Raw genomic sequence first — 72,089 nt, forward strand, 5'->3', positions numbered from 1 at the left:
CGCCAGACCCAGGTCCCACGGCTAGAATTAACGACCTCGCCAAGTATAGCGAATTCGCCATGGAAGCGGGTGCGATAAAGAACGTACTCATTTTTGCAATGGAACCCAATTTGCAGAAACGCTTCATAGCCCAAGGTGCAAACAAGATTTTCACCACGCTCACTAAGGAATTCTCGAAAGCACCGAGAATCGTGACCTATGAGCATACCACTCGCTTCTTTGATGCGAGACTCCAGAAGGGCCAACCAGTTAGCCCACACATTCTCAGCATGATTGAGAATGTCGAGAAGCTGGAGACGCTTGATTGTAAAATCAGCGAGAACATTGTGATTGACCGCATGCTTCATTCACTCCACGATGGTTTTGCGCTCTTTAGAGCGAATTACTATATGAATGATTTGAAGAAAAGTCCCCATGAACTGCACTCCCTTCTCGTACAGACCGAGAAGGACATGAAGTTCAATGGGAGCATGAAACAGGATGTTCTCGTTGTGTCAAACAAGGGCAAGGGTAAGGGCAAAGCTAAGGCAGACCTAGCAGTAGGTAAGGCGAAGTTTAAGAAGTCGGGTTCAGGTAAGAGTGGGCCTGGTGAGTCGAGCAACTCATCAGGCGCGACAAAGAGCAAGGATGGTAACATGGAGTGTCACCATTGCCACAAGTCTGGGCATTGGAGGCGTACATGTCCCGTATACCATGAGGACATAAAGGCAGGTCGCGTTAAACCTGTTGGTATGTCTTCTTCTTCTACTTTTATTCATATGATTGAGATTAACCACGCAAGTTACGGAACTTGGGTACTAGATACTGGTTGTGGTTCTCATCTGTGTAATCATGTGCAGGGGCTCCGGAACATCGAACCCCTCGTAAAGGGTGAGGTGGACCTGCGTATCGGGAATGGAGCACGATTGGCTGCCGTCTCGAGGGGAACATACGTGATCCAGCTTCCTAGCGGATTTGAGTTATTTTTATATAACTGCTATTATGTACCCAGTCTTTCAAAAACATTATTTTAGTTTCTGCACTTGACAAACTTGGTTTTTCATTTGTAATAGAGAATAATTCTTGCATTTTCTCATTACACGATATGATTTATGGCAAGGCAGTCTCCATGAACGGAATTTATGTTTTAGATCAGACCACCGAAATATTACACGTAATGAATAAAAAGTTAAAGGTTGATGATAAAGATCAAACGTACCTATGGCACTGCCGTATGGGACACATTAATGAGAAACGCGTTAAACAGCTCATCCAAAATGGAGCTATCTCGGCCTTTGATTTTCAATCATTTGGCACGTGTGAATCATGTATCATCGGTAAGATGACTCGTATTTCCTTCAAAGGTGTTGGAATGCGCGCTGCTGACCTATTAGGACTCATACGTACGGATGTGTGTGGACCTATGTCAATCACCGCACGAGAAGGCTATAGGTATTTCATCACTTTCACGGACGATTTAAGTAGATATGGCTATGTCTACTTAATGAAGCACAAAAGTGAATCCTTTGAGAAGTTCAAGGAATACCAGAATAGGGTACAGAACCTACTGGATAGAAAGATTAAAACATTACGTTCAGATCGTGGTGGCGAGTATCTTTCTCACGAGTTTGATCAACACCTTAAGGACTGTGGGATTGCCCTACAGTTAACTCCACCTGGAACACCTCAATTGAATGGTGTGTCCGAACGGAGAAATCGAACACTTCTTAATATGGTTCGATCCATGATGAGTCACACGGTATCACCTGATTCATTATGGGGTTATGCTCTTCTCATCACCGCTCTAATACTTAACCGAAGTCCGTCTAAAGTCATTGACAAGACTCCATATGAACTATGGAAGGGAACGATCCCTAACTTGTCCTTTATACGGGTTTGGGGCTGCGAGGCTTATGTCAAGTGGAGACACGAGGATAAGCTCGGCCCGCGATCGGTCAAGACATACTTTATAGGTTATCCTAAAGGAACACTTGGTCATTACTTCTATTCGCCAACCGAACAACGTGTTTTTGTTGCGGCTAGTGCGACATTCTTAGAGAAGGAATTTCTCGAGAATGCAAAGAGTGATAGAACCTTCGACCTGTCGGAGATTCCAGAACCAAATACCGAGCAACCATTGGAGGAACCAGTTCCTTCAATCCCGGCTGCGGTTAATGTTCCTGAGGAACCTAGGAGGTCGGGAAGAGTCTCTATTCCTCCGGACAGATACATTGGTATGGTCGAGGAACATGACATAGACGACATTCTACTCTTAACGAGTAGTGAACCCGCAACCTATAAAGATGCCATGACTAGTTCTGACTCAAAGCTATGGCTTGAGGCCATGCAATCCGAGATGGACTCTATGTATGAGAACAACGTATGGGATCTTGTTGACTTACCTGCTAAGGTTCGTCCCCTTCAATGCAAATGGCTTTACAAGATAAAGCATTCTGTGGAAGGTCAACAAGATATCTATAAAGCACGACTAGTTGCTAAAGGTTTCACCCAAGTGCCAGGTTTGCACTACGATGAGATTTTTGCACCCGTAGTCATGCTGCGTTCCATTCGGATTATCTTAGCAATTGCCGCTTTTCATGACTATGAAATTTGGCAAATGGACGTGAAAACCGCCTTCTTAAACGGCTTTTTGGAGGAAGAGTTGTACATGGTACAACCCGAAGGTTTCATCGATCCAGAACATCCTAAGAAAGTGTGCAAGCTTAAGTGTTCCATTTATGGACTTAAGAAAGCATCTCGGAGTTGGAATCATCGCTTCGACCAAATGATAAAATAAAATGGATTTACTCGATCGGTCGAGGAACCATGTCTCTATATCAAGTCGAGTGGGAGCAAGATTGTCTTTCTAATATTGTATGTTGACGACATACTCCTGATTGGGAATGACATACCTCTCTTAACTTCGGTGAAAGTATGGTTGAAGAACCACTTCCAGATGAAAGATCTGGGTGAGGCACAAAGAATTTTGGGCATCCGTATCTATCGAGATAGATCACGTCGGATGTTATCTCTCAGTCAGGAGTCTCACATAGACAAAGTCCTAGAGAGATTCAGCATGACTAACTCCAAAAAGGGGTTTCTTCCCATGGCTCCAGGGGTGCATTTGAGCAAGCCTCAGGCACCAGAGACACCGGAAGAGAAAGCGCGCATGACACGGATTCCTTATGCTTCGGCTATAGGATCAATCATGTATGCCATGATATGCACACGTCCGGGCGTGGCATATGCATTGAGTATGACAAGTCGATTCCAACAAAGATCCGGGTGATTCACATTGGATGGTCACAAGAACATTCTTAAGTACCTACGGAGGACTAAAGATTGGGCATTGACTTATGGAGGCGAACAAAAGCTATGCGCAACTGGTTTCGCAGATGCTAGTTTCCAAACGGATCGAGATGACTCAAAATCTCAGTCTGGATTCGTTTTTACTCTTAATGGCGCTGCATCAGCTGGAAGAGTTCCAAACAAAGTGTTACAAAGAGATTCTTCTACGATCGAGTCCGAGTACTATGTCGCGTCTGGACATGTACAACGGAAAGCTCATCTAATCCGAGATTACGTGGAGCAAAAGGAAGTAGTGATAGAAAAGATTGCTACACATGATAATATAGCAGATCCTCTCACTAAACCATTACGACAAGATAAGCATGAAGGGCATGTTAATTCCATGGGAATTAAACGTGTTCCTGAGTTGTGGTACTCTTTTATGGATTAGATTCATCTTCTTGTGTACTCTATACGACATCATCGTTTTGATATTTATATATTTTGTTTTTCATGTGGAATTGTACGGCAATTTTGAACACCACAAAGTGAACTGAGCAAACATTATATTTTTTTAGTCCTTAATTGCCCACATGAGCTGATAACTCTGGCAATTATTTTGTGACGTTGGTTGATGGTGGGTTCAACAAGCCATAAGTCAACCGGTTGACTGACCAATCACAGAGGCGAGTTATACGGATATCTCGTAGGACACAATTGTGACATCGACGTGGAGTCCTAAATGTTTTATAACATTCGGTGCCATGTCGTGGATAGGACCTCCATGGTGATCCTAAGAGTCGATTCTTTTGACTATCGACTGTCTCTTGAGACTACGGCAGATTTTGGGTGACTTTGGTTTCTTTCTCACGGTCATCCGTAACAGGGGGCCAAGTAGATTTTTTTTGGGTCATTTCATGCTGTGCTTAGATCGGAAGGAGTCGAGTTGAAGGAAATATTCAGCCTTTATCGTACTCGATATTTCTCGGGGCCACTCGAGGAGTCAGAATCGAAATGCATGGCCATGCTCGGATACGGATTCGTTTTATCAGTTAAGTTACTCTCTAGTCGGGGAAACCACTCTTGATACAGATCGATTGTAAAATACGACCTTTGCGGATCCGGATCTGCAAATTGTTTTACATTGAGTGGGAGAAATTTTAAATGAATATGAGAATCGGTTATCGCACATACACTTGTACGGACAAGTGGGAGTTTGTTGGAGCTGTGTCCTCCAGTTAGTGCGGATAACGTCATTGCACGTACACTTGTACGGACAAGTGGGAGCTTGTTGGGGCTGGTGTCCTTTACAGTTAGTGCAAGGACTTACAAATCTCTAAAAGGATCAAAGGGCATACTTTTGGTATTATTATCAGTTGATCCACGTTTATCAATAACGGTTGGCTTGCTAGATAAGTTTGACGTTATTGTCATACCGATGGCGGTGATCAACTGGTCCCTAAAAGTCACACCTATAGGATACGTTTGAGAGATGTGACAATATGAAAATACAGTCATATTGATGCCTAATATGACTAACCGGTTAGTCGGAGTTATTGACTAGTAATTAGTCAAACGCGATGTTGAGATAATTATTTAATACGGATTAAATAATCAAGGCGAAAACGAATTAAGCGGTTAATTTGAAAATTGAATATAAGCAATTATATTTAATTAATGTATATTGAATCAATCAATTATACAATATTGTCTTTGTCGGACACGTATTAATATATCGACTGAGTCGTGTTACTAGTTGATATTTTAAACCGATAACCGATGACGATTTATAATTGAAAACCCGTCGTATACATTTTAGCGAGACGAGTCGGACCATGAGTTAAAATGAGGAGAAAGTGGAAAGCCCACTCACTCCCCATGAAACCCACGGACCGAGTGAACAAAAGGGAGGGCATCTCTCTTTTGCAGGTGATTATCTCATTTTTACAGAAACTAGGGTTTTGGAGATTATTCCTCTGAAACCTAGATCTCACATCAGAAAACCTCACATAAACTCTCTCAATATTGCAAGGCAATTAGAGAGTACTTTCTAGCACAAGGGGCATAGTCTCAGACGGTCTTGGGTGCAACGATTAGGAGGAAATCTACTTTGATTTCTGTTCATTACGCCGCATTTCAAAGGACCCGAGGTTGATTCTTGTTCCTTATCGTTTCTCTATTGTATTTATGTTTTATGACGATAATCGCATGTTAAATTTACGTTATAGTCCTAAATTTAAAGGGTCTTATACGGATATTACCCTTCAATGGGAGCCCCAGCTGATGCTAGGTTTTGGGTGAGTAAGCGCCCTCATTTCAAAATCTTGGCCCCGTGATGCTTAAACCAGTCACAGGGTATGGGAATGTGGAGTCCGTGTGTATATGTGTGACGTGTATGCTAATTGTGTCGGAGCTACCTGTAGTTGAGCCTTAGTTAGCGTTAATAAGGATGTAATAGCTGTATTTGGGCCGTGTTTAGTGAAGTGTGGGCATGATTAGTGAGCTTGTATGATGATTTTGAGATACGTGACAAAAGTCTATTCGATAGAAATGCTTGGGAATGTGAATGGGTGTGCTATAATAGAAGGATGAACATGTTGATGTTGCTGTAAGTTGATGGTGACGGTAGTCATGTACGAGTCTATTAACCCTGCCGTGAGTACGATGATGATGGTTATAGAATTGTTGTGTTATAATTTGAATCATAGCATGTGGTAATGTATATATGCTTTGTTAGTTAGTTGAAACTTTTCCGTTGCGTGACAATCGATTTGTGTAAAATGAATTGCTTATAATTGCATTGGAGAACATGGATAGATTGATTTGTTATGAAGAGTATACAATTATATGTTATATGAAAGAATGAATTAATGTTAATTACATGTTTCATGTTATTGTGAACGCGAGTTTGGTAGCGATATGTTAAGACAAGTTTAAGTGTTATATAATGACGTACTTATGTTTATGAGGGACTCGGTAGCAGGTAAACCGAGTTGGGTAATTGTGTAGCGTAATGTGACATACACCTTATTTGTCAAGACGATGCTTAATGCTTGAGTAATGATTGTAAAACGTGATCGAATGTGATAATTAGTGCCGAATTCCGAACTTAGTTTGGAATCGACACGCGGTGTTGTTTTGCAGGTATCTTCAATTTACTTCGTATTTCTGACCGAGTACTTAACTACACTTGACCGAGTGCGAGTGCTTACTAGACCGAGTAGACCTCACTCGATCTAGTTAGGAAGCTATGACGTCGGGATGTGGAAAGATTCCATGCAGATACTCGACGAAATGGCTCCTACTCGATCGAGTAGGGTGGTACTCGATCGAGTACCCTAGGTACTCGATCGAGTAGGTTACTGTACAGTGAGACTTACGGGTTTCTTAAATCCCCTATTCTTTCTATTCTTCCCATTCATCTCCTATATTTCGAAAACCTAAGTCTACAATCCTCTCAAAATCTCTCATACTCTTGGGTTAGTGGTGATTCTTGGGGTTGATTTCTTTGTTTAATTTCGTTTCTTTACTTCGCTACTCAATCAAGGTATGCTTTTCTTCCTAATTTACATGATTTATTGATTTGGATGTGTTAGAATAAGGATAAAATCTGAAATTTTCGATTCATATGGATAGATTGTTGCTTTTAATAGTTGCAATATGATTCACATGCCTTCATTCCATGTTTGTTGATGACTAATTGCTGTAAATTAGACTAGAAATTGCAAAAATTGAACCCGAAATTTCTAGGGTTTCCAAAATTGAAATTGATTTTTGGTTGTTTTACAATGGTTAGATGGTAGAATTGAGTCCTATGTATTGTTGATATCATGTTGAAGGATGGATTTTGCTGATTTTTACCTTAGAAAGTTGCCTTAAAACTCCGTCTTAAAAGTGCCTCAAGTGGAAATTCGTGATCTATAATTGGAATTTGGTGTGGTATATGACCGTTTAAGTGAAGATTGAACTTCAATATGATAATAGAGACGATAATTGATGAAAAATATGCCAAAATTGTTACAGCTGGAAAGACCGTCTGAAAAATTTAATTAAGTTGTTGTTCATAATATTGAAGGGTGATGATGATATGTTCTAAGTTATTCTTTTCCATGAACTAGTAAGAATGCCTCACATGTGATTAGAAGTGTGTTTGGAACAACCTTTAGAATCATGCTAGGATATTCGAATTTGTTGAGCATGTGTATTCACCATGATAAATCGTTCACAACTGTGGCTTATGAATAGCTGTAAACTGAGTATATATATATATCAAATTTGGGAGACTGCTGGTGAATGTGTGTACCTAGATGAATATTCAAAGTTAATGGCATGAATTATGTGCTTCACATGTCGAATTTGTTGGTGAATTTGAGTGCCTAACTGAGTATGTAAAGTCCAAATTACATGAATTATATGCTTTACGTGTTTATGCAAGTTGCTTAAGTCATATGGTGAAACAGATGCCGAGACTGAACATAGGAACTCGTCAAAGTAAACGGGGGAGGGGTAATCCACCTGAGATGGGGGAAGGGAGTGGACCTGTGGTACCCGCAGTTCTGGAGTACCCTTATGTTGTTTTTGTTGATTTCAAACAGCGAGAGCGTTTTGTAGTTTTACAAAAACGCAAGATGAGACCAACGAGGTGTATAGATACTACACTGTTGGAGGAATTGGAGATAGAGACAGATGTTCGTCACATATTTGAGACCTTGCGCCTTATGGGTTTGTATAGGCTGAGGAAACACTCTTATCCTTTTCTTACCTTGGAGTTTATGAGCTCCTTTATCTATGACCCCGCTGGCCAGACTGTTGAGTTTCGGTTGATGAACACTAGTTTCTTGCTTTCTATGGACCAATTTGCTTCTCACCTTGGGTTGGCCAAGCCTCCCAAGGACTCCATCACCGATATCTCTGTTGAGTGCGGTGTATGCCGCCTAATGCCTTGTCTGACCGGGAAACCAGCTCCCACCTCGAGTAACATGCTGATTAATGATGTTCAGCATGTCACATTGAGGATCTTTCTTCGTTCTCTCTCGAACCTCCTTTATAATCGACCGGATATCAGTAAGCTGAACAACCATGAGGTGTTACTTCTGATGTCTTACTTGAACCCGGAGCGGACCAGGAAAGTGGTCTTTAATGCTCCTTCGATGGTTTGTGCTGCCCTTACCTTGATGGCCACTGCCTCTTCCCGGTACTTGAGTTGTGGCGCCATCGCCACTCGGTTAGCTGAAAAGCTAACCTCTTTCGAGGCTTCTTCGGAGTACGTGCCTCTAGCTACCCCAGTGCCCACTATGGATCGTGACTACTATCTCGACCTGAAATGGTTGAGGACTTTGGCTGACGGTAGCCTAGCTTGGAGGGTGTGGGGCGTGAGTTGGATGAAGATTCTAGCTCCTGAGCACCTCCCACCGACGGAGCCCTTAGAGCCGGCGGTAGTGACTGTGGACTCGGATGATGAGGAGGAGGAGGAGGAGTATGTTGATAGACCCCGCCATCTGCAGACCTACCTCATCGACGACACGATTCTCGAGGTGATGCCAGAGCCGAAGAAGGGCGAGAATGCGTCGGTTGTGGTAGTGGAGAGACCTAGGTTGGAGAGAAGGCCCCGTCGAGTGAGGGAAAGGACCTCAGAGACTAGGCCACGGCCGGTGGCACCACAGCAGCAGCATCCTTTTCCGTGCTACCCTTACCTCGACACCCCGGAGACGCGATCCAGCTACTTGGCAGAGAGAGTGTCATCTACCTTGACACTCCGGAACATGCACGAGATGGCGTACGCTCAGGAGATAGGGACCGAGGGACCGCATCCGGTTTGGTGGAGTGGAGTTGGGGACTACACAGGGGTTTTCCATTCCTACGGGGTGGATCAGTCGACGTGGGAGACACCTCAGTCCTTTGCCTACGGTGGCTTGACTCTATGGTACGTGGGCCCAGGAGCAGGAGTGGATGCGGGGATTGGGTCATCGGGAGCAGGTACTTCTGGCGGTGGTGGTGATGATGAGGTGATGGTTGAGCAGCAGCAGCAGCAGCAGGAGGAGGAGTGATACTCCTTGTACTTATCTTTGTTGATGGTAGTTGGTTTTAGATGTTGGTAGTATTGTTAGACTTTAGTAGTTGCTTTCGTTGAGACTTAGTTGGACTTGTATTGTTGGCCATAAGGCCGGATTTGATACTTTGACCTTATTGCAGGATGTTGGGAGTCGGGGCGTCATCCCGACTCGAGTTATATGACGATTACGTACATGTATGTTGGTTTACGACGAGCTTCATAGGCATTTTGGCCTGTAGGTACTCGATAGAGTACCCCGTACTCTATCGAGTAGTTGCAGGCATGTATGAAGTAAAACTTTCTGATCTGTGGGCTACTTGATCGAGTAGCCAAGACACTCGATCGAGTAGCATGGCACTCGATCGAGTACCGCTACATACTCGATCGAGTAGCACTGTTACAGGAGGTTTTCGAAAATTAAAAATGTTAAATGGTTTTATAATTGCAAGTTTGATGTTTAAGGTAGTTATTAGTGCGTAGTAACACCTATGAACCGTTAATTTCATATGTTGGAAGTCAAGTTTCGGTTTTATATGCATATTGATAACAATTAGTGGAGTGGTGACGGTTTCTTGTTGTTTTAATATTACATATGCCATTTTACCATTCATTCATTGAAGTTACATTTCCTCGTACATTTGTGCATACGATACTAACGTGCTTTATCGACGGCGGCAAGTTATCCCGGTGGTTTGTATACGATTTGTAATTTAACGAGTTTATGCTTAGCGAGTAATGTCCATAATAAATAATATGTTTCTAATACATGTTATGAAGCAAGCAATAAGTAAAATGTGTTGTAATTTTGGTGGTGAACTTCGGGGACGAAGTTCCTTTTAGAGGGGAGAAGAGTAATGTCGCAAAATAAAAAGGCTGAATTTGAAGTTATATGGTTATACGTTTACAATGTTTTGTTGTGTTATGTTGTTACTCGTTACAATGTTTTGTTGTCGTTGTAGTACTTTGGTCACATTGCTTATATGAAGTGTAAGTGGTTACTTTAGTTCATTGAAATGAATATGATAGTATGTTGTAAAGGACCGTTATAAAGAGCCAGTTGTGGCGCGATGTGTCGTAATAGAATGAATTAGTGAGTAACACAGTGGTGTTAGTTGTGCAGTATGAGGTTGACATGAGATACGTTTCGGGTTGATAGTCGTTATCATATGATGAGTGATGGTCGTTTGTGTTGGCTCGCATGGCAAGGTCGATGTTTGATATATAATAATTTGTAATAATTGATGCATACATATAGAGTGATAATTAACGGTGATAATGTTTGCGTGATAGTTGTAAGAGTCGATAGGTATAGAGCGTAGACGGTGATGATGATGACTAATGGACGGGGTTGTCGCTCGATATGATGAGCGGAGCTTAGGTGGGAACGGCTGCGGCCCCCCACTGGCAGGGTTGGTCCACTGGACAGTCAGTGACAGAGTTGGTTGGGTTATTGTGTTTGTGTTTGAGATTGATAGCATTGTATTGTGTTGGTAATTGTAGTTGCGGTTGTCGTATCTAATCTCAGTACTGACCTTGTGTGGTTGTTTGTTTGTTATGTGTCTGCCGTGATCCCCTATGGTGAGCAGTCGGTCTTGGCAGGTGTTGATGTTGTTAATAGCTGAAGTCCGGGCAGGGATGAGTCTTCACGAGATATGATGGTCATAGTGAATAGTCTTTGAGTTGTATCTTTTATATCATTTGTTGGTTTAAATCACTTGTAATATAACTTAATTGTTCTCTCATCGACATTTGATAATTACTATCCTCGGGCAACCGAGATGGTAACGCCCTTATATGCTAAGGAAGGCCTAGTTAAGGCTCCTCTGAATATGGGGGTGTTACACCAATACTCCAGAATACAATCAACAACAATACTTATCATATCAATTAAATCACAGCATCACCTCTTAAATCAATTATGCAATCAACTGAGTAGGAAAACCCTACCTTAGCACAGATCTGATTACGAGTCAACAAATGGAAGCTAGAATTGCTCTTCTACAAATTCTCCACCTAACAACAATCACAATAATCTAATCACAACATGCAAAACATCCCTTTTCCCCAATTTCCAATACTAGAGTAAAACCCTAAAAGACAAGACTGACAAAAGCTATAAGACTAGTGATTTACCGACACAATCGACGAAAGAGAGGAATGAACAAGGACTCACGAACAATCAACGATCTTGGGGGAGATTAGAGATGATTAGAGTACGTAGAAATGTTTTAGGTTTTGGTAAAAGTGAAAAGTGAAACTATTAATCGTAATTTATAACTCTAATCATCTTTAATCAAACCGCTGAAATAATTCCCGTCAGACCGGATACTTGGTCGAGTATTGGGAATACTCGGCCGAGTATTCCTGGACAGTAGCTTGACCAGAAACACACGACGCATTAGTCGGCCGAGTTAGCCCTATTCAGCCGAGTAACAAGACCCAGAATATCGTGGTATTACATATGTAAACATTTTATTAAGACAGATAGAGTATTTTGTTATTGGAGTATTTAGTTATTATCTAAGATATAAAGATACATCTATATACTAGACATGCAACTTTAATGACTCATATCTTCATACATGTACACGGGGATAGTGATGGGTTCTCGGATACAAAAATCTATTTCGTGTTTAAGCGGAGATAATATCCATTGAGGTCATGCTACGCTATGATGATAAATAGAGGCAAGGGGGAGTCACTTAATCATGTTGAAATTTATATGTTGAACACAGGTTTTAGTCATGGTTAGCTTTAAGTAACAACGTAAAAAACAACATCACCAAGTGATGAATGCTCTACATTGATGATAAAGAACAAGTATACAAGTGCCACATGAAAGATATTGTTTACAAAGAAATTTTCACACATCTACCAATTAGGTGTCATATTATATATTTTGCATGAAGCTCATAGAGAATTATCAGTCTTAATTGTAAATTATGAAAACAAATTCTATTGGTTAAAGATATAACAAATTCTCCAAATATGCTACATATATGATTGAGATACATGTTGTTTTGCGTACCATCATTCAGCTTTTACACCATCTTATACTTACAGAGTCGAATATATAGGTAGATGTTTTAGGTTATTCTAATTTGCGAATCACATAAAGGTTAGCTTCAGTTATCACATGTTTATTTTGGGGGAATTAAACCACATTTTTGGCAATACCGTTTTAAGTTAACTAAAAACCGATGGTGCCTAAAACAATAAAAATAGGTAACTACATAATTGAATAATACAACTATCTCTTTGGATGTTATACCGCTGATATAATTAATACCAAAGAGAGTAACTTTTACGTTCCACTTTTTAAAATAGTTGGACTTTTTTTTAATAAGTTTAGTTGACTTCTGCTACCAAACCATGTCAATGTAAACCAACGTTTACAATATGTTGTTCAACAAATTCTTGGAACATTCAACATGCATATTATTAAAGATAATCCTAATGGGATCCCCGTACATCGCACGGGCTTTCCAACTAGTATCTTAATAAACGGATTGTAATTTTATTTGGATTGTTACAGTCTTATTTGGAGCTCTAAGATAATTACACGTGATTTTGGTAATTTCACTTGAGTAGTTTGGGGCATGGGGTAGAGTAAATAATACTCCTAGTACTAGTACATAAGGAGGAGAGTTTCTCTCCATTTCCTGAAAAGAAATGGCGAGGCCATTTCTTTTCGGTGGTCCAGATCGTAATCTGGCATAATTAAACGGCTCAAAATTTATGGGTAAAAATAAAGGGATAATGAGGTTTGGTGGGAAAAATATTATTAAATGAGTTTAAGAGAGAAAATGGAGAGAAAATGGAGAGAAAGAAATGGAGAGGATCCATTTTCGTTAGTATTGCAGGAAATTACAGAAGACAAAGCCAAAGCTGTCAACTCTTTGTTGCCATCCTTTATAATTATTAAAAAATCCCGTGACCTGGTTAAGAGATTTGTAAGACACGTTGGCCTTGATTTCAGCATCTCGTGATCAAGAAGATGATCTTCATTTACACATTCTTAAATAAACAAGTGAAAGCATCATATGTTTCATTAATTTTAATTTTAAGTTTTGACAGCTCACATTAATTAATACTACTGTACATTTCTACATTTTATTTGCTTGTAAGTTTTCAATGATTTGCAGGCTAAACTATGTGTCGTGTATTCTTGGCTTATAAACTTTCTACTTACTACTACTATATAATGGTTCAAACAAACATCCTCAAAGTACTTTTTGCAACCATGGTAGTAGCAGGTCGGAAAGTCGAGTCGAATCTCTTATCAATGAACATCACCTTCTTCTTATGCCTTGCATTCATTCTACTCTTTACATCAGGTTTTCTTTTATATAATATATATTCCTGCTGCCCTTCCCTTTCCTCCTTGCTCATTCTTTTTATTTAAGTTCAATGCGCTGTTTTAAATGTTACTGAGGGTCAAATGAGTTAAATTTTCGTTTTCGCTCTCAAATATATGGAGCAATGCAATATGACTAACTAAACTGTGTGCACTTTTACCTTGTGAATATGTCAAGTAATAGTGGGTTTATTGCTATCCTCGAATAAACATTTCACTATTGGTCATTAGGAAAACACAAATTCTTATTTCAGACCGCCATATCCGTCTGAAATGGTCAGACGGATACCATTTCCTCTCACAAAAAACCCATTTAGGGTGTGAGTGGGAAAGCACATGGGGTGTCCCACCACCCATGTGCTTCTCACTTGTGAGAGGTCTTATTGCGGTTTGAAATAAGGCGGTCTGAAGCAAGACGGACTGTTAGGAAAAACGTCTCTATAGCTTCAACGTGCTGGTAAGGTTGCATACATGTGATAGCCATGCCCCTTAGTCCCTTACCCTATCATATGTACATTTACTTTTGTAACGGGAATCGGAAAACTAAGCTTGGACAAGTAATCTAACAGAGGTAGAGTAATGTGAATAGCTCTTATTACATGTGCAGGATATATATATGCCATTCAAGATCTTCCCTATGACTATTCAGCCACCACAGAGGTATGTACAGCCCTGATACTCTAGTTTATATTTTGAACATAGTTACAAGTTACAACGATATTCCCCGAGTGTTCCAAGGGCTCCCACTAATGCGGGTGGCTTCTACTGAACATAGTTAGTTACCTTCACCTAGTATGCATCGCTAGACATATGTTAAATGGAAAAATGAAACTGAGACTTGCCAAATTCTACAATTCGGGCATTTTTGTACTCTTGTTTCTTTTGATTTCTATCCTTCAAGTGCTTGGAAGAATCTTGGAAAGCTCAATATTGCGGAGGAGGGGTCATATATAACTCTGAGTTTGATTCCGGTACTCAAGGATGGACACTGTATGGACAAGGGAAGATTGAAGAACGAGTATCTAAGAATGGGAACAAGTTCATTGTGGCTCTTAATAGAACTCAACCTTCTGATAGCCCTTCTCAACAACTTAATCTTGTACAAGGAATGTATTATGCCTTTTCAGGTGATTCCTCTTAGCCTATGATTCTTCAACATAGAAGTTATTACAAAGTAATCCAGTTAAATGTTCATTTCGTTATATCTGATACAAGCTTCCCATGTTTCAACACGTGGTAAGGGTGCCTATGTTAACAGACAACTCTCGAGTCTAGAGGAACCTGAGTAACTTGTAACATTGTATATAGGATAATTGTCGAAAATTCTTACATTTCATATGGATTTTGCAGCATGGATTCAACTAAGCCAAGGCAGTGAAATTGTGTCAGTTGTCTTCAGAGGCCGCAATGCTGAAACTGAGACCCTCTATGGGGGTACAGTGATCGCTGAGAAAGGATGCTGGAGCATGCTTAAAGGTGGAATCATCTCAAATTTCTCTGGTGTGGCTGATCTCACATTTGAGGTGAATTTTCAACCTTCTGGCTATTTGGGTTGGATCACTAAGATCGAACTAGTCTTCTAAGGTCTACATGTTCTCCTGAGACTCCTAAAAATCTCTAACTACACCACTGCAGACAGAAAACACAACAGCTGAAGTCTGGCTTGACAGTGTCGCTCTGTGGCCATTCACTAGGACACAATGGAGATCACACCACCAGGAAGTCATTTCAAAGGTAATCATAATGAATCTTATGTATGAAGAAAGAAAAAACAACTCAACAATCGCCTACTTTTTTGCCGATCTGCATGACTAATCTGATTAATGCAGGTGCGAAAGAGTAAGGTGAACTTCCAAGTTACAAATGCAAACAATGTAGCACTTGGTGGAGCTAAAATCTCTGTGAAGCCAATTAAGCCAGGATTTCCTATAGGAGTTGAGATTAACGCCAATATCTTAAACCATACATCTTACCAAGATTGGTTTACCTCGCGATTTACAGTCACTGCTTTTGGCAATGAAATGAAATGGTATTTCACTGAAAAAAGAAAAGGCCATGAAAACTACACGATCCCTGATGCAATGTTACACTTGTGTGAGCAGAATAACATTTCTGTTCGGGGACATAACGTGGTATGGGCTGACCCAAAATACCAACCTGATTGGATAAACAACCAAACTTCTGGACAAGAGCTTAAAGAAGCGTCTCTTAAGAGGACAAGATCAGTGGTTTCGAGGTATAAAGGGAGATTGATTGCTTGGGATGTTATGAATGAAAATTTGCATTTCAGGTTTTATGAGGATAAGCTCGGTGAAAATGCGTCAGCTGAGTTTTATGCAGAAACATATGAGATCGATCAAAAACCACTTCTGTTCATGAATGAGTATAATACTATAGAGAATAATGTAGATGAGTTCTCGATACCAGCTAAGTATGCCAGAAAGTTGAAGAACATTGTGTCATATTACAAGCAAAAGTATGGTAATAAGACCTTGCCAATGGCGGTAGGGTTGGAGTCGCGGTTTGGGCCTGGTCAGCCCAACTTGGTGTACATGAGAGCAGGAATTGATTACTTAGCTTCACTGGGGTTTCCAGTTTGGCTAACTGAAGTTTTTGTTGACAAAGGGGAGGATCAGGTAATAAGGTTTTTTTTTGTTCGCCATTTTGAACATATTGCAGTTCTTGCTGTCATGTAAAAACTCTCCCCTATCAGACCATCTTATCGTTGGTTATTGCCCGATATTGAAGGTTGCAATATAAAAGAGTAGGGACCAAAAAAAGACGCAAAACTCTACAAATGCAAGTACTCGTATAACTTATGATGAGACTGTCTGCGCCATGATACTTGGAGCTCAGTTAGACCAAAAATGGAAACTGAAGGAGACTTGTTTACAGTCACAGTAGTATCCCATAGCAATATCTAATATGAATGTTTCTCCATGATGTGGTGAACAGGAATACTACCTAGAAGATGTACTGAGGGAAGGATACTCCCACCCAGCAGTTAAAGGGATTGTGATATGGCCAACATCACCATTCAGTAAAGAGTGTAAGATGTGCTTAACAGATCCAAGCTTCAAGAACACGCGAAATGGAGACATCGTCGATAAACTGATTAAACTATGGAGATCGGAACCATTGGAGATGTCGGCAAATGTACAGGGTTTTTCAGAAGTAGTGTTATTTCATGGGGATTATGAAGTCACTGTAAGGCATTCCAACACTAGTTCTCCCACCAATTTGAAGCTTAAGGTTTCCGAAAACGCAGCAGACTTTATAATGGTTAATTCTGGTTATTCCGTTCCTCATATTAGTGTCTACATGTAACTAGTTACAGTACTAGTTTTCAGGAATTTGGAGATTTAATCTCTTATTGACCTGATGATATACTCTCTAAGAATTTGCATTACCCCCTGCCTATGACACAATAGGAAGGCAATCGTAGGATATTGTGTTCCGAATTGCATCGATAACTATATTAATGAGCAAGCGCAACTTATTCCGTCAATTATTTCACATTTTAAATTGAACTTGCCGCAAGTAAAATATAATGATCAACTTTTTAGCTTCATTCCCTTTTAAGTCGGTTTATCAGTCTAAATGATATGGAGAAATTCTGGAAGGGAGAAATCAACAAGAACGACAGTTAGTGAAGGCTTTGAGATGGAAGACTCAGTTTCACATCGAAACGCGTGTGCATTATTCAATTAATTATACTATTGATATGAGACCTCTTGTGATGTTTTTGTCAAAGATAAAATGCTACAAGACAACTCTGCGAACATCTCAGCCTTGAAGTATTGGTAACTTGCATAAGAGGTGCTATAAATAAACTACAGTATGTTAACTTACAATGTGTTTATTATATACAAAACACCATGCCCCAACCCACACTTGACCAAGAATGACGGCAGGAAAACATGCTAATCTCATCTGCTACATGTACTTTAAAACTACTTAAGAGCGTTACCTCCAAGGTCCGACGTACTGTTTTCCTGCTTCCTAAAGTCCGTGTCCAAATCGATCCCAAAACCTGCTGCGTTTATTTCATAAAGATGCTGGTCCCACTGATCGACGAAAGACTGCTTCTGGTCGATCTCAGAAGGAGCCTGGGTAGGACTAACTTTGTGCTTCTTCCTCCGAGGAGATGTGTCGACAGGAGAATCTTCTGAATCTGGTTGAGATTCTGACGTTTTATTTTTTAGGTCATCTTGTTCCTTGGATGGAAGTGCGTCTGATGCTTGCAGCACGCTGCCCAATTTCTGCTGTTCTTCTATTATCTTCTGGAGATACTTACCCTGAGCTTCAATTCTCATTTGGAGCTGTCTTTGAACCTTAAGAAAAAAACCAGCAAAATTTCAGAAAATCCCGACGCAATTGATTTGTTAAGCAACCTATGTTACTCAGACCATGGTTGTACGAGTCAGCTGTCATGACGAACACGGCTGTTTTGTGAAAACATTTTCATCTTTTTAGCCTTTAAATTCGATGGGGTCAAAGACACTTTTCTGCCTAGAATATGATTTAATGGCACAAAATGGCTCAATAACTTTTCAGTCTCTATACTTCATGTATCGTAAATCATTTTACTTTCCAAATTTCATCAAGGCTCCCTCATTGTGTTTTCATCAGGCTGGGAACATCTTATCTCCTTACCCCGGCACAGGCCGAGGCCATTAAGACATTGCAGTAATGTTGTTGAATTTCACATTTTTGGCCTAAAATAAAATGTCATATCATGGCAGGAAATTGTCGATGAGCAACACGGCTTAGGTGAAGTGTCAAAGTACCATATGAAGCAACATTATAAGCTCAAGAAACAAACCTCGAGCTGCTCATGCAGACGTTTCTGTACTTCCATTTGCATTCTAAGTGCCTCGTCAATTTGTAATCCCCTGAGAAACACAGATTAGCATAATACATAAAATTGTTGTAGTTTTAACTATGAGTGTCAACAAAAAACCATGTGAAATGCAAAGAGGTCCAAATGAGAAGACACCCACTGGGAAGATGGATCCATGTTAGCTTGTGCATCTCCCGAACCGTTTTTTTCATCCTTGGAGCCTATAACTCGATAAGAGATCAACAGGTAATAAATTTAAAAAAAAAAATCATAAACTAAAAAGTATATTAGAGAATTATTTCCATTTTGGTTCCCTCGAGTTTCACTCTCCACTTTGGTGGCTCAAAGTTTGAGCTATTATCCACTTTGGTAACCTAGGGTAATATCAACAATGATCCGTCCTAATAACAAATAATTCGTATCAAAACTAATTTTTTTGTAACATTACATGAAATATCGCGTTAATATTTGCTCAAGTGATTATTTTTGCACTTCCATATTTTCGCAAGTTCATTAATTTAGATGAATAATTTTGACTATGTTATCCTTTCATCCCTTCAAATTCAAATGTCCTGGTTCCAAAATTTTGGGACCGGAAATTTTGAAAATATAGGGCACTTGGAATTGAAGGGAGGGAGGATCCTATCTAACCAAAATGAGGAAATTTCGAATACCCCAAACGTTCAAGTGACCAAAGCGGAATTAGTGAAACCTTGACTCCTCAAGGCACAAAAGTGAAATTAACTCAAATCTTAGAACATCAACGTGGAAATATTCCTAAATAAAAAACTTACCATCACTAGGTGACTCAGGCAAGTACTTGGCTAGCCGATACTTCTGCAAAATGAAAACCACACTCAGACCTATGTATGAAAATTTGAAAAGAAGTGAAAAGATTATCCCAGATACCCACCCTCTAAGGTTGCTAGAATATTAACCTATAAATAATACATACGATTATACGAAGTATCCCTCCCATGCAACGAGTTGTTTACATTTATTCTTTTGTGAGGAGTATTTTAATCAAACGTAAATAACTAATTGAATGAGAGAATAATAACGAACAAGCTGCACCAAGATGGAATAGAAACCTGCAAATGACTTTTCACATGGTAGATGGTAAGCCCAGGTACAGCCATCACTCGTAAAACTCCTTTTGGAGTTGCCCCTGTAAAGCGAAACTGATAAGAAATCTGAAGGATTGACAAATTACTAAAATGGTTTAAATGAAGTGATGAAGAGAGTACATAGCAAGAGTAACATGTCCCATCCTCACAAGCAAGCAGGCAGTCTTATGAGACTCCACCATTATGTCAAGTACAAAACTACAAGCGATCTTTAAAGAACCCCTCAATATAAGCGGAGAATAAAAGTGTCTGTTATTATTAATTGCTACAAAGTATGTGATAGGAAGAATGCATTGACTACTAGCTAAAAAAGAATCCACTGCCCAAGATAGTACGCACTACGTTGCAGAAGTACTTTCCGTTTTCACATACGTACAAGATTTAAGTACGAATACATTACTAGAAATACAAACACGAGCAAATTGTAACACAAGTGATCACTAGCTTTATATTTATTAAAAATATAAGGACAGAGATGTAACTTACTAGTTCAAAGCTGACCTCGCAAAGTTTTTAAACGGAATATCTGATTATCTGAATCAACCAAATAGGAAAAATCGGAGGCGTTTCCGAAGAGAATAGTTCTCACCTTTCAAAAATATATTATTTTGACCTGGAAAATACGACATAAATTAAAAGTCATCATGGATTACTTTCACCCTTTCCTCTGCCTACTTTTCTCCCTCTTTTTCCCTCCTTCCACCAGTAAAAATATCTTCTTAGGGAGAATCCTCCAGTTTTGAATGTACTAACATATCCCATCAATAGAAATCAATGACCTTTATAGAAACCAATATATACAGAAGACATGCCGTGGAGGGATAAAATGAGAGTGAAGGAGGTGCGAGCTGCTGAAAGTTTTCAAAGGAGATGAGGAAGCTAAACATGACGGAACCAGAAGAGTCTCTTTTGTTCTTCTTGTGATTCCTTTACCTAACTAACTCTATTCAGAGGTTTTTGAAAAAGAAGCTACATGGTGTGGACACCTGAAAATATTTTTCAGGGATCTCATACACGTTGAGGTGTGAATCCATCATTGGAAAAAGTGATACTCCGTTCACTTATTAGTATTCAATACAAATCGCTTGGACCGTTCAAACAAATTTAATTCATTTCCACTTTCAAAGTTTATTTAATGGTTAAAAACAACAATAACCTCTCAAAAGTGTGTGGCTTACATTATTCATCTTCTTGCTTACTAAAACTCTCCATCCAATTCACAGTATACATCCCCTGCCCCTTAATTATGACTTGTGTCATTTGAGACAATAGAGAATCCAAATGAAAGAAAGGAGAATAAATCTCAGATTAATGAAGGCATGTTACAAACTTTAGAGCCAAAAAAAGTCAAAATTTCGCAGCTTCTAGAGATAATCTACCCCCAGTTTGCTGCTGTTTAAGTACGGAGTAACTCTTTTTCTTAAAAATCCATCAAAGCACGGTCTAAAAGAAAATAACTACTCTGTGTATTTGAATGCCAAAATACACATTTCCCAACTCAATATCTAAACTACAAAGAAAGTTAGTTCATCAAAGCTACCCTGAACACACAAGTGCCACTAAAATAAGAAAAATACTTGGTCCTACAACAAGCACACAGGAGAACAGGCGGAGGAAACGAAGAAAAACAGATCCACAGCTAGTGGTCTCATGAGGAGTAAGCCCACAAGAGGACCTAAACTTTCAAGTTTAGAGAGAAAGGACTTGTTTTTATCTTTTCCATTAGATATTATGTTAAGAGAGTACCATCTCAAGGACAAAAACATTAATTTCCTATTCCTTGACATTCCCTCTCCTTTTTTTCTTCCATTAGCTGCATTCTCATACCCAATCAGAATCTGCCATCAGGATTCACAAGCCGCACACCAAACCTTTCACTCTGATTACAGAGGAAAGAGACGAGGAAGAAGGGGAAGATTGAAGAGAAAAAATCAGGTCAAATTTTCAGAGCCAAAATCAACTGTAATCCATTATCCTGTATACTTTATTAAAGTAACTTAACAGTTAATGTAACAGAAAGTATGTTTGACGTCCTTGACCCTAAACTTTTAAAGTTTGAGACTTTGAGCCCTTAATGCACCCAAAAAAAAGGGAAATTTGGGTCCTCGTTTCTGTGTTAACTCGCCTGGTTGGTTGCCTAAGGATTCAACAGTAAAAAAGCGAGTCAAAGGAGAAATCCTATAGATCGCCTGAGTAGCAGAAGCTTAAATTTGTTTTTAGTATAACTAGTAAGACTATGGAAACCGCCATGCATAAATTATTAGTAGGAAAGAAATGGCAACGGCCACAGAGATATTCAAAGTGAAGCTGAAGCAGTAATAATGATTTTGAGCCAAATTGCTGTTGAATGCTAGCCCATTGGTGGAATGGTGGTCCTCCTATATTTATGTTTGGTTCTTGCCTGCCTTTTCGATGGAATTAAACACAACAAATGTTATCTAATTACATTCATTATGATTACAAGTTTACAACTCAATGAAGTGAATAAAAAAAGGGAGAAATTTTGTGTCACAGATCATATCTGGTCACTAATGAGGTATTTATTTAATCAAAATAGAGCAAAACTTCTGAGGATAACAACATTATCTTGCCATTAAATGAAAAGAGAGCAATGTCCTTTTTCAGAGGGATAAGCGTAGACAAGAATCACATTAAGATGGTACAAAAGGAGAGTAACTTGTAAATAGTTTTTTCATGAGATTATTTTTCCTCCTCAACCGATATTCAACTGACTCTGTTCAACAATACTACATTATCATTTGTTATCATCATGTTAGTGCCTATAAACAAAGATAGGAGTCGGATGTATGCAACCTTTCCTCTACGATAACCAAGACGTAATTCCCAATAGACTCACAAGCAAAGATGGGCACGATCATATACTATCAAAGATTTTATGAGCATTGTTGAGTTAGTTCGTGATTTCCCAATGTCAATGAACAACGCATTTTCGACTCCGTTGGGAAATCGTCAGATTGACATACTTCTACAATAACATTCCCTCTATTTTACTACTTTCTTCTCATTTGCTTTTGCGCGATCTTTAAGACGAAACTTTGACCTTATTTTTGTACATGTATATGATACCTTGTTTATCGAAAATAATAATTTTTCAAAGGTTTTTGATAATAAATGTAATTATTTAGTTTTATGTAATATGTTTATCCAACATATTAGTGAATATGTTTATCCAACATATTAGTGGTCAAATTTCAGTTGCTTTAACCCTAAAAAAACAAATGGGAAGAAAATAGAAAAATGGAGGGCTTACATTTACTTAGGAAGAGTGTTAACGTTGATACAAATGATTGTTTCTCAGCAGATCAAACAAAACGAATATCCTACGGCTTGACATAGTAACTGAGAATTAAACGAAGACTGAAGAAATGCCATGGTTCATAAAATTCCTAAGCATAACTGTTTTTGGAAGGAAATTCTTAAGCATATCTACTCCTACCTTCTATGAAGCACAAACTACATGGTTGACATAGATTGGTCAAAACTGGCTGACGTATATATAAGATAATCAAAACGATATAATTGCTGAAAAAAAATACCCACTATCTGGTCCACCAAGTTGGGTGATGGCATCTACAAAGCGATTGTGAAGATCCTCAGTCCATCTTAGTCGTTGTTTTCCACCTCCCCCGGGAGGAGGACTTTTGGCAGTCGGACTTCCCAAGGCGCCATGATTCTCTAATGGTTCACTGGGTTGAGTTTTATGGGGCACCAAGCTCATGGTTGAAAACTTGTTAGCATGGTACATATCTTAAGTGACTACTGTACAAAAAAAACGAACAACAAATTAGCTACATTTGAACTTGTTGACAGTTGAGCCCTATCCATAAATCTTATACCACGAAACATTTTTGGTAAGTTTTCTATATTTCACAGTGCGTTTAATGAAAACTCGAATGTCTTCAGTTTCATATTATGATCAACCAAAAATTGGCACTCGAACTAATCATTTTTCGCATCACAACAGACAAAACTAATATGAGCATTTACATCAAACACTCGAATAGAATCCTCTGGAAACAAAGTATTCATAAATATTGGAATCAATTCGCAATAACAGAAGAAGCAAGAGCAGTAGTACCCAAGAGGATGATATTGTTACTTGTACTAAATGCTAATTCCAAAACACACCCAACAAAATACTGCATTTATATAATTGACCAAACTTTCAAGAATAAACTTATTACTATAACAACTGACAAACAGCCATAAATTCTTCAGCTAAAGCAAATAAAGTATTGCATTTCAATGTAAACCAATCAATCAAATTATGACAGCATATAACATTAAGTGAATATATAAAAAATAAAATAAAAAGAGGTTGCTTACCAATTATAATGAATCAAACTCAGGTTCTTTCTTCATAAAATGAAAAATCTGAGATGATTTCGATTGAAACCCAGAATATGGCAAAATAGAGTTTGAAAAAAAAAAAAAAAAAAAAAAAAAAAAAAGCAGGTCAAATCTTGGGATTTAAATATACACCCAAAGTTAAGGAAGACCCAGTTGAGATAAGCTATTAAATGTTGAAATAAAGTGTGGGTTGCTCTCAAATTACAGCTTCACTGAAGATATAAAAACAAAATCAATCGAGAAAATTTACAGAATAAATTGTGGGTTGCTCTCAAATTGTAATTGTAATTGTAATTGTGGCATAGGATTATTTGATTTACTGATAATATTGGAAGTTTGCTTCTTAGAATTTTGGAGAGGGACAACAATAAGGGTTCCCTATTTTTTTCCGGAAAAGGCAAAATTAGGGGCTGTTTGGTTCAAAGTGTGGGAATGGAATGGATTGAGATGAGAATCCAGGGTGGAATGGAGTTAGAACCCCGTACCTTTTAACACTTGTTTGGTTCAATTTTGTAATGGATTGTAATTCAATCAATGACGGAATGTAATGTCATATGTAAATGAACTAACTCGTTATTCAATCCTCGAAAATAATTCAATCATGTGCATATTTCAATATTACTTATACAACAACACAATTTTTTAAGGCAATTGTCATACGAGTCGTCATACAACCCCTAAATATTGTTTAAAGCAATAGACACATGTATTATTGCAACAAATCATGTATACCTATGAACAATCACAAGCAAATTTTTTTATAAAAGCAAAAAAAAATATTATGAAAGTAGAAGATGAAGACTTACATAGAGTAGAACAACAGCAATTTGGGTTTTTTTTTCTTTCTTAATTTTAGGTTTTGTATCCCGAGGGATTGGATTTAGAAACTTGGGGGAGGAGTAGAGTATGGGATTCCAAGGGATTGAGGTGGATTGAGAAACCCTTGGATTTCTAAATCCATTCCAAAAGTGGTCAACCAAACACTTGAATCAGTGATATCCATTCCAATCCATTTCATACCCCCAACCAAACACCCCCTTATAAGTTAGGGATTCGGATTCCATTCATTCATTCATTCTCCTTTGTTTTTGTTTCACATAAACTATGTTCATCTACACGTTCCATTCTTCTATCCATCTCTATTTTTCTCTATTTTTATTTTTTCACCTATTTTTTTTTTTTGGTTATTTTATGGGAATAATCTGAAGTATGTCTCTCCTTCTTATATTAATCTATACTAACGTTTAACTGAGAAAAATCTCAATTATTGCCCCATTTAACTTTCACTAAACTTGTAGAAGGGTAACCTGTATAACCGGTGATCCTTGACTTAGGAACTTGAAATCGCGGCCTCTCTCCTCATTTAAAGAAAAACAAAACCCAGAAAATATTTTTCATTTCTCAACATCTTCGTTAAGAATTCACTAGTCTTTTTGAATTCATTCAATTACCATCGACCTCTGACCCTTTTTTGCCCTCTTTAAAACCCCGACCCAGAATAATCATTCTTACAAAGGAGAAGTGAAACAAAACCAAAACAAATTACCAGTTAAGATATACGAGTACTTGGTAAGTTTGGCAGTGGGCTACTGAATCAAACTTAGAAGGATCATTGTAATTGCTGATGTTGTCATGTAATTGAAATGGGTTTGTTTGTAATTAATATGGGGGCTAGGTAACCTAGGTTAGTGTAGGAGGGTTGTCAATTTTTTCGCACGTCATTCGTAACGATTTTTTTTGTGTACATCAAGTGTTTTCTTTCTGTAAATTGAAACATTTTGTAACATTTTTGGATTTTTCTTCAACTGGGCTATTGTAGATCTGAGTTGTTTTTCAATATTGGTGGTAGTTAAATCATTTGAAATGCTCAAGGTACCAAGTTGTCAAAGAAACATGATCATTTTTCAAGTGCTTAAATTGTACCAACCCTTTGCAAAGAATCCTGGTCTCTCTTATGAAAAATACTAGTTTTAAACCCGTGCAAATTACACGGGTTTGCCATTTAAAAGTTATATATTATACAAAAGTGTATAAATTGATGATTAAACTTTATATCAAGTCATATTCAAGTTTTAGATATTACAAGAGGGATTCTAGATGATATGGGTGTGTTATTTCCGATGTTTCATTGCCTAAGTTTTACTTTTGTACCTAGGTGTTTTAATAAGACCGCTCATGACCTTGCTAAACAGGCCATGAGAGGGTCGTAGTTTGTGAATCTTTTTGTATCGCTGCCAAAAAAAAAAAAAAAAAAAAGATATGACTTATATATAATTCCATTAGCCATTAAGAAATTCTACATGATGGTCCTTTAAGGATGTTTTTTAATAATGCATTGCATTCAAATTATATCCTATCAAAATTAGCATACAAATATGCGAAATATAGAGTATTATCTCAATGCTAAGTAATAAATGATAGGAGTACTACGAATTTTGGAAAATTACTTTGTGCACTATTCTATTGTCCATCGTGCTTACTGTTATTAAAGATAAGATATTACAGCAAAATCTTCGAAAATTAAAAACCATATGTGTGAAATATAATTACTTGGTTTTTCACTCTCTTTAGGAGTGTTTGGTTGGGATTTTGAAATGAATTGTAATGTTTGGTTGGAACATTTTGGAATGAAGTTAGATACCCGATGAATTTTAACTCCATATCAACCCATTGTAATCTCATACTCACCTCTTCCCCCAAGTTTCTAACTCCATTCCACCCAATACATTATTATTCCACATTCCCACATTGAACCAAACAACTATAAACATTTATGGGTTTTCTAACTTCATACACCAAATAACCCTTTAGTAGTACGTTTCAAAATACATTATTCACTTATGAGTTGTCACTACTTGATTTTAAACGTTTAGCAGGTCAATTGAATTTTTTTGACATTTTTATATTTTATTTTCAAACTTAATTATAACATTATAAATCTCGAAGAATGTGTCACTGTCGTAACAATAACCGATGCTTGAATGATATCGCCTTGTTTATCTTTTATATTTTATTTAGAAAGTATACTAATGAAATAAAATCAAATAATTAGGACAAATGAGTGATGTGATCATTATTAATTTTCTTAAAACTATTTACCAATCAATGCTTGAATGTTATTTTAGGGTCGAAACTCTATTCGTCTCGTCCGACCCGTTGGATCAAAGATAAATAAAAAATTAATAAAATATGATATAAAATTGTCAGGTAGTCTGTAGTCATAGTTATACCTGGCAAACAGATCATGTCGTGTCCTGTTCGTGTCAACTTTAAATGGGACACCTATACCTCAACCTAACCCGACCCAATTACATAAACGGTTGGTTGGTTGGATTATTGATCATTCTACCCAAATATGTTATGACGCTTTCAAATAAATGGGTTATTCGTGTCGATTTGTGTCAAAAGAACTCAACCCTTACCCAACCCATTTAAGTTTCGTATCATTTTTGTGTCAACCAAATTACTTAAATGGGCCACAACGTCTTAACTCTAACCCGCTAACTTTGTGTCGTGTTTTTGAGTCGTGTCAATGATTGCCACTTCTACATAGAATATATTAACTTTGATTGTTGATGGGGCATATTTTGCACCCGCTGACCAAGTCAACATATTGACCAAGGTCAAAGCTAAAAGACAACAAGTCAAAAGAAAAACGGCATAACCGACAAAGCCTGTCGGCCTGTCACTTGGGTCTCGGCTCGGCAACTAGCCGGTCGAGAGGCATATCCGTGTACTCGCATCCAGTCCCCTCGGCATGGAGTCAACCAGGCCTGCCGGCCTGTCATGGGTCCCTCGGCCGAGGGTAAGACAATCTTTTCACCTGCTACGCCACTTGGCCACTACGTGACAAAAGGTGAAAGTCTATAAATACTCCACATCTCTCATTGAGAAATAGACTGGAAAATCTGATATAAAACTCCCTTATCTCTCTACAATATACTTTGCCAAGTTAAACATACAACTTATCTCTCTAAGTTTACTGACTTGAGCGTCGGAGTGAGTACGCTCGGCCCCAAGCCGAGCCCTCAATTTGTTCATCTTTACAGGAAAGAGTGAAAGGAAGAGACGAGCAACGACATCATTCTACAAGCTCAAGTGGTCACAATCCTGCTCCGGAATTACACTCGGAACAATTGGCGCCGTCTGTGGGGAATACGTAAAGCTAGTCACCTACATTACCAAAAAAAAAAAAAAAAAAAAAAAAAAACCATGCAGCGAGCTAAGAAGATGTCAAAGCAACAAGAAACTGTGAGTGAAGGAACTGCATTCTTCCAGGATGACACGTTAAAGTACTTCGAGATCGGGCGATCCCCACCGGCGAGTCACGACACGGCGCCGGATGCCGAAAGAGCCAGAAACACCGTTGCCTACCGACCAAGTCACTGTCATGGGACATGTGGTCGATGCGGCCAAATTAAAGCTATTCCTGGACCTGATGGGTAGTACGCCGGTTACCCCTGTCACGACGACGGGGACGACAGCGCATCCACAGGTGACCAGGGCCCATAGAGTGACCCCGAACAACTTGTCCGGAGCGATACAAGGAGCTGGGCGTGCTAGAACGCCAGCAGAGCTCGTGGTGCCAGTGGCAGACCTGAGTCCTTCCCCCACTCGCGGGAGGACAGCGTCGCCACGGCAACAACGAGGCCAGCCCCGAAGGAATGAAAGAAGTCCGACTCACCAAAGTCGGACAAGAGCCCTTCCCGCCAGAGGGAGATAAGCTGGACTAAGGTTGCGAGGAGCCGATCGCCGCGTGTCATTCGACACGTGGTCAGACAGCCCCTCAGTACCTATGTCCTCGAGATCCCTGTGCCGACTAAGCTGAAGCTGCCGCCCTTATCATACAAAGGGGATAGCGACCCCACCGACCATGCCGAGGCTTTCGAGTCGTACATGTCGGTATGGGAGCAGCCTGATGAAGTGTGGTGCCGAGTCTTCCCAATGACCCTGCATGGGATGGCTCATAGTTGGTACAAGGGGCTACCTAATGGCTCGGTATACTGTTATGCCGACCTGAGAGACAATTTCATAGCCCAGTATGCTTGCAACAAGAGAAGGGCCGTGGAAACATCAGATGTCCTAACTATCCGACAGGGGGAGGACGAGTCCCTCCGAAGCTACGTGAAAAGATTCGACGCTAAGGTTCGGATCCGTGAGCCGAACACCGAACCGGCGGCCTTCGCGGCGATGAAAGGCCTCCCGAAAGGCGAGTTCAAAAACGAGCCGATCAAGTGCGAAGACCTCAACTTAGACTCACTTGAGAAAGATGGCCGACCGCACCGTAAAGGTAGAAGACTATCACAAAACCTGGGTAGGCCACAGGTGAAGGGGCACCTAGAGAGGAAGAGCGCGGACAACATAGATGAAGGTCGCCGTGACGGGAATAGGTTACGGCTGAGAGATCTAATAGGAAACAAAGACACTCGGCGGGCACCGGGGAGTTCGGGACCATACTACCGGAAGCGATATAGTAGTCTCACCCCCCGGTCGCCTCTCCACCGAGGTCTTTACCCTAAGCAAGAATGATGGACGAGAGTGGGCAAGGCCCCCAAGGCGAGGGGGACGGTGACACAAGCCGCTTTTGCGAGTACCACGGCCACACCGGCCATAAAACTGACAACTGTCGACATCTAAGGAACGCCATCGAAGAGCTAATCCGAAAGGGGGGCCTCAGCAAGTATGTAGCTGGAGGCCCAGGAACAAGCGCCGACGGGGCGAATAGAAAATCATTTTTTCAACGGATGGGAGTAATCCAGGTTGTCATCGGGGGAAACGAGAACGGTGGGTCAGCTAATGGGCACAAACGACACCTAAATGAGTTATACCAAGCCATCAACTTTGTGCCTAAAACAGCGATACCCGCTTCCACCATCCCCGATATAACCATTGGAAAGAAGGACTACGAGGGAGTCGTCGCCCCGCACAGCGACCCGCTTGTAATCCACCTGGATATAGCCAACCACTTGGTCAAAAGGTGCCTGATTGACACAGGCGCCTACACGAACATCATGTTCGGGGAGTGCTTTCTTAATCTCGGTGCAAGATTGGAGACACGAGCCCTCGCATTAACCCGCTATACAGACTTCTCTGGGGCCGGCCTGGTACCCCAGGGTTAATCGGGATCCGGGTGATGTTCGGCCAAGCGGATGCGGCTAAAAATGTTTTATCTGAGTTCGTGGTTATCGATGGTTCGTCTGCCTACAATGTTCTCATAGGCCGGGTCACTTTGAGCAAGGCCGATGTAGTGATGTCCATCCGGGCCCTGACATTGATGTACGTCTCGGACCGGGGGGAAGCACAAAAGCTCGTCTCAAAGGACGAGAAAGATGAAATAGTCAATATCCAAGTGTCTGCCAGGGGTGCAACATGCAATCCCTCAAAGTGGCGAAGAAATCGGAGAAAGGGAAGAGCCCATCCTTGCAGCAGGAGGGCGAACCGATGAATACTAATGTCGGCATGGTCGAAGGAGCCGAGACCGAGGAAGTGGAAATTGACCCGGGCGCACCGTGAATCGCTCGGTGTCAACCTGGAGCCAAAATTCGAGCCGATATCCTAGACCTGCGAGGAAGAACAAAGATGTCTTCGCATACTCGGTGCCGAGATGCCAGGCGTGAGCCGGGAGGTGATCGTTCACAAGTTGAACGTACTCTCCACCGCTCGGCCGGTCAAGCAGAAGATGAGGAACTCCTCGGCCGAGAAGGATGAGGCCATCAAAGCTGAAATAGACAAATTATTAGCGGCGGGCTTTATTATGCCTTGTACTTACCCTAAGTGGCTAACAAATGTTGTAATGGTGAGGAAATCGTCAGGGGCGTGGAGGATGTGTGTTGATTTTACCAATCTTAATAAAGATTGCTATCCCTTGCCTCGAATAGATGGTTTAATTGACACCACGGCAGGCTACACTATGCTAAGCCTGCTAGACGCCTTCTCAGGGTATCCTCAGGTATTTATGGCCGAGGAAGATATGCCTAAATGCGCATTCATCACCAGTCATGGCACATTCATGTATAAAATGATGTCGTTCGGTTTGAAGAACGCTGGCGCAACTTACACTAGGTTGGTGGACAAAGTGTTCCAAAATCAAAAAGGGCGAAACATCGAGGCTTACGTCGACGATGCTATTGTAAAAAGCAAGTCCGACAAATGAGCACTTAGCCGATTTAGGCGAGACATTTTGTTCACTAAGGAAATATAAAATGAAGCTTAACCCAAAGAAATGTAACTTCGGTGTCCGGGCCGGCAAGTTCCTCGGCGTGCTTGTCAGCGCCAGGGGAATTGATGCCAATCCGGAGAAAGTCAAAGCAATACTAGACCTACCGGAGCCGAGAAATCGAAAAGAGGTTATGACGCTGACCGGAAGGATGGCGGCTCTCGCCCGCTTCATCTCTCGGTCGGCCGACAAGAGCACTCCGTTCTTTAAAGTCTTTGAAGGGGAATAAAAACTTTAGGGGGGGAGGAACAGAGCACGGCTTTCGGGCAACGAAAGCCCACCTTCTCGACACTTGTCGACCCCGTCTAGGCCGACGCCGGGGAGACGCTATATCTACACTTAGCGATTACCTCGACCACGGTCGGTCGTAATCGTCAGGGAAGAAAATAAGCAGCAATACCCAATTTACTTTATCAGCCATACACTGCTGGCCGCCGAAAGAAATTATCCACTAATCGAAAAGGCAGCCCTCGCCGTCGTCGTTGCCGCAAGGAAACTGAAACCATACTTCGACGCACATCCCGTGACGGTCTTAACCGACCAGCCATTGGAGAAAGCAAAACTCGAAAAATCCGACAGACTTATCAAATGGGCAGTGAAGATCTCCGGCTTTGGCATTCAGTACAAGCCGAGGCCTTCGATAAAAGGGCAAGCGCTTGCAGACTTCCTGGCCGAGTGCACGTATCAAGAAGAATCACATCCCGGCGTGTGGGAAGTGTATACCGACGGGTCCTCCACGGTGAACAGCTTAGGAGCCGACATCCTTATCATCAGCCCTAACGGAAACGAGTTTGAGTACGCCTTGAAGTTTACCTTCTCGGCCTCAAATAACGAATCCGAATATGAGGCGGTGATAACTGGAGTCGAGTTAGCTAGAGCTGCCGGGGCGGAGCATATTGTGTTGAAAACGGACTCGCTCTTAGTGACTAATCAAATCCGAGGAGAGTATCAGACTCGAGACGATAGGATGGTAAGGTACCTGGAGAGGGTAAAAGCTGACACCTCAAAATTGAAATCTTTCCAAATACAGTGCATCCCCGGGTCTGAGAACAACCGAGCCGACGCTCTCTCGAAACTTGCCAGTTCAAGCATAAAAAATGTCAGTCGAACCGTGCTGGTGGATATCAGAAATGCTAAAAGCATCACTGAGACCGTCGGCATGGTGGGCGACATCGAAGCCGAGACGACGTGGATGACTCCGATAATGAAATACAAGCTGACAAAAGAGTTGCCGGAGGACCGCATCTGTCTCGAAAGATAAGAAGGATCGCTGCAAGGTACTTAGTGTTCAAAGGAGAATTGTACAGAAGGTCCGTAATAAGACCACTCTTGAAATGTGTCGGCCCGGCCGACGCGGGAGCTTATACTTGTGAGAGATTCACGAAGGCATCTGCGGACATCACATGGGGCGAGAACGCTAGCCCACAAAGCTCTCGAGCCGGCTACTTCGGCCTACCATGCTTTGAAAGATTCCGGGGCAAAAACCAAGAAGTGCAAGAATTGTCGGATGCATGCTCCGTGTAATACATGCACCTTCCCGAGACCCGCAACCGACATGACTTAATCCCCTACCATTTGCACAGTGGGGGATGGATTTATTAGGACCATTTCCGACGGCCTCCGGAGGAAGGAAGTACCTGATTGTCGCCGTTGATGTAACACCCCCATTTATTTAAGGGCCTGAACTAGGACTCCTCGGATAAATGATGGTGTTACCATCTCGAAACCCGAGGCGATGATAACAAAGGAAAGAAACACAAGACTTTATTATAATGTTTATAGTGACATTACAACGGAAATTAAAACAAAGTCTCCAAATACGACCAAAAGATAAGTCTGATAAAACTACTAAAAAGACTAAGGTGGGCTAGGCACTAAGTCGGTCATCCAAGCTCTCTTCCCGGCCAGCTCCCATCGGTCTCTCGAATACCACAATCTGCTCCCCAATAATTGGATCATCACAGCGTACACGAATACACGGGGTCGACCACGAAGCCGAGTAGGTAATACAATTAACAGTAACATAAAACACATACTCCTCCATCATCAACACCGCCATCACAACTCACAACCCGGACAACCCAGCCATACCGATCCCCGGTAGACTATAAATATCGACCGTAGCCGATCTGCCACTCGCACAGAGGACACCAGGGCAAGTCTGCGAGAACCCGCCGGCCTTATCACAATGTCATCATCACCACCTCCACCAACTCCAATGTAATAATATAATAAAACAGTTCAACAATAGTACTTAACGAAATGAAATCAGGCAATCATATTATAACATGTAAATCACCGATTTAGTCAATCCAGTCACATAGTGTTATATCAAGTCCAGTGTATTCCCCTACCTCAAATAGCGGTGATAAGCTAACTGCAGATCAGAAGTACTCCACCCGAAACTCGCCACCTAAACATATATATATAACATAATTAATTCTCTTACTAATCCCGTTCCCATAATCAAAAGTTACTATAAGTAGAAACTTCCCCATTTTAGAAATTACTAAAAAATATAAGTTACCCAAAATAGAAAGTTTCCTAAAATAGCAGGTTACTAAAAATAGTAACCTTCCCGAAATAGAATCCCGACTCAAAACTTAAATACATTATTCCGTCACCGCAACTTAATATTAACTTAATAATCAAAACTAATAATGTAAATAATAGAGTATACATATTTCCGACTTATCAAAATAAAAACCCGTAACAAAATAACCCGAAAACAATACACAACCCGACACACGCACACCCCCCTTTTAACCCGTCACAACTCGCCCCTCAACCACCAATCCTCACCGCCACCACCGGGCTCGACACCAGGTCCGGCACTGGTCACCTCCCGCCACCACCAACGTGGTCGACCCCGCGGTGGTCGAACCACCACCACCAACACCCCTGTTCACACTCGGCCGCCACCAAAACGCCATGAACAGGCCCCCTTTTAACCCGACAGCCACCACGACACAACCCCTCCCGCCTACCAACCACCACCCCCGACACCACCGTAGAAAGGTGACCCCGGACACACGTGGCACCACCGATTCGACCTCCCCGAGTCCACGGTGGTGCCACCCCTTTACCCTATGTCTAAAACGCAATCAAAAACCCCCAACCAACCCCGACACCTAAACACCACCACCGCAACCACCACCAAAGAACGACCACCACTCTAACCACCACCACCCGACTCGACTCCACACCAACAACACATCCCACAACCCCACGACCACCACAACAATGTCCTAAAAGACGCATAACTCAATACAAAACAAGTGTGACGAGAAATGAAAACAGGGAACCTTACACGTGACGGCCGTCGACACGAGCTTTTCCGACCAAAGACAACCACCCTCGACCCCTAGCAACGACTCCCCTGGACTCACGGCAGACCCTACTCCCTCCACACTCACCGGCGTGCTCTCTTTGGCCGTGTAGAAGGCTTGATCGTGAAAGGAAAAGGGGTTGATGTTGGTAGCTTCTAAAATGACGGTAGGGAGGGGAGTAGGGTTTTAAAGATGTATTAGGGTTTGATTTTAGGGTTTGGTGAGGTAAAATGGTAAATGGGTAAATGGGTAATGAGTGGGTAAATGGGCTATGACACCTCGACCCAAAATGTCACTCAACTATAAACCCGACTCATCTCGCGATATGAATTAAACAATTATTTTTACGCTTTTACCATTACCTTTACGCTACCATTAAATAATAAAACTCGCCCAAACGATAATAAAATACGGGGTATTACAGTCTTCCCCCCTTAAAAGAACTTCGTCCCGAAGTTCGCTCCCATACCAAACATGTCATACGAAAATATAAAAGACATCTCGTATAACTAACACGGTCAAACACACAACTAGACTACATAAACACGAAATGTTACATTCTACCCTCCTAAAAAGAAAGTTACGTCCCGTAACTTACCTCAAGTGAACAAATGCGGATAACTCTCTCTCATCGCGGCCTCGGTTTCCCAGGTAGCCTCCTCTGCTTTATGATTAGCCCACAACACTTTCACTAAAGCAGTCTCTCCGTGCCTGGTCTTTCTAACCTTCCTGTCCAAGATCTCCTTAGGCGTCTCGATGTAAGTCAACTGCTCGTCCACCTCGACCACATCATGGCTCAAAATGTGCGAAGGGTCACTCAAATATCTCCGCAACTGAGAAACATGGAAGACATTATGTACCCTGGCTAAAGCTGGTGGTAAAGCTAGCCGATATGCCACTTCCCCAATTCTATCCAGGATCTCATATGGCCCAATGAACTTCTGGCTCAACTTTCCCCGCTTCCCGAATCTCATCACTCCCTTCATCGGAGACACTCTAAGAAGTACTTTCTCCCCCACCTGGAAAGAAATGTCGCTTCTCCTAGCGTCGCATAGCTCTTCTCCGGTCCCGGGCAGCCCTCATCTTCGTCGAATGATCTGCACTGTTCAACCATCTCCCGAATCATCTCTCGGTCCCAAAACTACCGCATCGCTCGATCATCCCAACACACGGACTCCTACACTTCCCGCCATACAGCCTCAAATGGAGCCATCCCAATACTAGCGTGGTAACCGTTGTTGTAAGAAAAAACTCAATCAACCCCTGTCTATCCTCCCAAGACCCACCGAACTCCAAAACACAAGCCCTCAACATGTCCTCGAGTGTCCGAATAGTCCTCTCTGTCGACCATCTCGTAGCTGGATGAAAAGCGGTGCTCATCTTTAACTGAGTACCCATTAGTGACTGTAACTCCTGCCAGAATTTGGATAGAAACCTGGAGTCTCTATCGGAAATGATGTCCTTGGGTACACCATGCGACTTCACCACATACGCACATAAGCCTTGGCCAACTCGGCTTTACTCCAAGTATCCTTCATGGGGATAAAGTGAGCCGACCAGTTAGCCTATCCACGATCACCCAAATCATATTGTTACCCTTCGAGTTCGAGGCAACCCCAACAATGAAATCCATGGAAATGCTTTCCCACTTCCACTCCGGCACATCTAATGGTTGAACCTTCCCTTGCGGTCTCTTATGTTCACTCTTCACTCTACGGCATGTCAAGCATCGAGCTACGAACTCAAAGAACTTCCCTCTTCATATTCGGCCACCAAAAGGTCTTCTTGAGGTCCTTGTATAACTTATCTCCCCCAGGATGAACCGAGTATGGCGTGGCATGTGCCTCGGTAAGAATCTTCCTCTTGACTCATCATTATCCGGAACACACCACCGTCCCCCAAACCTCGGACTACCATCGGCATGGATAACAAACCTGGAATCAACCCCAGTTTCTGCTGTTCTACTATCTTTGCGCCACTTCGAATTCTAGCATCGGCTTTACGTAGCTCTCTCGATCTCCTCATATAACTCCGGCTCAACGGTCAAGTCCCCAAGAGTCTCTCCTTGCCGGATCACGTGGATTCCCATCCCCCGCAGCTCATTATGCATCCTCACTCTAGATCTAGCACTGCTCAAAGCATGGATGTATTTCCTGCTCAAGGCATCGGCTACGACATTCGCTTTCCCCTCATGATAAAGTATCTCCATGTCATAGTCGCCAATCAATTCGATCCATCTCCTCTGTCTCATGTTCAACTCCTTCTGTGTGTAAATGTACTTTAAGCTCTTGTGATCGGAAAACACTTTGAAGGTAGCCCCATAAAGATAGTGTCGCCATAACTTGAGCGCAAACACCACAGCCCCCAACTCTAGATCATGAGTAGGGTAATTCTCCTCATAGGTCTTCAACTGTCGAGAAGCGTAAGCGATTACCTTCCCGTTTTGCATCAATACGCACCCCAGACCCTTCTTGGAAGCATCAGTATACACCTCGAAATTATCATTCCCATCTGGTAGTGCGAGGATAGGAGCTGTAGTGAGTCGTTCTTTGAGGGTTAGAAACGCCTCCTCACAACTCTCATCCCAAACAAACCTGTTCTCCTTCCGCATTAAGGACGTCAATGGCTTGGCGATCTTTGAGAAGTCCTTGACAAACCTTCGGTAATAACCTGCTAGCCCCAAGAAGCTTCGGATCTCACCCACATTCTTAGGACTCTGCCATCTCGTCACTGCCTCAATCTTGCTAGGATCAACCGACACCCCTTCCTTGGAAATCACATGGCCCAGAAAAGCAACTTTCTTCAACCAGAACTCGCACTTGCTCAGCTTGGCATATAACTGGTTCTCCTCCAAGGTTTTCAAGACTAACCTCAAATGTTCCTCATGTTCCTCCTCATTCTTGGAGTATACCAGGATATCATCGATGAACACAACCACGAACTTGTCCGGTAAGGACCGAACACTCGATTCATCAAGTCCATAAACACTGTTGGCGCATTAGTCAACCCGAATGGCATGACCACGAACTCATAGTGCCCATATCTTGTTCTGAAAGCGGTCTTAGGTATATCCTCGTTCTTAATTCTCAACTGGTGATAACCTGACCTCAAATCGATCTTAGAGAAAACTCCGGCTCCGCTCAATTGATCGAACAAATCATCGATCCTTGGCAAAGGATAACGGTTCTTGATGGTCACATTGTTCAACTCACGGTAATCCACGCAAAGTCTCAAGCTTCCATCTTTCTTCTTGACAAACAACACTGGTGCTCCCCAAGGTGAAACACTAGGCCGTATGTAACCTTTCTCCGCTAGCTCATCCAACTGCTTCTTCAATTCCTCCATCTCTTTCGGCCCCATACGGTAAGGTGGTTTAGAAATCGGCCCTGTTCCTGGCTTCAGATCAATGGAAAAGTCCACATCTCTTTTCGGTGGTAATCCTGGAATGTCCTCCGGAAATACATTCTCGAACTCCCTCACCACTGGAATCTCAGACACCTTAGGGGTCTCCGACTCACTATCCCACATCTGGCACAAGATTAACTGATCCCCTTTCCTCAGACTCGACTTTAGGGTGTTAACAGATATGAATTTGACTCTTGGCTTGACCACATACCCCTTATAAGACACCCTAGTTCCCTTAGGTCCCCTCAAAGAGATTTTCTTTTGATAGTAGTCGATAAAAGCCTTGTACTTCCCTAACCAGTCCATCCCCGAATCACCTCAAAACCCCCAAGGAAACTCTATAAGGTCACAAGAAACACAACCTCTCCGATCTGGATTGGTACCCTAGTGTAGACTCTATCACAAGATACCGACTCCCCAAAGGTACCACTACCGAATTAACAATTCTATCATATGACTTAAGGTTTAAGACTCGGCATGTTCCGCAGATATAAAGGAATGTGTAGCTCTAAATCAAACAACACAAAGGTGGGTTTAGAGTTAACAGGAAATGTACCAGTCACCACATGAGAGTCATTCTTAGCCGCCTCCTTGCCCATGGCGAAGAGCTTGCCACCGGACTTAGCCCCACTCGACTTGAAGAAGTCTGCTCCAGTTGTTTGTTCCCTTCATTTGCGGTTTAAAAGTTGGTGCTCCCACTCTGTTGCTCTGCTGGATTACGGTTCCCGTAGTTGTTGTAGCTTCCTTGGTAGTCACATTACTAGCTCCGGACCTCGCACCTCCCCATAGCCGGACATAGGTGTGCGATAATCGCTATACCTGACCCCACTGAATGAGAGCCATCAACCCGGACATAGGTGCCCTGTATCCACCGGATCGATTCGCCCCGGATGATCGGCATTCAAACCTCTTGTGTCTGTCTTTCCACACCAAAACAAGTAAGCCCCGCAGAACTACCTCCCCGCCGGTGCCCCCAGGCCCGCCTCCACTCGAGCTCTCATACCCCCTGGGGCACCGTTAGTGGAGTACCCACCATATCTGCCCGAACTCGCTTCTTTGCCCCATGATATCGCTTGTGGTCTCCGCTTCCTTTTCTCGGCCTTGCCTTTCTTATCGGCCTTGATCTGCATTAAGAGTCTTTCAGCAGCACCAGCCCTCAAGTAAATGTCCTGAACTGTAGTGGGTGGAGCCGCTGTGAGCCTCTTCTTGATGTCCATAGTGAGCCCCCGCTCAAACCTCATAGCCAGCATAGCTTCATTCTGCCCAAAGTCATCGGTGTATGAGGATAATCACGAAATTTCCGATGATAAGTCTCCAATGTCATATCTTCTGTCATCTTGAAGGTGTCAAACTCCTCCCGTAGTTTGGCTTTTTGGAACTCGGGCATAAACTCATTCTTCAAAAGCTCTTGAAATTCCAACCAAGATACATGTCCCGTCTCAAGATCCCTAGCAACCTCTCGTATCTCCACCTTGTTCCTGGTCCACTATCCACCGGCCGTGGCCCTAAGATAGTGGGCGACTTGATCCACTGCGCTCTTCCGACATGCTAACAGTTCAAAAAGATTGGTGAATTCTCTACACCATTCCCCAAAGAATCGTGGTTCCCCTCTCCGATGAATATTGTGGGGTTATGCCTTGCCACAATGGTACTCATCTTTCCCGGATCTAATCGTTTGGCCTTTAGGGCCTCATTCTCAGCTCGGAGCCTATCCAACTCCGCTTGCATGTCATTAGCAGCGGTATCCCTTCTCGGAGGCATGTCTAAAAAAAATTAAGAGAGTTAGTGATGTTCCCTGCAACACTAGAATTACTTAGTCAGTCCTACCCTACATATTTAGCTAACATGGTTCAGGGATCACATAACCGCATATCACTAGACATAACATCCATCTTAAAATCTTAAGCATCATATATATATATAAATATCTCACTTCATTATTATGCCAATTCTTGCCTCCGAATCATAATTAAACACATGTATACTTATACTAACAGTATATCACTTTGCCTAACTCTCACATCATGGAATAGTTTTTCATGTTCAATATCACACAACTTTCCTACTCTACCCTTTTCTCTCGTATGATCTCAAGGTACCCGGGTCAAACTGAGAGGGCCAATGGTTCGGTGTGAGGGGGCCCCTTACTCATCCCTTACCTTTAGTGTGCTCCTAACAGTTCTATCCCGGGGTTCATTTTATTTGACTCTTCCTAAATTCATTGGATTCATTGGTTTAGGCCTGAGGATCGTTCGCTCTGATACCACTTTGTAACACCCCCATTTATTTAAGGGCCTGAACTAGGACTCCTCAGATAAATGATGGTGTTACCATCTCGAAACCCGAGGCGAAGAGATAACAAAGGAAAGAAACACAAGACTTTATTATAATGTTTATAGTGACATTACAACGGAAATTAAAACAAAGTCTCCAAATACGACCAAAAGATAAGTCTCGATAAAACTACTAAAAAGACTAAGGTGGGCTAGGCACTAAGTCGGTCATCCAAGCTCTCTTCCCGCCAGCTCCCATCGGTCTCGAATACCTGTCAATCTGCTCCCCAATAATTGGATCATCACAAAGCGTACACGAATACACGGGGTCGACCACGAAGCCGAGTAGGTAATACAATTAACGATAACATAAAACACATACTCCTCCATCATCAACACCGCCATCACAACTCACAACCCGACAACCCAGACCATACCGATCCCCTAGACTATAAATATCGACCGTAGCCGATCCGCCACCTCATGTGAGGACACCAGGGCAAGTCTGCGAACCCGCCCGGGCCTTATCACAATGTCATCATCACCACCTCCACCAACTCCAATGTAATAATATAATAAAACAGGTTCAACAATAGTACTTAACGAAATGAAATCGTGCAATCATATTATAACATGTAAATCACCGATTTAGTCAATCCAATCACATAGTGTTATATCAAGTCCAGTGTATTCCCCTACCTCAAATAGCGGTGATAAGCTAACTGCAGATCGAAGTACTCCACCAAAACTCGCCACCTAAACATATATATATAACATAATTAATTCTCTTACTAATCCCGTTCCCATAATCAAAAGTTACTATAAGTAGAAACTTCCCCATTTTAGAAATTACTAAAAAATATAAGTTACCCAAAATAGAAAGTTTCCTAAAATAGCAGGTTACTAAAAATAGTAACCTTCCCGAAATAGAATCCCGACTCAAAACTTAAATACATTATTCCGTCACCGCAACTTAATATTAACTTAATAATCAAAACTAATAATGTAAATAATAGAGTATACATATTTCCGACTTATCAAAATAAAAACCCGTAATAAAATAACCCGAAAACAATACACAACCCGACACACGCACACCCCCCTTTTAACCCGTCACAACTCGCCCCTCAACCACCAATCCTCACCGCCGACCACCAGGCCTGACACCAGGTCTGGCCTGGTCACCTCCCACCACCACCAACGTGGTCGACCCCCGCCGGTGGTCAGAACCACCACCACCAACACCCCCTGTTCACACTCAGCCGCCACCAAAACGCCATGAACAGCCCCCTTTTTTAACCCGACAGCCACCACGACACAACCCCTCCTGCCTACCAACCACCACCCCTGACACCACCGTAGAAAGGTGACCCAGACACACGTGGCACCACCGATTCGACCTCCCCGTAGTCCACGGTGGTGCCACCCCTTTACCCTATGTCTAAAACGCAATCAAAAACCCCCAACCAACCCCGACACCTAAACACCACCACTGCAACCACCACCAGCAACGACCACCACTCTAACCACCACCACCCGACTCGACTCCACACCAACAACACATCCCACAACCCCACGACCACCACAATAGTCCCTAAAAGACGCATAAGTCAATACAAAACAGTGTGACAGAAATGAAAACAGGGAACCTTACCTGTGACGGCCGTCGACCTGAGCTTTTCCGACCAGCACAACCACCCTCGACCCCTAGCAACGACTCCCCTGGACTCACGGCAGACCCTACTCCCTCCACACTCACCGGCGTGCTCTCTTTGGCCGTGTAGAAGGCTTGATCGTGAAAGGAAAAGGGGTTGATGTTGGTAGCTTCTAAAATGACGGTAGGGAGGGGAGTAGGGTTTTAAAGATGTATTAGGGTTTGATTTTAGGGTTTGGTGAGGTAAAATGGTAAATGGGTAAATGGGTAATGAGTGGGTAAATGGGCTATGACACCTCGACCCAAAATGTCACTCAACTATAAACCCGACTCATCTCGCGATATGAATTAAACAATTATTTTTACGCTTTTACCATTACCTTTACGCTACCATTAAATAATAAAACTCGCCCAAACGATAATAAAATACGGGGTATTACAGTTGACTACTTCACCAAATGGGTCGAGGCTGTCGCGGTACCTGCCAAGACCACGGCGGCCGTAAAAAAGGTGATTTGGGAGAACATCATAACTCATTTTGGGTTACCCCAAGTCATTATATTTGACCACGGCCGAGAGTTTTGGAGCGACATGGTGATGAATTGGTTGGAAGAGCTCGGTATCAAATTTGCATACTCCTCCGTCCGCCCCTCGGAGCAACGGGCGGTGAGGCAAATAATAATAAAATAATACGAACGGGTTGAAGAAGAAGGTTGAAGACCTAAAGGGAAGATGGGCCGATGAACTACCCGGCGTCCCGTGGTCCCTTCGAACCACGGAGAAAGAAGCAACGAGTGCATCCCATTCCACCTAGTCTATGGGTCCGAGGCCGTCCCGCCAATTGAAGCGGTGCCGACATTCGAACGCAAACCTTTAACCCGATCGAAAATGAAGAAGGCCTCGAGAGCCTCCCTAGACACAGTCGAAGAAAGTCGAGATACGGCACGGCTCAACTTGGCAGTATATCAAAACCGAATGAGAAGAGCCTACAACCGTAGGGTCCATAAAAGGGACTTAAGAGTAGGAGATCTAGTACTGAGAAAGTCGGCCGCAACCAACAAAGGAAACATCCATGGTAAGATGACGGCCAATCGGGAGGGACCCTACGGGGTGGTTGAAGAAATGGGGCCGGGGACATACCGGTGACAGGACATGGAGGGTGTGCCTCTAATGAGCCATTGGAACACAGACAACCTTAGGAAATATTTCGTATAGCGGCGGAGGTGTCCGAGACTGTTGTGGGCACCCCAACACGTGATTATATCTTATGAAGAGTGATCCAAGTTTTCCATCGAAATGCTTGTCCCCTCCGTAGTCGTACCAAAGTAGACGCCACGGCCAAAGCCGGGCAAATCACTACAAATGCAATTGATACTCGCGAAAGCGACCAACATGCTTAAGAACGTATAAGTACGATTGAGAAACGCAAATCGATCGCCTCGGCCAATCCGGGAGTGGCGGAGGAAGCAATCAATATGTCTATAGATACGAATGCAGTCGAGCCGTAACCTCGATTGCCTCGGCCAAAGCCGGGAGTGACGGGGGAAACGACCGATATGCTAACATGTTTACAACAGCAGTTGGGAAGCGCAAATCTGACCGCCTCGGCCAGACCGAGAGCGGAGGAGGAAGCGACCGACATGCCAACATGTTGTTGAGCAAATTGGGAAACGTGAATCTTGCTACCTCGGCCTGTTCAGGTGCAGCAGAGGGCACGACCAATATGTTAAAAACGTTTAAGTACAGTTGAGATACGCAATCTAATTGCCTCGGCCAAGCCGAAGGTAAAACGAAAAAAGCGCTCAATATGTTTAAAAACGTAAGAAGACAACTGAATGGAGGATGAGATCAAAGCCTCGTCCAAGCCGAAGGCAAATAAACAAACTTCATTGAAAATGTTTACAAGTGAGACAAAATAAAGTCGACGGCCGTCCCCATAGGGATAGCCTAAGCTCAACCTACCAAAGTTTAACAAAAAAGAAGGAACAACAAAAATTACAACATTAAGACATGAAGCGCCAAAAGGATGGCAGGGAGGAAAGGCTCAAAAGTTGGCCCCCGAACAGCTGAAGCTGTCCGAAGGGCCAGATGAGTCTGGTGACGACCACCCGTCTCCCTATGCTTGTTGCCGCTCGCCACCGGCAGCAGCAGCAGCATCACCGTCAGTGGATGGCCCAGAGGACGACTTGGCAGCTTCACGTGCCTTTGCCTTCTCAGCCTCCTCTCTAGCCTCCTTCACCTTAGCATCATGGGCCGCCTTGGCCGCAGCTTCCTAAGCAGCCTTCGCCTCGGCCGCGGCCTTGGCCTCCTCAGCAGCCGCCTTCTCATCCAGAAGTTTGTCAAAATCTTGCCAACGGCCAGCTGATCAACCAAGCTTGGCAGCACCGGCCGGGAGCAATCAAAAGCACATGCACTCCCAACCTTGGTCTCGGCCAGCGCCATTTTCTTTTCCACATTCGATGTCCATTACACAACAATGTGGAGGGGGGATATGGTACGGCCTGAACAGGACCAAGCCGAGGAAGAAGTTCGACATGCGCAGAATACGCTCAACACGCATCGAAGGTCCATACCACGGCATAGACTACGCTGGGGGAAAATTGATGGGGCATATTTTGCATCCGCTGACTAAGTCAACATATTGACCAAGGTCAAAGCTAAAAGACAACAAGTCAAAATAAAAACGGCCTAACCGACAAAGCCTGTCGGCCTGTCACTTGGGTCTCGGCTCGGCAACTAGCCGGCCGAGAGGCATATCCGTGTACTCGCATCCAGTCCCCTCGGCATGGAGTCAACCAGGCCTGGCGGCCTGTCATGGGTCCCTCGGCCGAGGGTAAGACAGTCTTTTCACCTGCTACGCCACTTGGCCACTACGTGACAAAAGGTGAAAGTCTATAAATACTCCACATCTCTCATTGAGAAATAGACTGGAAAATCTAATATAAAACTCCCTTATCTCTCTACAATATACTTTGCCAAGTTAAACATACAACTTATCTCTCTAAGTTTACTGACTTGAGCGTCGGAGTGAGTACGCTCGGCCCCAAATCGAGCCCTCAGTTTGTTCATATTTACAGGAAAGAGTGAAAGGAAGAGACGAGCAACGACATCATTCTACAAGCTCAAGTGGTCACAATCCTGCTCCGAAATTACACCCGGAACAATTGTATTTTCAGTCTTTCACTAATCACTTTATTATTGGTTCTATTAATTAATTACCTTATTTACTTATAAGCTATGGTTAACTTTTTTAACTAATTACTTATTTTCTTATTATTAAGGGTGTTGCTCTTTCACATACGCATTTTACTCTTTCACATATGTAAATTACTTTTTTTACCCCTTTCATTTTCCAATTTTCTCTCATCCCTTCCCAGAATTCATGTATTGATAATAATTGAAAAAACCAATCACCCTTCTCCGCTTCTACCGCCACCTTCATTTCCCTACCCGGCCACCACCAACCACCTCTATGACCAACGATCCCTCCCACCGGCAATCCACCTACCAGAGACTGATCCGAGACACCCGTTGTTTTCCACATCTATCGACCGCAGACACAACTCCTCCAACAAACCAACCTTCACGCAGCCCGTCAATCCCGATACAATGCCCACCTATTAGTCCACCACCAAGAGTAACAAATTGACAAAGCAAATCAATGTGTATAACTGTAGAATGTAATTTTAAGTCGAAAGAAATTGGCAGGGGAAAAGTCATTTTTGATTTCATAGATCCACACACAAAATAATCTAGCTGTACAATGTAATATAAAATAATTAATGTGATTTTTTTATAAATCGAAGTAATTACTTGTTCGATACAAGAATTAAGATCCATAATTGAAAATCTTGAGCGAAATTTAATTAGGTTTTAGGAGAAAGAGAAAGATAAAATCAGAGGTTTTTTAGTTAAGGGAAGGATAGTGTTTGGAAACATTATGAAAAAATGTATGTGAAAGAGTAAGAGCCGTATGTGAAAGAGTAACACCGATTATTAATTGTAAATTAACAAAACTTTTAAAGTGTTCAGCGACTTGGGCCTATCAACCAAAATGTCGTCTGACCAACTCACCAAATCTAATCAAATTACTAATCACATCCATGATCCACCCATTTTTACCACTAAACCTTTAAAACCTAATACTTACCATGAAGTTCTCACTCTCTTCTCAATAGCCACCACTCGTTTCACCTTCTCCTCAATCCCTACTTCAAATTAAACGCCTAAAACCAATTACTGAAAATTATAAATGCAACATCAAATCCTCAAATGAAAGCATGAAATATTGGGATTAGAAGGCATCAAAGCAATGGTTGGTTGTTAACTTTTTTTTTCCCTTAAATTGAAAGTAATTAAAATATTTTGGTCTTCTTTTGGTTTTTGAAATTAATTTGTAACAAATTTTACATTTTATTTTTCCAAATGCATTGCAAACAATTGGAAGAATTTTTCATTTGGGTTTAAATCTTTGTAGCTGGTTTCATTTACTTTAAATTTGTGTTTTGAATTTTCTGCATGTTGCTAATCATAAAAGAAATTGGTTGTTTTGTTACCGATTAAATTCACTTTGTTAAATCAGTTAGAACTTTATTTTATTTATAAATTTTTCCACTGTTACATTAGTTAATTTTTTTATTCTTACTGTTAAAACCTACAATTTTTATAAAATAAAAAATCCTCAAATTATTTTGTTTGGTACGTTTTTCACATGAATTAACTTGTGAAACTGTAAAAAAAAATTAATTTTTAAAATGTGATGTCATTGCAAATTTGAACAATTGAAAACCAAGAATCATATGTTGCGCAATTAATTTGCACATAGAACGTGGGTACTAAATTTTAGGGAACAAAAACTTGGCTTTGACTTGCTGATTTTTAACCACAAAGCGACACGTAAGTTATGTGGTTGTTCCTTTAATAAATAGGATACAGAAAATTCTTTTAATATACCGTATAATTGTTTATTTAGGGTTTTCTGGATTTTTTTTTATTATAGTGTTATGGGTTTTTGCTTAAATTTGAAATTATAGTGGATTTTTGCTAAAAGAAGAGATTATCATATATCATCATATATTATTATATTAAAGCAGAAACCAGTCTGCCACATGTCATTTGCTGAGAAATTTTACCACGTGTCAACTCCGAGTTTAATAGTTACATTGAATACTTAATCTATTTATAGCAGTTATAAAAATCTTTAGTTAAAATTATTTAAAAATGTAAATAATAAATAAATCCAAGATTTAAGCTCTCATTCATAGAAAGTATAAAATCAATCTTCTCAGAATTAAAATGAGTACCCAGTTTAACAAGATGTGGTCAAATATTTACAATCTTAGGCGTAAAGGAATTTGCATATAATGGTTGATCATAATTAATCTATTGACCTACCTTCTACTATTAGAATATCTCAACCCCCTATCTTCTTCCTTTTGGTAAATGATTTTTCTTGATTTTAATACTACGTACTTTATTTCAAAATATTTCGTCTAATATCTACTTTATAATTCGATTTTCTAGGGACCTGACAATTCTATTGCTACTTCGTAAATTGAAATATTTCATCTAATATCTACTTTATAATTCGATTTTCTAGGAACTTGAGGATTCGATTGCTGCTCCGTAGATTAATTTACGAGTGTATGGGTTGTAGTTTGAGAGTCGAGTTTGAGGCCAAAATGATTGTACGTATAATGGCTTTTGAAGATTTAATTTTTTTTTATATTATTTATCTCAATCATTTTTTTACTTTATATATTGTCTATTGAACCAGAAACATCGATCAATTTTATTCATTGACATAACATTTTTGCTGACAGGTAAATTATAGATATATACTATGACCTGACACTTCATCGTCTCGAGACAAAGGTGGAATCTAAGGGAGGTTTGAGCATCGTCATTCATTCATTGAAAGAAACAGTATGATATAAAAAATTGGTCAGGTGAGTTACAAATCAATGTTAAATAATTATGGAGTTGATAATTGCTGGAGTTTTTACTATAAGAAATAATTTTTAATAAAGTATGATTATTGAATATCGGTTATTTGTAATAATTTAGACTCGATCAATTCACGTGGTTTTATTTTTTAAATTTTGGCATTTGTTAGTCAAATTAAATTGAATATATTATTATTTGAGATGTAATTTTGTTAATTCGATCATAACCAATAATTAAGAATTTTAATTGAGATGACTATCTCGCGATGTTTCAAAATAATCGAGTGAGTTCAAATCTTAAATACAATAATGAGTATAATTAAATGTATATTGCGTGATAAACAAATATGAAATCAACACTAATTTTATATTCATTTTTTCATATTTTACCTCTCATAAATTAAAAAATCAGAGGAAAAAAACAGAGTACTTCGAATAAAATTAAGCAACATATATAAACTTATAAACAGTGTATGACAAGTAAGGGTGATTAATTTTTCTAAAGTTTAGTTATTTACGCCGTACTAAATAAGAAAATACGTAAGTTTTTTTTACTTTTAATGATACTTTTCATACCACCCGTGTTATTAATCCAATTAGAAAATTAGCATATTAATTTTGCCAAATTCATTCAAAATGATTTGGATTATGATTATTCCAATTATGATTATCCTCATTAATGTCAAAAAGGGATTCCTTTCCCATTAATATTCCAATGAGTAGATTGGATTGGAGTACTCCATATTACTCCCTCCGTCAAAATCATTTGTTTATCTTTGATATTCTCTATGAGAGGTCTTTTATTCAAATGTACAAAAATAAATGAATTGGACGAAGAGAGTATCTTTCAAGAAATGTAACTAACACAAATTGATTGAATAATTTATTGGAGACGAGTTAGATAGAGGTTAATATTGGATTCGTATAAATTGATATGTTAAATAAATCATCCTTTGATTCATCTTTTTTTTTTTGTGCTCTAATCTACTCTTCACAATACTTCTTTTAACTTGCAGTTACTCTAATTAAGGTTGATTTAAAAATATATATCTACCATATAATTTTACACAAGTGATAATACAACACTAACCAATGACATAGAAATTGACAACGGTTATGGTTGTATTTACCACCATTTTGATACTTCACATTATAAATGCATAGTTGGTATTTCTTAAGATGGGGTTAAATAACACCGTACTTGGATGGATCAGACAAGTTTATTATTAATCCCTAGATATTATGCTTTTGTCCTATGTATTTTATTTGATCCGTTTTAAGTTTAAGACGAGGTATTAAAATTTAGAATGTAAACATTGATATGTCAACGGGGTACGAAAATCATTTTATACATCTTTAGTTAAATGCGTATGAGAACGTAAACATTGATATGTCAACGGGGTAGGAAAATAACACATGTTGCATTGCAATAGTTCCAGTTTGGGTAATAACAATTCGGTAAATAAAATATGAAGTTTCATACTCCCTTGAGTCCTTTCGTCCCGATCATTCATTCGTTTGCCTTTGGTTTGGACACAAATGGCAAGAAAAGAGGAGGAGGTCAATTATTAAATAACAAGTTAATCAAATTGAGTGTGGAGTATCAAATTGCTTATCAACGGCATTCCTAAAATATAAAGTCACACAATTGATTGAGACAACCCAAAATGGAATAAGCAAACAAATGAGTGGGACAAAGGGAGTTTCATATAAGGAGTTACTTATCCATTGTTTTACACAATTCGGGTTCGATCAAGCTTTGGTTCTGAATTTGGATGTCAGGTAGGGTTATTCAGATTCACTTAATTTGGACAAGTCTAAGTTACCTCAGCCGCCTACTTCGACTATTTGCCAATGACTTATCAAAAGTCGAGAAAAAATCATAGTATTTCGATTAAAAAAAATCATAGTATAAAAAATGTATAGGTAGTAGACAAAGTGAAATTTTCTAAAATTTAGTAATTTACTAAATCCAAAAAATATGTAAGTTGTTACTTTTAATAATACTTTCCGTTTTCACCCGTGCAGTGCACGGGTTCAAAAACTAGTAGTGTTTGATAGATGGTTTGATTGGTGTATGTCTTGTGTAATTAGGTTATTTAATTAGGATTTTTATGGATTTTTTTTGAACTTTGGGTTTTATTTTTAATTTGGGGGAAAGTGATAGATGAAGAAGAACAAAAAAAAAAAGAATCGGGCCCGCGACATTATGACCTGATAGCTTACCTGTTGTAACAGGTAAAACATAGGCTTGGTTTAGTGAAAGTTAAATGGAGCACTAATTGAGATTTTTATGAGTTAAACGTTAGTATGGATTAATATGAGAAGGGGAGATATACTTAGAATTATTCCCATGAAATAACCCTTTTTTTTGGTGTAAACCATCCGGTTTAATCCGGATTCGAGCCGGATAGGATCACTAGGGCGGTAAAGCTCTCCCTCATGAGTTTTAACACTGCTGCGTTCCAAGGGCTCGAACACGAGACCTCTAGTTAAGCTAGAACAACCCCTTGATTTTTTTTTCACCTATAATAATAAATAAATAAATAAAGAGGATTTTTTACGTGATACCCTCGTATTTTTTCGATTTCTACGGGATATAACCCTTGATTTTAAAAACATAACTGGTACCCTTAAATTTTATAAATTGTCCATAAATTAACCAAGCTAATAAAATTTGACTTTTCTAACAGTTAAATTTAATAAAGAAATATATTTAAGATTGAGTAAACAGAATTTGTGATAAAAGTTTGACAAAGTATCGTCAAAAAATCGATAAGAAAGTGCATAAATTAAACATTTAAAAATGACGGATTATAGTTTTTTGGGTGTTTTAAGTAGTTTTCATTAAGTTCAGGGGTACCAATGATATTTTCAAAAGATGAGAAGAACAACGTAGAAATCGAAAAAATATAAGTGTATCACGTAGAAAAACCCATAGATAAATAAGTATTGTTGTACAATCATTCTGTTATTTTAATTGTGTATTCTTATAAAAAAGCATAAGTTAAAAGTTAGGGCATGAATCATCGTCTTGAGAAGAGTTGACGAATTTCATTAGAGTTAGATGAATCGAGTGCATGTTTGAGTTTTACATTAGAAAAAATATTAGTATATTTCACATCATTTAAAGTCATTTCATATCAAAAGAGTACGAGACTATCTCTTAGTTATCCATATCCATACCCTTTAAAAAGGGAGGACTTCTGAGTACTGTGCTTATAAATAGTCTATTTTTTTCCTTTCTCAGCCGTTGATCATCCCTCTCCCCTTACCATCTCTACCTTTCATTTATGTAGCGATTAAACCACAAATTCTGCTCTCATCTCTCACCCAGTCACTCTCATCTCACTCTCAAATCTCACTTCTCGCTCTCACTTTCTCGTCTCATCTCTCACCCACTCAATTCCTCTCAAATTCCACACTACTACGATGCTGACGCGACGATGGCGATGAGGAGTTGTAATTCTTTCTTCTCAATCAGTCTTAACGGTTTTGGAGCTGTGTGATCGCCTCAACCTACAGTTTTTGCACATACCTCAAGGTAGTTATCATCCTCGATAATGGTTATTATATCTTGTGATTGTGGCTTTACAACTCTTTCTTTTCTCCTTTTCTTTTAGTTTTTGGTTGCTAATTGGATTATCATTGCCGAAAATATCATGGTTTTGTTGTTGGTTATAGCCGGTTCAATTTGTTGTTACTGTTATTGTTATTATTATTGCTATTTTCTTAAGATCACATTGTTTTTTATTGTTTATTCTTATAACTACTATTATTATTGTAATACCTAAGATATTTGAGCTGTTGAGTACTCTATCGAGTAGGGCTTACTCTGTCGAGTAAGGCAGTTTTGCATTCTGGAGTACGTTCTGCCTGATGGATACTCGATCGAGTAAGGGTAACTCGATCGAGTAGCAGGTACTCGATCGAGTACGTTAGTCACTCGATCGAGTATGTTGGGTTTTACGGTCTTTCGGCCGGGTTTTGATAGTAACGCGTGAACAGTATATAAAGTAATTTCAACAGTTTACTTTTACTTTTTACTCTTTTTCCTAAACTTTTACAAAAATAAAAACAACGACGTTCTTCTCTTCATTCTTTGCTATCAAATCAAGGGCTAGGGTTGTCGGATTTTGGAGTTTATCATACCTTTGTGATCGTCGTATTGTGGGTAAGGTGTTTGTCCTGTTTTTATGTCAAATAGTTAATGTTGTTTAAACCCTAATTGGGTGATTTGGGGGTTGTTGGGTTTGATTATGTGATAGATTGTAATTTTGTGATTAATTGATTATATGAGGTGATTTCCTAGAGGAAGGTTTTTTATCCGCTGCATTTGGTTCATTATTGGTGATTTTACCTTAGGTAGGGTTTTCCTACTCAGTTGACCGTGTAAATATTATAAGATGATTTGATTGGTTGATTGGCATGTTTGTTGTATCGTTGGTTGGAATTGGCATTGTTTACATTGGTATTGTGGTAAAGATGTTTTTTTTTAGCTGAAATGTGAGTATATATTTATATCAAAAACCAAACGTCCATTTACAAGATTAGGGGTTCAAACCCTGTTAAGCTCAAAAATAACCATACAGCAACCAAACCTACTCAAACATATTCTCATTGCTAATCAAAGCAACTAAGCCAACCATTGGTGCTGTGATGCAAACCAGGGCCTGCTTTGCTGCATCCTCTTCTTCCTGCAATATCCTCAATCTGTTTTGCTACAAATTCAGGCCTCAGAACTGAGTACTAAAGTCTTGTATTGTTTCTCTGGTACCACATAGTATATAGATAGACATTGAATACCATAGTCATTGCTTTCCACTGTAGACTATTTTCCCTCCCATTCTGGAGCTCATTAAGACTAGGGAGTGATCTCCCGGCCCAGTAGCAACAATGCCCGATTCTCGTGTAAATTGTAAGTACATTCATAAAAGAGATGAGCCATTGTTTCAGGTAGCTCCCCACAGATTAAGCACAAGTTGTCCTCACAAAAACCAAACTGGTGCAGCCTGGTTTTAAGATTTAATCCTTCCTGCATAATAAGCCAAGTAATGATTGAGTGTTTGGGTACGTTCCAACTGTTCCATACCAGAGAACACCAATCTACCTTAGGTTGTTGATTACAGAGCCATCTATATCCATTCTTGAGTGTATAACCCTTCTCATCAGGCACCCAACAGTTCTCAACAAATCCCTCCTTCAGTTTTTCCTTAGTCTTGCATATATTTTTCCAAGTCCAGGGAGAATCTGCAGGGGGAGAATAGGAATGCCAGTTGTGGTAAAGATGTTGTTTGTCTGTGGTTCGCAAGGTGCATCCTCGGCTGAATGAAGTCACTTGCGGGAGTGGCTTCATGTCCTTGATTCGCCCCTTGTGGTTCCCGTCACAAGGGGGATGTGCACATTAATGAACATGAGTTATTCGCTCTATGGTTTTGAGCGGGGCTTAGGTGGTACGACTGCGGTCCCCACTGGAGGCGAGGAATATCTGTTGCGATAGATATTTTGGCAGGGCTACACACTTAAGTGTGTAGTCAGATGTTTGGTGATGTGACGGAGTTGGAGGATTGTGATTGTATAATTGACTATTGTATTGGCTTATCTTGTTTATGCAGTAACTGACCCCGTTTAAATATTTTGAAAACTATGGTGATCCATTCGAGGATGGTGAAGAGTTGTTTAGCAGGTATATCTTGGATATGCGCGGGATCTAGCTGGGGATGGAGTCACCATATGTCAGAGTCGTAGTCTTCCACTGTTTTATCATAACACTTTTTGCTTTAGTTAGATTTCGGTTTTGGAACAGTTGTATTTTACATTTCAGTTGGTTTTGATGTACGCACATTTAAACTTAATTACTTAAAATACGTTTCTTGATGGTCTACTTTGATTACTATACCTCGGGTAACTGAGATGGTAGTATCTTCATGTGCTAGGGTGGTCTTGGTAAGGCACGTTGATGTATGAGGGTGTTACAAAGTGGTATCAGAGCGACGATTTTGGAACCTGTAACTAATGAATCCAATTAATGTAGAGAGTCAAATTAAAATGAACCCGGGTAGGAGTTGTTAGGAGCTAATGCAAAGGCTTGGGAGACGTCCTAAAGTCGCAAAACTTGCCCTTACAACTTTGAACCGGTCACTATGAGGTGTAATGGGATCGTTACTTGTTTACTATTGTTCATATGCATATGTTGGATGAAGTGTGTAGTTGAAGTGGATGAATTGGTTGGAAAAGATGGAAGTAATTGCATGAGAATATGAATTTCGTGATTAAGAATGTGTTATGTGATGAAAGGTGGAATTTATAATGTGGCTATGCTAGTAACATGTGATTAGGGGATGTGATACGGTTTATACATGATTTTGTTTTACGTAAAGTTATATAATAAAAGCATGCGGGTAGTATGTATCGTGAGCATGACTCGATCGAGTGGGGGTAACTCGATCGAGTAGGGTGGACTCGATTGAGTAGGCTTGGCTCGATCGAGTGGGTATGTGTAAATAGCTGGGCAGTAGCTACTGGAGTCGTGCTACTCCATCGAGTAAGGGGAGTACTCAATCGAGTGTCTGGTACTCGACCGAGTACGTATGTGACTCGATCGAGTATGTTTTATGTCAGTTCTGGACAGCTTCTGGAGTTGGGGTACTCGATCGAGTGTGTAGCTTACTCGTTCGTGTGACTCCTACTCGATCGAGTATGTGTGGTTACTCTATCGGGTACGTCTTTGTGTGGGTCATATTTGTTTTGAGCCGTAGGCTATGTGCTTACGTTTATCTCCCTTTGTAGATACCCGTATCCGTCGATATTGGAATTTACAGAAATCCCGACAAAACACCCGATGATGATAGGACACATGTTTACTTACATCGCTCGTTAGCGGATTTCGTTTAGTGATGCGGGACAAGCGTTATTTGACGGTTTTATAATTTAAATGAAATTTAAATTATTTTGAAATAAATGAAATTTATTTCATCGATTTTCATGTTTTCGATGTTTATTTAAAATTTAAGCTTTTATAATTTATTTGAAAAATAAATTATCGTTTAAAGTTTTTATTTGAAATGAGATATGTGACGGTTTTATTTTATCGCTTTATTTTTAATTTGAAGAATTAATTTTAAAGCGGTTTTAAAACGAGTTTTTTCAAGCGATTTTTAGCTCGATTTTTGGATGGATTTTGGCACGAGTTTTGAGGCAAGCTTTGACCCACTCCTTTCCCCCTAGGTCCTGGTTCGAACCCCATAACAACCCCTTTTCCCTCCCCTTTTTCCACCCCAAACCCGCGAAACCCAAACACCCCTCCCCTGTTTTCGAGCCCAACCCGCAACACCCAACACCCCCCCAAACACCAACCCAACCCATCCAAAACCACACCCAACACATGACCCATGACCCAACACTCAACCTAACCCAAACCCTTGACCAAACCCGCACCAAAAACCATATCCAAACCCCAACCCGAGCCCCTGTTTTTGCGAGCCAAAACATGGAGCTCTCAGTCCCTTTTCGAGCTCCTATCCAAGCCCTAATCCCTTCTGTTGTTTCTCTTGCTTTCTAGCCAAGTATATAATATATTCTACCTCCCATACACAGCTCACACAATCCCCCCAATAACCGAAACACAATCTCTCAAATCCTATCCTTCCATAGCCGAATATCCACCTTCCACCTTCCTTTATCTTGTCCAACTCTCCTTCCCCTTCTACAAGCCAAACCTACGCAGCCTATATAATCTAATCCTAGCACCCCTACCCCGTTTCCTATATAAGCCAACTCCCACACTCCAAAAAACAGGACGAAAAAAAGAGAGAAAGAGCACTATGTTTTGAGAGCTCGAAACCCTAAGCAAACAACCATCAACCTCACGTTCAAAAGTAAACCTAAACTCCTATTCTACCCAGAAACAAAGCACAAGGTTCATACAAAGTATTAGACGATTATTAGAGCATCGATTTGCTCTCTTGTTCGTGTCTTTCCGCGTTTTAGACAGCCACTGTTCTCGTCCATTTCTCTTTATTTTAAACCCATTTTTCTTCTGTTTATTGCTAAAGTTCGAATCTTTGGAGTCTAAGGATTCCAGAACATCTTTCGGATTTAGATTTGAGCAAGAAACGAAGTCACAATTTTCGTTTGAAAATCGTTGTACGGAGTATAACAAAATCGCGTTTTTTGAACTCGTGTGAACTGCATCTGTTCTCAGTCGTTTTTAAATCATTTCAAAGTGCTTTTTACTTCTATTTTTTTGCTAAAGTTTGAATCTCTGGAGTCTAAGAATTCTAGAACATCTTTCGGATTCAGATTCGAGTAAGAAACGAAGTCACAATCTTCGTTTGAAAATCGCTGCACGAAGTGCCTTTTACGCGAGAAAGTTCGTTTGGTTTTTCGAAATTGTTTTCGTTAAATTGTTTCCAAATTTGTTTTACAATCGCCGAAGACGCGCTTTCTAAGCAAAACTTACATACGGGATCCCGAGTGGTGTCCAAGTTTACATGTAAGTTGAGGGTGCACAAAATCCCGTCTCTTTCTCTCCTTCACTCGCGTATGTCACGGCCATGTGGCCTTTTTATCTCGTTTTTTTTATTGTCATTTAATTATCGTTTCATTAGTTAATGTCTCATAATTATGATGTTGATTTGGATTAATTTCTATTAGAATAGATAGTATGTTAATCATATGCTTAGTCTTTTAATTATGATAATAACATGCTTAGTTAGAATAATTAACATGTTTAATGAAATAGTTTGCAATTGTATGATGACAACATGTTTTAAATCAATTAAAATGAAATTTTAATTAGTTTAATTCGATCTCACATGTTTAATAATTTAGTGCGAAGTAATTAGTTTGGTTCACACGTTTAATGTTTTGGTTTAATTTTAATTATGAAATAATTAGATTAAATCACATGTTTTAATTGATTTATGATGCATGTATGTTATTTGTATCGTTATCAATTGTTAAATATCAACTTGGCCAAATTAATATGTAGAATGCATGTTAATTGAATTAGACATTCATAGGTCATACAAAATCCGACATAGGATTTTAAATGAATTTCTTTAAAGAATTTAATGAATTCATCTTCTCTTATGGCGATTTCTCGCTAGTTGAATTGCGCATGCTTAGGATCCGATTCATTGCACTCGATGACTAGAATAGTCAATTTCGACCTCCCCTTAGGCCGTGTATATGGCCGTGTGTTATCTCGGTTTTCGTGCCGAGTTTGTTTTGTTTTATTTAATTGTTACGGTTTTATTTCAATTGTTATTGTAATTTAACCGTTGTAATTATTGTAATTCATTTCAAGCAATGTAATTCGTACTTTAAAATATGGGTCTAGTAAGTTCTTTATTTTGAGTCAAAAAGATTTTACAAAACCTTTGCTTTAGTTGGTTAAATTGAAGTATTTACTCAATTAAATCAAAGTAAGTGCGCAAAACGATGATGAGGCTAAGGACGAAGTCCATGTGAGCCGTGGCCTCACCATTGGCATGTTTTTCAAGGCCTAAGTAGGCTAGTTTGTGTCGTGAGTCAAGTGTCGTGTTTTAGCAATTGTATTTAGATCGAGTTGTATCTTTAATTCAATTGTTTGCAAATCGAGTTGACGAGAATCGTCTGGGTTGTAATAGTTAGTCTCCCAACGGCTCCCCCATTCCCTCTAAGCCATGTTTGTGAATGCTTGTTAGTATAGTTCAAATCAACCTCACATGCTAAATCACTTGGACAAAGTAGATTAGATGCCTTGAACGATTAGAAACCAAACTCACATGTTAGGATCAAAATGGTGTTTTGCATTCTCTTACAACGAATCGTAATCTTGTCCAATTAGCCATCGTAGTCCGTAGTAGAGGCCGTTATTGCAACGGGCGGGGGTGGGTGTTTTATTAACGAATTTTCCATCACGTACTTTCAACAATGAACTCAAATCTCATTTATGGTTCCCAAATTTCCTTACATTTGGTGGCGACTCCAAACGATTTTTAAAACCCGTGGATTACGATCAAATCCGCACATCCACATTTTGGCGACTCCGCTGGGGAGTTGTAATTTGAAAAGGAAAATGATGGCTAATAGGACTAACACTATGATTAATTTTGCATACATGCATCACCCATTCGAGACTTTAGGAGGACCACCTCACCCATGGGGTCGATTTCAATGGTTAGGAGGTGACGTCCACTATGCCGATTTAAGTTTTAAGATGGTACCACCGAGATCTCTAAGTACTTGCTCTTACCATATTGCACACTTCTGCTTATGGGAGGCTTGACTTTCTTTGATAAGGTGGATCATTGGCATAGACCCAATTAGAGGACCGACCGAGACTTAGAAGAGTCTAGGTTCATGCACGATTAATATGTGAATGCTTATGTACTACGTGATCATCCTCCATGTTTTTTGAAAATTTCAGCTGTTTTTGTCAAAAACGTTTTTCGAAACCCGTCTTCAAATCAAGCATGTTTTCAAACTCGAAATGTTGCCGAAATAGATATAGGTTTTCAACCAAAATGAGCTTTTTATAGCCGGCATGCTGCCCATTTAAAATTTCATTTTCAAATCATCCGTTTTCAAATCAATTCCGAAATGAGTTCTCACCTTTCCCGAACATAGAATATGTTTCGAGTCAAGTCTAGTCATGTCTTGGGTTCGAGTGAACCGTGTCAAGAACACAACCCTAGTGGGTTGCCCAAGCCACCTCTTGGGTCTAAGTCAAGCGTGTCGACCATTTGGTTAAAGTCAAACCACAAAAACGTCCAATTTAGACCACTTAGGACGTTTTCCACGAGCCTATGAGCCATGTTTGGCTCAATCACTGGTTAGTCATACCGAATCGATGTCAAGTCTAAATCGAAAAGTTAGTTGAGTTGAGTCGAGTTGAGTCATAGTCCTTGTCAGGTCTAGACCCCTCTCCCATGTGACCCCTTTACAAGTGAGCCACTTAGCTCATTTCTTGGGTTTGGTTCTGTCCTTGAGTCAAGTCTGAGTGAGTCAAGTCTGAGTCAAAGGTCAAATATGTGAGTCGAGTCCTTATTTGTGCAGGGGATTTTAATTCAAGTATTGATTGGTTCAGCATTTTTCTTGTAAAAAGGCCGCCTCAAACCCGAAGGAATGTAATGGAAGCTGTCGTAGCTAAGCTAAATGAAACTATGGAGTTAATGATATCTTGATTGGATGCTATTGAAGAAAAGATGAGTGGGGAAAAAGCTGTAACTACCCCATCGAAAATGTCTGAACTTGAACAGCTAATCGAGCTCATGCAAAGTCCACTGAAACTCTCGGAAAGTATCCGCTATGAACCCACGGTCCAAGACCACCATCGGCCCAGAAATCTCTTTGTAGGAAAAGTACTTATTGATTGTTCAAAGTACCTTCCAAGCTCGAAGAACGAAGTTCGATTCAGGGATTTCGGTATCAACTGCACACCAAACATTACCCAGGATGGGAATGAAATCCATGGAATTTGGGACGATAATGAAGATGATATCTACCTCACCAAAAGAGAAATTGCCCCACGAACCCAAGATGAAATCTTGAAGCTGAGGAGGGATGTCCTCGAATCCAATCATTTGACTCGATCTGGGCGCCCCTATCGAGTTGAGAAAGCAAGCCACACCTCTATTTTCAAGGATGTCCCGGACAAGGTACCCTCAAAAGAACCTACTTTAGTCGAGGCACTTAATGAAGGGTCGACCTCAGAGGCTTCCCTTATTAAGCAGCTCCAAAAGACAAAGGCCGATGTCTCCATTTGGCAACTAATCTTAAGTTCATTTGAACATCGTCAAGCCTTGCTGCAAGCACTAATGAACATGACCGTATCCTCAAGCACTACCTCAGATAATATGGTCACCTATGTCGCCCAAAGTCAACCCCGACTCACTAATGCCATGACCTTTTCAGATGAAGACTTACCTCCATTTGGGCCAAAGCACTGTTTGGCCATGTATATTGCGGTGGTGTGCCTCCAAAAACACATCCCAATGACCCTTGTCGACGACGGGTCAGCTGTCAATGTCCTACCATTAAGAAATGCCCATGTGTTAGGCCTGAACAAAAAAGACTTCACTTCAACTACTCAAACGGTTCAAGCATTTGACGGGACAATCCGTCGGGTATCCGGAATCATTGACTTGGTAATTCAAACAGGATCCATCAAAAGGAAGGCGGGTTTCCAAATTATCGATGTAGCCTCATCATTCAATGTATTAATGGGAAGGTCATGGATCCATGCAGTGAGAGCTATGTCCTCCACTCTACACCGAAAAATCAAGATTCCTTTCAAAGATGGAACCATCACCATTGACGCCACACCCATTGTGGTGGCCGGGGGGGGGATGTTACCTCCGAAGTAAGTCTCGAAACCGCTAACGATACTTGTGGTTTCGAAGTCATAAGCATATCTGAATCCAACCCCGAGTTAGAGAATATGAACATGTACACGGGAATTCACGTCGTTTGTTAAACAATCCTCAAAACTGGAAAGTACTTCGGATTTTGTATGTACCCCCGAAGGGAGGACACGTTTGTGCTAAAACCAGCATTCCCGAAAGGAACAACGTTTGGGCTTGGATATGAGCCCGTGGAAAAAGATCTTTTGAAAAAGAAGAAGAACTCGATCGAAGACCGAGAAATCGAAATGTAACCGTACCTATTAACACTAAATGGGTATTTCGTGAGGGCCGGAGAAGATGAACCATGTTTGGACTTTCCTGAACCCATTTATGATTGGAAGAATAAAAGGATGGTTCCTGGAATTGAAATATTACAAGACTGTTAGTACATTCCCGAAGACGTGCTAGCGTTAATACCAGAAAAGAACGATTCGACCCCTATCAAAAATGGCAAAGCATTAGGTCTCCTTTTCGGAGAAGAAAGAAATAAGGCAACACTGAGCGAAGACTTGGTTAGCATGATCCTTCGAAGTGATTGGTTCAATTCATCTACCCTCATCACTGATGTAGATCGTAAAAGGACTATTTCTGGATGGCGGAACACAGTTAAATGGACCGATAATAGAGGACTCCTCTTCAAGCTGACCACGGGAGAATGAGAGATGTTTAAGCTGGATGATGGTTACGAGTCTGAGTCTGAGTCTGAGTCTGATAAAAGTCCTAAGTTTGAGTCTAAGGAGTCAGGTGTCGAAGCCACCCCCTCCCAAGACTTTCCTTTCAATGCACCCCTTTCTATTTCTGGTATTCCGGGGCCTGCCCCGAGTACCTCTGTTATTTCGCCATTGACCTCTGATTAGTTGGCTTGAATGTTAGCGCATTTCGGCCAATTTCAAATTAATAATAATAAGATGAACCAGTTTGCTTACGACTTGTTGTATTTACATTGGGATTCAATTTTTGAAAATAATTGTTTTAGTAGTGACATTGAGAATGTGGCCAAAGACGAACAAGTTGAAGAGGAAGAAGAAGAAGTGGAACCACCTCCACAACTGGTTAAAGGTTTAGAAGAATATGACCAAAGAAACTCGATGATCGAAGATATCGAAACTATCAATGTGGGAACCACCTTAGAACCACAAGAGCTTAAGATAGGAACTACCTTAGATCTCGTAGAAAGACAAGGGTTCATTGACTTGCTGTTTGAGTTCAAAGATGTTTTCGCATGGTCTTACAAAGACATGCCGAGAATTGATAGGGAAATTGCAGAACACAGGATTTCGATCAAACCAGGGTTCAAACTAGTGAAGCAGAAGCTACGCAGAATGCGTTCGGAGTGGTCTTTAATGGTTAAGGAAGAAATTGATAAACAGCTCAAAGCCGGGTTCATCAAAGTGTCGGAATATTCGGATTGGGTCGCCAATGTAGTGTCAGTAACGAAAAAAGATGGTAAAGTTCGCGTGTGCGTGGACTTTCGGGATCTGAACAAAGCTAGTCCGAAGGACGACTTTCCGTTACCTCACATCGATATCTTGGTTGACAATACTGCGAATCATGCATTACTATCTTTTATGGATGGGTATGACGGTTACAATCAGATTAAGATGGCCGAGGAAGACATGAGTAAGACAACATTCACATCACAATGGGGAACCTATTATTACATGGTAATGCCTTTCAGTTTGATAAATGTCGGGCAACGTACCAGAGAACAACAACGACGTTAATACATGATATGATGCACAAGGAAGTTGAAGTTTATGTCGATGACATGATAGTCAAGTCAAAGGAATGTAGTGGCCATCTCGGAGCACTACGAAAATTCTTTCAAAGATTGCGAAAGTATAACATGAGACTGAATCCACAAAAGTGCGCTTTTGGGGTCACCTCTGGTTAACTGTTGGGTCATATCGTTAGCCACCGTGGTATCAAATTAGACCCATCAAAGATCAAAGCCATTATGGAAATTCCCCATCCCGAGACCGAGAAAGAAATTCAAGGTTTCCTTGGAAGAGTTCAATACATAAGCCATTTCGTTGCGAAGTTGACGATGATTTGCGGGCCGATCTTTAAGAAACTAAAGGTCGAAGAACATGTTATGTAGGATGACCAGTGTCAGGCCGCATTCGATAAAGTAAAAGAAGTACTGTCTTCTCTACCAGTTTTGAGCCCACCAGTAGCTGGGCTGCCATTATCACTGTATCTAACTATTACAGATATAACAATGGGAGCTATGTTAGCCCAAACAGTTGACAAAGAAGAAAGAGCTATTTACTACATCAGTAAGAAGTTATTAGACTATGAAGTAAAGTACACATCTCTTGAAAAGACGTGTTTGGCCCTAGTCTGGGCAACGAAGAAATTAAGACATTACATGCTCAGCTACAGCGTGAGTGTCTACACCAAAATGGATCCGATCAAGTACTTGTTTGAAAAACCAGTGCTAAATGAAAGAATGTTGAGATGGACCCTCATGTTATCAGAGTTCAATCTCAAATATGTGCCTTTGAAAGTGATCAAAGGAAGGGCAGTCGCCGATTTCCTCGCCGATAATCCAATAGATGAAACAGAAGTCATTGACACTTGGTCATTTCCTGACGAAAACGTGGTACACGTCGAAAATTACATATGGGATTTGTATTTAGATGGAGCATCGAACAATATGGGATATAAAGTGGGTATACTTCTTATCTCACCAACAGGTGAACACGTGCCCGTGTCCATCAAACTGGATTTCAATGTTACAAATAACGCCACTGAATATGAAGCATGTTTGCTTGGTTTACGCAGTGCTATAGACTTGGGTGTAAAGAAATTGTTAGTACATGGAGACTCGTCCCTTGTGATCAATCAAGTGGGTGGGTCATGGAAAATTAAACAAAGTTTGGCCCTATATCAAACCAGAATCGAAGAATTGGAAAAATACTTCGAAGATATTCGATATGTTCACCCCCCGAGAGAGTAAAATCAATTTTCTGATGCATTGTCCAAGTTAGCTGCCTTGTTCAACATTCCCGACCACATAGACAGTATGCCAATATGTGTCGAACGAAGATCGTCACCTGCCTATGTAAATCTAATCAATGATACCGAGGAAGGTGAAAGCTAACCTTAGTACACAACCATTTTGAAATTTAAGGAAACAAGAGAGTATCCTCGTGACCATGACACGCGTAGAAAACCCGCCCTATGAATGTTATCCGCCCAGTTCGTTAAGATCGATGACGGGCAATTATACAAGAAGACGGCTCAAGGTGTTTTACTGCGATGCATCGATAAACCAACAGCTGAAAAGGTTATGGAAGAAGTCCATGAAGGTGAATGTGGGCCACACATGAATGCCCATATGTTAGTCCGTAAGATCATAAGACTTGGTTACTATTGGACAACGATGGAAACAGATTGTTGCAAATATGTTAAGCACTATCACAATTGTCAGATATTCGCAAATGTACAGCATGTGGCACCTTCTATATTATACACCATGGCGTCACCCTGGCCATTTTCAACCTGGGGAATCGACATCATTGGAAAAGTACACCCATCAGGAACTGGAGGGCATTGTTTTATCCTTATTGCAATCGACTGCTTCACGAAGTGGGTAGAGGCTAAATCTTACAAAGTGCTAAAAGCGAAGCAAGTAGCACAGTTCATTCAGAACGACATCATTTGCCGGTAGGGAGTACCACATGAGTTCATCAGTGATCGTGGAACTCATTTCCAAGCTGAGGCCAAGGTCATACTTGAAAAGTATAAAATCAAACATCATAAGTCATCACCATACCGGCCACAAACAAATGGTGCAGTAGAGGCTGCTAATAAAACAGTTACAGTCATTTTAAGGAAGATGTCTGATAACTATAGAGAGTGGCCAGAAAAGAGACCCTTTGCATTATGGGGGTATAGAACTTTAATTATAATAGCCACGGAAGCAACCCCGTATTACTTGGTGTATGGAATGGAAGCGGTTCAACTAATTGAGCTGGAAGTATCGTCCCTAAGGATCCTCCTAGAAAGCCAGGTTCTTGAAGCAGATTGGGTTCAAGCAAGATATGATTCGCTAGTCATGCTCGACGAGCGGCGTTTGAATGCATTGTACCATGTCCAACTGTAGATACCTCCTTCCTGCACCTCCCGCAAGCCACCCGATGATGATTGGGCCGCATGTTTGGTACACGGAACGATTTATGACAATTCGTAAGTTTATCGTCAAGTGATAGCTCAAATACTTGTGTCTACCCCTTGGTCATCATCTACGCGCCGTTACGGTCGTTTTGACAGTAATTAGAGTTCATTTGAAGTACGGGTCAAAAAACCGTCTTCATTTTCTAATAAACCGTTTAAAATGCCGAGTCGGAGTGTTCTGGAATATCCTGGATATTTCTAGTGCATAATTTTAATCTTTTCTTCTTTTGGAAAACTAAATCCTGAGATTTTATTTTGAACAATAAGGAAGTTGAGACTACCGCAATTCCATAACAGAAACGCGGAAAATCTTTCTTCCGCAGGAGGAAACCTCCGAGGAAAGGACGCAGCACCTGCTGTGCCTCTTCCAAAGGACGCAGTGGCTGCTGCGTCTCTTCCCCAGCTCTTTCTGCGTATTTTCAGATCTTTTCGAGATTTGTTTCCAAATTTTACCGTAACCATAATTCCTCCGTGTGATTCGTATAAATAGGGACCTTCGTTCGTCATATTTTTCACGCGAGTGTCCGCCCTTCTCTTTTCCCTTTGCATTCTAAGACCGCGCTCTAAACTTATTGACGTCTACGTGCTTGATCAATCGACCACGTAAGCTCAGATCCTTCTGAGTACCAGTCTCGTTGCATGACCGACCAATTTGACCAACCCCACTCATTAATAAATTCAATTTAATTTAAATCCTTTTACGAGGGCACTTTCATCATACATTCGAGTCGAGCAATCACTAATCGTTAACTTAGTTAATCTCGTTTCGTTAAACATGTAAGTCTAAGGGTATAAATCCCATATTTTATTATTGTATAAATTAATGTAAGGTTTACGTCGAAAATATGCTTAAAACCGATTTATAAAACCCTTTATCAAACCTATTTTCACGAATTAATAGAAGACAGACGTCGAGAAGAAACGCATCAACTGCTGCACCCCTTTAAAGAGTCGGAGCATCTGCTGCGCCTCTTCCTGAGGCTGCCGCAGTTTATGCCTTTCTTCTTCTTCCTTTGTTCTTTGTTGATTCGTCTCTTTTATTCTGTCTTTTCTTATTTTCTTCATGTTTCATTCACTTAATAATTTTAATACACATAATTCATAATAATTTGTCAGCTTTAAATCCGACTTAAATCCCTTATAACCAATATTTGCGGGTTTTCGTCATTAAAATCAAACCCAGATTTTAGAGATTCGATTTGTTCATATCAAGTCTCCAGAATTCGCCTTTTGTATATTTTCATCTGTTTATCACAATGTTTCTAAATAGTTTAACATAAATAAACCTAGTAAGTTCGCTTTAATTTGTATTAATTTGTATTAATGATTTTTGATTAATCACAATTAGTTTCAATTCATTCTTTATCGTTTTTTTATGACCAATTCATGTGTAAATAATCTGTTAAATCACTTCTACTTGAGTTGAACATCAATAATTGATCATTAAATCACCAACGAACATTAACAATCTGCAGTTCCAGCTTCACAGCCAGAACTCACCTCAAGAACAGACGCAGTGACCACTGCGCCTCTTCCAAGGGACGCAGCATTGCTGCGCCTGTTCCGGGGTGATTTCTGTCTCTGAACTTCCGTTTTTGCTTTCACCTAGTTTGTTAGTTTACGTATTAATCGACTATTAATCGTAATTTCACCGCTAATCTGCCCATTTTCTTATCCTAATTATTTTCTTATTTTCCTTTTCTTTTCTCAAATTATCCGTTTTAAATGTATTTTCGACGTAAGTCATTAATCCGTTGTAATTATTGTAATTCTATTGTATTTTATTTATTGTATCTTTATTATCATTTGTTTGCTCTCACATGTAATCAACCTTAAATCCTTGCTTCGACCTAATGTATGCTAAATTACATGTTCACCGACTTAGCTAATTCTCACATGCTAGGACTAATTTATTGGATGTTGCATTGCATGCATATAATCGACAACATATCAAGTATAGATAATTCCCTAATCATTAGTAGAGGCCGTTATCGAGGCAGGTGGGATTAGGTGTTCGATCAAAAGAGCTTCCTAATACGTACCCTCACGCCTTACTCCTGATCTCTGTGAACATCCGTGTTCATTGGCATCTACGAGAGTCATTCTAGACATAGAATGCTAAGGGTGACGAGTTCTTGGTGTCTATGTCACTACTTTATGTCTTGACATGACGCGAAGTATTCGAACGGTTTCCAATTTTCCACAATAAATTGGTGGCGACTTCACAAATGCAAACACTTGTTTTACCAAGCGCCCCCGTGGGCCCCCCGTGTCCACAGTTTGGCGACTTCACTGGGGAGTAATACACTTACGTGTTGCCAAGGGTGAAACTTGAACAAGGTTAGGGAATAGTTTATATGAGACAGTTGTCGGTTTTCATTACTCGATCTTCGTAGATCGTTTCATTCGGCCTTCCTAGGCCCAACCCAACCCATTCAATGAATCATCCCGTCTGGACGTTCCAAATTCTTATCTGGGCCTAAGAATGGATATCGATTGACGTCAACCATACCATGATGCTTACTCATGTTTGCATCAAGGGCCTTCACTAATCCAGGGAATGGACTAGGAACCGACCTTACTCTTGTTGGGCACGGACCTCTCCACAGACCCGGGTTTGATTGCTCGGTATGGCAACCCACCCTTTTAAGCCAAAACCCTTTAAATGCACTCAGCATACCGTTATAATGTCTGTTTTAATGCTTGTATCATATGTGACCACTATTTTCTAAACAAAACCAGGACGGATTTTGTAAAATCAAAAAAACCTTTTTAAGATGTAAATATTTTCGAAAAATGGCCCAAATTAGCGCAAAATGAGTCGAAATCCTGTCCAAATATCGAGTAAAAATTCGGGCCTCAAAACCCATTTCAAAACCTCACTTCGAGTCAACACTCCTACAACTACACTACTGTTGATTAGGACAAACATTTCAAAACTTTGTCATTTTCAAACCACACTTGACACAAGTGGCACACTTCCACTTCACAAGTCGAGTCTTTTCTTGGAGTAAGTGTGCTAGAGTGGTCGATCGTGTTTTGATTCGTCCTCGATCTCTTATCCAGTTTCCAAGATGCCTGAAACTAGTACCACAAGCGCCAGCGGTCAACCCCCAAATGGTAATGCTCAAATCCTAGCTGCGCTCGCTCGTCTCCAAACAAGCCAAGACCAAGTTTATGATCTCCTCAAAACAATTGAGGGCCGAATTGTTGATGTAGAAACTAGACTCCCTCCTGCAGAAGATGAAGTTCCTAGTGAATTTGTGCACGATAACCTTCCACCCTTCATTGGGTCACTAGAACCCCAAGAACTTAGGATATGGACCACCTTAAACCCCACTGAAAGAGCCGATTTCATAGACCTACTACACGAGTTCAAGGATGTTTTCGCTTGGTCCTACAAAGACATGCCAGGGATCGACATGGATATTGCAGAACACAGAATCCCAATCAATCCAGGTTTCAAACCTGTAAAGCATAAACTTCGTCGGATGAGGACAGAATGAGCTCTTAAAATCAAAGAAGAAGTCGATAAACAATTCAAAGTCGGGTTCATCAAAGTTTCTGAGTATTCAGACTGGGTGGCCAACATAGTACCCGTACCCAAAAAGGATGGGCGAATCCGAGTTTGTGTTGATTTCAGGGACTTAAACAAAGCAAGTCCCAAGGACGACATTCCCCTACCACACATCGACATATTGGTAGGCAACACAGCAGACAACGCGTTGTTGTCCTTCATGGACGGGTATGCAGGATATAATCAGATCAAGATGGCCATAGAAGACATGCATAAGACTGCCTTTGTTACTCAATGGGGCACCTATTGCTATACTGTTATGCCATTCGGGTTAATCAACGCTGGAGCTACATATCAACGCACTACGACCACACTGCTACATAACATGATGCATAAAGAAGTAGAAGTATACGTGGATGATATGATTGTCAAGTCTAAAGATAGGAAGGGGCACATTGATAACCTTCGCAAATTCTTCCTAAGACTACGAAAGTACAACATGAGGCTCAATCCTCATAAATGCGCATTCGGGGTAACATCAGGCAAACTTCTGGGATATGTCGTCAGTCAACGGGGAATAGAAATTGATCCTTCCAAAATCAAAGCTCTAATCGAAATGCTAGAACCTCAGACAGAAAAGGAAGTTAGGGGATTTTTAGGCAAGGTGCAATATATAAGTCGATTCATATCGAAACTTACCATGATCTGTGAACCCATTTTCAAGAAGCTCAAGAAAACAGATCATACCATATGGGATGATGACTGTCAAAAGGCGTTTGACAAAATTAAGGAGATACTACCCAAACCACCAGTGCTCATGCCTCCTCAACGAGACCAACCTCTTGGTTTGTATCTCACAGTGACCGAAACAGCCATGGGGGCTATGCTAGCACAAACCGTCGGGAAAGAAGAAAGAGCTATCTACTACCTTACCAAGAAGTTCTTGGAGTATGAATGCAAGTACACGCCTCTCGAAAAGACATGTCTCGCTCTTGTGTGGGCCACAAAGAAGCTACGTCATTACATGCTTAGCTACTCCGTCAAGGTGTACTCCAAAATGGATCCTGTCAAATACCTCTTCGAAAAACCCGTTCTCAACGGACGCTTGGCAAGATGGACCTTAATGCTTTCAGAATTCGATCTCAAATACGTAACTCTGAAGGTTATAAAGGGGCGAGCCGTTGCCGAGTTCTTCACAGATAATCCCATCAATGACACCCAATCAGTAGACACATGGTCATTCCTAGACAAGGATATACTACAAACCAATGTAGACTCTTGGGACCTTTATTTTGATGGAGCATCAAACCTAAGAGGATTTGGAATATGAGTACTGCTCATTTCTCCTGAAGGCGAGCATACACCAATCTCTGTCAAACTCGACTTCGAGGTGACAAATAACGCAGCAGAATATGAAGCTTGCCTCATTGGATTACTAGCAGCCGTAAGTTTAGGCATCAAAAATCTTCGAGTTCACGGAGATTCATCCTTGATCATCAACCAAATTACGGGATCTTGGAAAATTCGAAGTGAAAGTCTAGCACCCTATCAAGCTAGGATAGATCAAGTTGCCCAATTCTTTGATCAAGTAACCTATCTACACCTACCTCAAGAAGAAAATCAGTTTGCAGACGCTCTTGCAAAACTTGCATCTCTGATTAACATGCCAGAAGACATGGTAGAAATACGTTTATGCATCGAACGACGGTCAGAACCAGCCTACGTGCACCAAATTACAGACGAAGAGGAAAACCCAGGGGAGCCTTGGTTCCAAGCCATTCTAAACTTCAAACTTAGTGGTACATATCCACCAGAATGGATAAGAGACGACAACGTGATATACGCCTACTAGCTTCCCAATATCTCCTCATGCAAGGAGAATTGTACAAAAGAACGCCTCTTGGTGTAGTTTTACGTTGCCTTGATCATTCACCGGCACAGAAAGTGATGGAAGAAGTTCATGATGGAGAGTGTGGCCCTCACATGAGTGGACCAATGATGGCAAAGAAAATCACGCGGCTGGGATATTAGTGGACCATAATGGAATCCGACTGCATCAAGTATGTCAGACATTGCCATAACTGCCAAATCTTCGGGAATGTGCAACATGTCCCTCATTCACTACTATACACTATGACATATCCTTGGCCATTTTCTGCTTGGGGAATCGACATCATCGGGAAGATCACCCCAGCTGGAACAGGAGGTCACTGTTTCATTTTGGTGGCTATTGACTATTTCACCAAATGGGTCGAAGCGGCATCTTACACTAGTCTCACAGCCAAAAACGTGGAAAAGTTCATAAAAACCAATAACATCTATCGATATGGTTGCCCACATAAAATCATCAGTGACAACAGATCACATTTCCAGGCTGAGACTGAGCAATTGTTAGCCAAGTACAAAATCGAGCATTGCCATTCCTCGCCATACAGACCTCAAACCAATGGCGCGGTAGAGGCAGTCAATAAGAATGTCGTCACAATCCTCAAGAAAATGATTGATAATTATCACGATTGGCCCAACAAGATACCATTCGCATTATGGGGATACCGCATATCCGTTAGGACACCACTGGGGCTACTCCTTTCTATTTAACTTACGACATGGAAGCTGTACAACCAGTTGAACTAGAAATCCCATCCTTACGCATCCTGCTCGAAAGTCAAATTCCAGAAGCCGATTGGAAGAGAGAAAGGTACGAAGAACTCATCCTCTTGGATGAACGAAGATTGCGCGCATTACATAATGTGCAAACATATCAGGCACGGATCAAACGAGCATTCAACAAAAGGGTTAAGCCTAGAAACATCAAAGAAGGAGACTTAGTCCTTAAATCAGTTAGAGCTCTTCTACCTGTCGATTTACGAGGAAAGTTCAAACCCAACTGGGCCGGATCATTCTTGATCAAGTCCATACTCCCGGGGGGTGCGGTTAGGATCACAGACCTAGATGGGAAAGAATTTGCTAATCCAACTAACCTCGACCAACAGAAACGATATTATGCTTAGCATAGGATGAAACATGCGACTCGCGTAACACCCACGTGCCGCTAATGCGACACAAAATAAAAACAGCCCCTGGCCTGCTGAAATAAAGCTTATGTCACCTTGCTCTTACCTTTTGACAATTCATCCTCATATCATCCAAAATTGAATTGTATTTTAGGAGTAAGTAAAGCTCGTGCTCATTTTCTAGTTCATTACAAGCTCTTGGTTAGAACAATTATTCTTTTACATTTACTCAAACTACGCGCAAGGGTTTGATTTCATTTTATTATATGAATACGTAGGCAATCCTTCACAGGATACAACCCTCCATTTATTTTAAATGTAAATAGAAGGACATTTGCATTTGCATTTGAAATTCGACAAGAATAATAAAAGAAAATCACAACAATTTCATAACTAATTAATCTTTTATTCATTTCTTCTATAAATATTAATAATACGCCACATAATATAAAATGCTAAAAAATAAATAGGCTAGGATTCTAAAAACCCCGCCATTTATTACAAATAATAATAATAATAATAATAATAATAAATAATACTACGACTTAGGCTACCCTTCCATCTGTCCCTTGCCTTTGTCATTTTTATCATACTTCTTGTCTCGACCACGAGCAGGGCGCTCCTGTGATATCTCAGATCTAATCACCAAAGGTCTCTTTCGCAGTCTAGCCTTACCATTTCGATCAACCACCATCTCTACGGCAGGAGCGGTCTTCGGTTTCTTCGATGGGTGAACGGCTCGGAATCCGGCCTCTTCCCCCCCTTTCAGTCAAATACTTCTGGTTCTCCTTTGCCACCTCACGAATCTTGTAGTCAACAGGCCCGCGCTTCCTCAATTTCTCGCGCTCCTCGGGAGTAGTAGCCTTCCTCCATTGCAAGTATGAATCCGATACCCATAAGGAACCAACATGAGAAAGTATAAACCACATGTTCCTCTGAGCCCACTTGAGGGCCCACTCTCGATGACTCTCGGTAGTATGTGCCAATGCAGTCTGAGGAACGGTATCAAGCTTAGGAATCTTCTGCTTAAGGCCCACTTGCCTCATCAATCTCTTCGGGAAGATGCATATCATGAATTCCAAGCCAGGAATACGAATTGACCGAGTAGGATCCAAGGATGACACTCTAGTGACTGACTTGAGATG

At 40.7% G+C, this 72,089-nt stretch overlaps 5 protein-coding genes across 8 annotated transcripts; 4 read left to right on the plus strand and 1 right to left on the minus strand.

Moving 5' to 3' along the window:
- The first annotated feature begins 89 nt into the window (after window positions 1-89).
- LOC141598195 (uncharacterized) lies at window positions 90-1,075 on the plus strand. Its single transcript, XM_074418079.1, has 2 exons — window positions 90-729; window positions 840-1,075. The coding sequence occupies exons 1-2, from the start codon at window positions 99-101 to the stop codon at window positions 872-874; spliced, it is 666 nt and encodes a 221-aa protein (XP_074274180.1). The 5' UTR covers window positions 90-98; the 3' UTR covers window positions 875-1,075.
- A 12,122-nt stretch (window positions 1,076-13,197) lies between these two features.
- LOC141599947 (endo-1,4-beta-xylanase 5-like) lies at window positions 13,198-17,184 on the plus strand. Its single transcript, XM_074420090.1, has 7 exons — window positions 13,198-13,656; window positions 14,284-14,336; window positions 14,578-14,803; window positions 15,027-15,199; window positions 15,312-15,410; window positions 15,506-16,312; window positions 16,632-17,184. The coding sequence occupies exons 1-7, from the start codon at window positions 13,473-13,475 to the stop codon at window positions 17,001-17,003; spliced, it is 1,914 nt and encodes a 637-aa protein (XP_074276191.1). The 5' UTR covers window positions 13,198-13,472; the 3' UTR covers window positions 17,004-17,184.
- A 278-nt stretch (window positions 17,185-17,462) lies between these two features.
- LOC141599948 (myb family transcription factor PHL7-like) lies at window positions 17,463-24,476 on the minus strand. Of its 4 annotated transcripts, none has more exons than XM_074420093.1 (7): window positions 23,994-24,476; window positions 23,204-23,426; window positions 19,611-19,687; window positions 19,314-19,356; window positions 18,680-18,740; window positions 18,502-18,571; window positions 17,463-18,010 (listed from the first exon to the last, which is right to left on the minus strand). In XM_074420093.1, the coding sequence occupies exons 2-7, from the start codon at window positions 23,235-23,237 to the stop codon at window positions 17,630-17,632; spliced, it is 666 nt and encodes a 221-aa protein (XP_074276194.1). In that variant the 5' UTR covers window positions 23,238-23,426; window positions 23,994-24,476; the 3' UTR covers window positions 17,463-17,629. The 4 variants fall into 4 exon arrangements, with proteins under 4 accessions (XP_074276194.1, XP_074276192.1, XP_074276193.1 ...); XM_074420091.1 differs by having other exon boundaries at window positions 23,208-23,426; window positions 23,994-24,395; XM_074420092.1 differs by having other exon boundaries at window positions 23,208-23,423; window positions 23,994-24,315.
- A 34,555-nt stretch (window positions 24,477-59,031) lies between these two features.
- On the plus strand, window positions 59,032-63,193 carry LOC141601283 (uncharacterized). The gene is made up of 4 exons (XM_074421552.1): window positions 59,032-60,188; window positions 61,208-61,429; window positions 61,487-61,895; window positions 62,333-63,193. The coding sequence occupies exons 1-4, from the start codon at window positions 59,032-59,034 to the stop codon at window positions 63,191-63,193; spliced, it is 2,649 nt and encodes an 882-aa protein (XP_074277653.1).
- A 228-nt stretch (window positions 63,194-63,421) lies between these two features.
- Window positions 63,422-64,342, plus strand: LOC141601284 (uncharacterized). Its single transcript, XM_074421554.1, has 2 exons — window positions 63,422-63,763; window positions 63,908-64,342. The coding sequence occupies exons 1-2, from the start codon at window positions 63,422-63,424 to the stop codon at window positions 64,340-64,342; spliced, it is 777 nt and encodes a 258-aa protein (XP_074277655.1).
- The last annotated feature ends 7,747 nt before the right edge of the window (window positions 64,343-72,089 follow it).

The sequence above is a fragment of the Silene latifolia genome, chromosome 9 (genome assembly GCF_048544455.1).
Source record: "Silene latifolia isolate original U9 population chromosome 9, ASM4854445v1, whole genome shotgun sequence".
NCBI classification, from domain to species: Eukaryota; Viridiplantae; Streptophyta; class Magnoliopsida; order Caryophyllales; family Caryophyllaceae; genus Silene; species Silene latifolia.

Coding starts and splice junctions, on each gene's coding strand:
- LOC141598195 (XM_074418079.1), top strand. CDS start 99: ATGGAACCCAATTTGCAGAAACGCTTCATAGCCCAAGGTGCAAACAAG. Junction 730..839: donor AGGTCGCGTTAAACCTGTTG/GTATGTCTTCTT, acceptor AATCATGTGCAG/GGGCTCCGGAACATCGAACC.
- LOC141599947 (XM_074420090.1), top strand. CDS start 13,473: ATGTGTCGTGTATTCTTGGCTTATAAACTTTCTACTTACTACTACTAT. Junction 14,804..15,026: donor AATGTATTATGCCTTTTCAG/GTGATTCCTCTT, acceptor TGGATTTTGCAG/CATGGATTCAACTAAGCCAA. Junction 15,411..15,505: donor ACCAGGAAGTCATTTCAAAG/GTAATCATAATG, acceptor TGATTAATGCAG/GTGCGAAAGAGTAAGGTGAA.
- LOC141599948 (XM_074420091.1), bottom strand. CDS start 23,412: ATGTACCATGCTAACAAGTTTTCAACCATGAGCTTGGTGCCCCATAAA. Junction 19,688..23,207: donor CCAACTTGGTGGACCAGATA/GTGGGTATTTTT, acceptor TTCGCTTTACAG/GGGCAACTCCAAAAGGAGTT. Junction 18,572..18,679: donor AACATGGATCCATCTTCCCA/GTGGGTGTCTTC, acceptor TGTGTTTCTCAG/GGGATTACAAATTGACGAGG.
- LOC141601283 (XM_074421552.1), top strand. CDS start 59,032: ATGAGTGGGGAAAAAGCTGTAACTACCCCATCGAAAATGTCTGAACTT. Junction 61,430..61,486: donor CAAGGGTTCATTGACTTGCT/GTTTGAGTTCAA, acceptor GAGAATTGATAG/GGAAATTGCAGAACACAGGA. Junction 61,896..62,332: donor GGGGAACCTATTATTACATG/GTAATGCCTTTC, acceptor CATGTTATGTAG/GATGACCAGTGTCAGGCCGC.
- LOC141601284 (XM_074421554.1), top strand. CDS start 63,422: ATGTTATCCGCCCAGTTCGTTAAGATCGATGACGGGCAATTATACAAG. Junction 63,764..63,907: donor GAATCGACATCATTGGAAAA/GTACACCCATCA, acceptor ATTTGCCGGTAG/GGAGTACCACATGAGTTCAT.